Consider the following 70,665-nt stretch of genomic DNA (forward strand, 5'->3'; position numbering starts at 1 on the left):
TTAGGATGAGCACCAGGCAGGAGACATTAACTCTCCCACTGAGATCCCCTGCAAGGACCGACTTCTTAGCCAGCATCCACTCTGTCCCCAAATGAGGGTGTCATTTGTCCTCCTAGCAATGGACATGAACACCTGCCTTGTATTCCTGCTCGTCACCTTCCAACCTCCAGCTCCACCTCTCTCAGCTATCCCTGGATTTCCCTGCTTCCTGAAAGGATTCCATCCTTTGGGTTTGCTGCCCCCTTGGTCTGTCATGTCTCCCACAACCCCTATAGGATGCAGACTCTTCATATCTCCAATACCCTTCTGAAGACTCTTCTGCAAAACTATTGACACAGTTTGGGGCACTGGAAGCAAAGCAATGCACATTCTTTCCCTTTTCTTGATGGATTGCCTTCCCTGGGTTGCATTTTGGATTGCAAACAAGATGGGACCTGGACTAGTCTTCTTGTATTTGGTAATAAAGCACTATACATAAAGATGGTGTTAAGTAAGTGAATTAGGATGGTGATGGTGGGGCTAGGAATAACTTAGTTCATTGTCTCATATATATTTCTGGGCTGGGTCCAGGTATTTAGCCACACCAGAGAGGAATATAAGTCCAGAACTGGAAGGGAGGAGGGTGGTAAAATTATATCGATATTACATTTTGCACTTGAATCAACTGGGTTCAGACAACACAATAAGCTACACTCAAGGGCTGAGTGCAGACTATTGGCTGCTTTTGAACTATGGGTTATTGAAACACAGGTTGTTGTGATGTCTGGACCCAGCTGCATGAATAAACCATGGTTGGTTGCTCACAAACAACCCGTGAACAGAACTCATAGTTTCGTCGCCCTGCTTTGTTATCTCAGCTGTGTCCAGACAGCAGTTGGGTGTTTGTGTTTTCTGAACCCAGTCCAATCCTGTTGTGTGAAGTACAGTCTAGTCTCGAAAACAGTTGCCTTAGCGGACGGCCAGTTCGGATGGCACAGCTGACTGCATGTTCCCTTTGACAAACGAAGCACGGGTGCTTACGGGGACCCCCTGACCTGGTAATCTGCTTGTTTGTGAATGCACAGGTGGGGCCAGCATGAGGTGGGGTGAAGAAAGATGCCTGCAATCAGGCCGTATTCCCCCCAGAGCCAACATCCATTCAGTGCTGTGGAATTCTGAACCCACTTTCCTAAAACTGCCCCCCTTTCTCTTCTCCCCTCTTTTTTCTTTTAAGCGTTGCTCATTCTCAGCCTCCAGTTTGCATAGCAAACTTCCCTGCATTTTGGCAAGTAGCAGGGAGGGGCTCGGATTCCAGGTGCCCCGAGGGGCTATTGATGGCCCGGATTCCCATTAATGGAGCATTTTTTCATGCCAATAACTTAATGGAAAGCCACTTTACATAAGAAATGGAGATCTTACTGTTTTGGTCAGGGTGCCAGCAAGTCTGCAAGACTGCTCTTTTCTGTGCCAGATGAATACCTTTTTTTATTCTCCTGGGCATTTTAACAGCCCTTTTGATAGTGCGTTTCCTAATTTATTCAGCTGCTGGCTCCAATTTGGTTTCATATGCTCAAATGATTTTATTTTTGCTGCTGGTTTTATCTCAGTTTTCTTCTGCACTGCTTTTATTCGTTATTTTAATGTTGATCTCTTATGTTTGCAAGGTATTACACACCGCTTGGAGAACTTCAATTACTGGGTGACTTAAAAGTACAACACATTAGTAGATAAATGAATGAAGGAAGGAAAGAAAGACGGAATGGATGGATGAATGAATAAAGGGTTTCACTTAACACCCAGCTGTTTTATAGGGGCAAGTAAACAAAAATAAAACCAAGTGCTAATTGTCTATATTGGATCCTCTTATGTATCCAGGTATTAACTTCTTGTCTTTGCCCAGATCTTCCTGCAGCTCTTCTAGCCAATTTTGACTCTTTGGGTTAGAATCTCTGATCTCTGCTATCTAGGATGTAGAGGATACAGCTATCCTTGTGGTAGGTCACTGATCTACTCCTTAAGCCGGTCTTCCACACCCAGGTATGTTGAACGTTAACTCTCATTCACCCAGCTAGAAGGACCACTTGCCAAGAATGCTAGGAGTTGTAATCCTAAATATCTGCAAGACACCAGGTTGGGGAGGATGGGCCCTCTGTTGGAGAACACAAGGGCATATGCCATGGGACCTGTCTGGACCCCTGGGACTAGCCTGCTCCTGGACACGAGGCGGAATTCTCCGCCGTGTCGACGATCCAGTCTGGTCAGCCTCGGTATGTAGCCTGAGCATGGTGCGCCATTTTGCCCTTTGATGCAGGTGGCGCAAATAACTTGGGGGCAACCTTGTCTGAGCCTGAAATCTGCCCTTTTTATGGAGCTCCCTGGCAAGGAGAGGGACTTGCCGTGCTTTTCCCTCCTTTTGGAAAAGGCCTGCTTTTTTGCAGATCTAGGGGCGTAGGAAGCCTGCCTAGGAAGAAGTGGTGCCAAAAGAGAACCGGAGTCCACTGGACGCCAAACAGCAACATACCAAGCGCTTGCAGACCACTAAGAGTGCAGCTTTGTACATGTTTGCTCAGAAGCTAAGCTCCATTGAGTTCATTTGGGCTTTTTTCTGGGTAGGTACGCATAGAATTACACCCTAAAGGTGCAACCCCCAAACCACACCCACCCTGCTCCACGCAGTTGGACTTCTGCACTCAGCGATCTCCACCGTGTCTCACACCCTGTTTTTCTCTAGATGGCCGTTTTCAGCCCTCTAGGCAAAGCGCTGGGGCAGGAAGGCCGGGAGAGCAGCCGCCACCATTTCTCTGGCTTGCCTCTTTTTCTCCCTCCACGCAAACAACCGTGAGATTGCTCCGTAAACCGACCTCTGGCAGAAGAGCTCCAATATCTCAAAATTCTACTTAAAGGCCACCTTGTTGTTCAGCTGTTCATTATTGACTTTTTATAATGTCATTTAATTAAGATTGCTGTTCTTCCTGATAGGTTACATTGCTTTTACGGAATGGCTCGTTAAAGCATTGTTTGTTCAAGGGGATTGCTCTGTTGACAGTACGGAATGCCGTTCTTGCATGGATTTGTAATTGCCAATCACCTTTAAAAGCCCCGTCTCATGACAAAGGTGCATTTCTTCTGAATAGTGGTCCTGCTATAGCTGCCATCATGAAATTATTGTTGTGATTGTCAATTTATACTGTGCTTTGTTGTCGCCTTTGCTATCTGCAAGCTGCTTTCGGCCTCTTTTTGAAGGGATAGAAATAGAAATAAAATCCGGATGGCAACATGCTTTTATTCTCACTTTCAGCTTGTGCTGCAGTGACAACTGACATTGATCACGAGAATCAAATGACAAAAGCCAGGACTGCAATTCCACTCGAGCTCCTAACTCTTATGGCTTTAAAAGCCCTTGCTGACATTTGTGGCAATACCTCAAAGGGGGGAATATTGTAGGACTCACTAGAATTCTCAGTGCCTGGGAGACAAATTTCAGAATAACTTATCTGTTGTGGCAAAACCAAGGGTGCACCCCTATACACTGAGGACCAGTGCGCTATAGCAGCTGAGAGCACGGGACTGGGACTCAGGCGGTCTGGGTTCTAGTCCCTGCAGAGCCATGGAGCCAACCGGGGGTCTTTGGGCCAGTCGCAGACTCTCAGCCTACCTCACAGGGTTGTTGTGTGGGTAAGATTGGGACTGCAGTCAGAGGGGAGGTTAAAAGGAGTTGGAGGGGCGTGTGCTTCACAACTGTAGGGATTAGTGCTCTGCCAGATCCAGCCACCCGTTTTCTTGAAAATGTTTGCCCCCAGCAAGAGGTAGCTGTTTTTCCGCCTCTTCAGCGTGGGTGGGGTGAACTTTTGAGTAGTACACACGGGCCCTAGAAATGGGTTCTTGCAAGCCCGTTAAACTGGGGCTCTGGCTTAGTAGTGCCACTGACCTTGCTGCACACCATCTGGACTGGACTGGACTGGACAGGACAGGAACACTCCGGTGTATGGGGTTAAGGGGAAAGATAAAAGATCCTTATTAGAAATGGTATTAAATAGTAAAAGCGAGGTGCTTTTTAATATGCATGATGCTGGGGCACAGATGAAAGTGCATTTATCTATGTTAAGCTAAGAGGCAGCCTCACTTGACCGGAATCGGCTTCTGCGCTTGCACGGATGGAAGCAGAGTGCCACCGTGTGGGCTTCCTGGCACTGTGGAAGACGTCCCTGGAGCGAATGGCTTTCCCGGGCTGCAGCCAAGCCTGTGGCAGATGCTTCCTTGGCACGGAGACGAGTCGCGCAGCAGCAGGCCTGCCAGGCGTCACCTGCCCTGGGGCGGGAAGGGCGCCGGAGAAGGTAGGGGAGGCCTGCTGTGTTTGCTCCCGTGGCAGGTGCAAGTTGGGAGGAGAGGAGGGAATCTTCATTCAAAAGCTACCCTTCCCATGGAGAAACTTGGCAGTTCACATACCGACCATTGTATCATGCAAGGAGCTGGTTGGGCTTAGCAGCAAGAGATCCCAGAAGGGAGTGAATGGGAAAGAGGAAACTTTTAGTCTCCTGATTTCCCAAAACCTGGCTGGCTCCACCCCCTTTCCTACTCACCAGGATTCCTTTGGTGGCTTCCCATCCGTTGTGCTTCCAACACACATCATTTGAAAGGACTGAAGTGTCTCTTGTAAGAGTTAAACTACGACAGGTTGGCCATGGGAATAAGCCCTGCCTTTGTGCCATTTGCTCACCGCTGGAATGGTGGGATGCAGCCACTGAAAGCACCCCCAACTATGGAGACGGAAAAAGGGTAGGTGCCCCTGAATTACACTGTCTGGCTTGCTGCACCTTAGGTGCAGTTTTGGGAAGGAAGCTGAATATCAACAGGGCGGGAGAGAACCAAGAGGCAGAGTACTAAATCAATGCGGGTGGAAGGCACGAGCTCTACAGAAAATCACCGTGGGAACTGGACACATACAGTGACCCCAGAATGCTAAGCCCCCGTTGGGTAGCAGGAGCACAAAATGGGGTGGGAACACAATCACACAGCCTGGGTCCTCTGTTGCGGGATTTCCATATTCCCTTTCCCTTATTCTTTAATGTCGGATCTCACCTGCACACATGAGAATCTCCTTCAGGGACTCCCTCATTCGCAGTGATCGAGGCTTGAGGGTCACACGCAGCACAATCCAGAGGAACCTCAGCTACTCCAGCCTTCAACCAGGACCATTTTCAAATAGCCTCGACGTAAACAGGTGGTGTCAGCGGGGGAGTGGCAAGAGGCACCCCACTCAGCGCATGGGGAACAGCGGGTTTGGCTTCGCTTTCCCCTTACTTGGAAGTGTACCTTCTGTGCAGAGGTTCCATTACACGCTTCCCTTTTCCAACATGTCTGCCCTGTGCAGGAAAAGAGCACAAACCAGCTTTCCCCAAGCCAGGTCTCCCAAGATGCATTGTAACCCCCACAATCCCTGGCTGCAACGGCAGTTTTAGTTCAACACCTCTCAAGGGCCCCACTTGGAGAATGTCGGCCCCCCGTCCCATTGTCCAGCCACCCTCACACGCTTCCCTTACACGCGGAGCAAGCCTTGCCTGAAAGGGGCGATTGCCCGGTCTGACTACTTGAGGGTTTCACGTCATGTATCAAATTCAGATCTCCATGAGTGGGTTGCAGGACCTTCTGCAGAAGGAGCAAGTCAATGGTTGCTATTGAAACCCAGCCCATTTGTAAGGCAAACCGGCTGCCCATGCAGCATTCCTGCAGTCCAAAGCAGCAGCAGCAAAGTGCTTGAGATGGCAACCACCAGTCACAACTAGCACAGGCCAGCCCAGATAGCAAACGGGCAGTTTCCCGAGAAACACGTGTCCCTTGCCTTCTGATTGTTGCTGGAAGAGGCATACCCAACTTTGTATGTCAGGCTAGGAAGAAAGGAGCAGGAAGTACAATGAGGAATACTAGCTGGGATGTTTTCCACCGGACGCCAAAATGTTTTTCAATGAGGGATAAGCTTTGAGGGGACTATAGACCACTTGCTCAGATTTAGTGGTAATTTATTATGTTCTTTTGTATTTCAATGTTTTTTATTGTGTTGTAAGCCGCCCCGAGGCTTCGGCAAGGGGCGGCATAGAAATGTAATAATAAAATAATAATAATGCCCAGAGCTTCATGCATACTCTAAGAAAACACCTCTCCATAATATTCCATGTATCCGAGGACTATAATGCACAAAAGCTTTTACACCAAGATATTTGTGTTAGTTTTTAAGGTGCCACCAACAGCTCCTGATATCTGGGGTGCATCTCTTCCCTTCTCATGCAGCGGGTTCTTATTCCTTCACCATCACTTCTTCTTCCAGAGGCCGGCTGAAAGATTCGTCTTAATTGGATGCATTAGTTCCAAGTGCTTAACATGGGCCTGCCATTTCTTCGATGCACATACAAAGCTCCCCTGGCAAGACGGAGGCTGAACAAGCTTGCTCTGGACCCTTCCTTCTTAGTCTTCCAAGTGCGTGAGATGGATGGGGCCTGGTTTAGGTAAAATTGTTCTGAGAGTAATGCATGAGGCCTGAACATTGTTCAACGAATGGAGTTCACTGGCTCAGAAGAATGTTCCCGATGTGGTACTTCCAAATGTGTTGGGCAGTGATTTCCCACAACCTTAATGACTGGGGACCAGGCCGGTGCAGCTGCCTCTGGGTGGGACCATGATTTTAAGCAAGACAACACCGCTGGGAGTTCGGGAGACTCCTGCTGAACAAGTCGCCTTTACAACACAGAAGTTATGGGGTGGACTGTGAGTAGATACCACCCTTTGCAGGGCTACTAGGCTTCAGCACGCAAGACCAGATGTTACCACGTATGAAATTCACGTATGACTAGTAACTTTAATACTTCAGACTGCTGAACATGCAGAGATGTTAAAATCCGATGGACACTGCAGCATCATATGAAGTTGTCCCATTTCACAGTAAGCAGTTTCCACTCCACTCTTACCAGAATTTCAGGAAATGGTTAAGTCTACAGGCCAGCTAGTCAAAATCTCAATGAAATGATGGCAATCTTAGTTATATGCCTTTGTTGCCTGAGCACAAAAGCGAAACTGAAAGTTATGTACTACAATGTGAATGTTTTCATTAATGAACCTTGGGCCAACCAACTTGGCAGCAGTCCCTGCAGGGGGTAGAAGTTTCTGTTGAGGTGGCGGCACACACAATTAGTTACCCCCACACACACTCACACACCCCCAACAGCAGCTCTGAGGCACAATGAGAATTTGCCTGTGGTGACCAGAAGTCACAGCAGGAGGCCAAAGAAATCCTTCTCCCTCAATTTTTAGAGACAGCACTTTGTGGTTGAGCATCACTTCTTATTTAACCCTATCTTTTAAAAGTTGGACAAGAGAATAAGGTTAACTGGAAGTATGAGCAGAGGAACAAGACATGTTTGGTCCCAAGCACTTCTAAAGAAAAGCCCCACTTCACCCAATAATTGGCCTTTGGTACAAGCCCAGAAAAACAACGTAGGCAGGAAAGGTGATGGTTCAAGATGTTATTGGAGACCCTTCAGCGTGTCTGCAACAGTTTACTAGAGTACGGCCGAAATGAGAACTCTGACCAAAGCTGCTAGGTGAACACGTGCCAGAGAATCCAGTCGCAGTATGCAACAGTTGGCTTAAGCCCAACTGTAGCTTTTCCAGAAATTCGAGTTAGCGGCAGCCAGCTGGGCATCTTTGCCTGCTAAGGGTTAAGAGGCGCTCGGCTTAGTACAGGCACGGCGGAGTCCAATAACCAGTCTTAAACGCACGAAGAGTCATTTGCTGGGATATTTGAAATACAACTTTATTATGCTCTAAACAAAAAGGAATGGGAATGACAGTAACAAACAAGATTTACCACTGAATACTGTGATGTGACTGCAGCAGTCAGAGTTGTAACTCAAATGGGGAGCAGGTTGCAGTCCAGAACAGCTAAATATGTACGTCCAAAACGAAGAATTTGTTGAACTGCCACATTCACTCCAAAGCCCATTCGCTCTTTCAGCATCCCAAAGATTAAAGCACATGTTCTGCTCAGCTAGAATAATAAAGTGGCAAACACGCTGCACCACTGGCATCACAGGACAGTTGCCTATAAAACTAGACTTCTGACGCTGGGCTTCACTCCCTCACAGATCATCGTCCTCATCTGGCAGTGCGGTGGTTTGAGCAATCTGCAAGGGAAAAAGCCCGGTAAGACTGGGGGAGCTACGGCAGGTGCGGGAGGCTATGCCAGGCACCCACTGAGCCCATATGGGTACCTGTAGATCTTGCTCGTACTGCGCTGCCAGCGCGGGATCCATGACGACCTCCGGTGGTGCGAGAGCAGGCATGGCAACGAATTCCAGGTTGGGATCTCCAATGAGCTTTCTGGCCAGCCAAAGGAAGGGCTTCTCGAAGTTGTAGTTACTCTTGGCGGAAATGTCATAGTACTGAAAAAAAAAAGGCGGAACATTTAGAAACCCTCGGGAATGTTCTTGATGGATTTGTGCCAGGCCGCTGCAGCAGAAAGGGGGAACGCCGCGGCATCTTCTCATGGCACAAGGTTCTCCAGATCAGAGCCCATTTCAGACACATCAAGCACTATCCTCACTGGGCAGATTAATCGCATAACAGGTGGCAAATTAGCAATGGCAGGTAGTTGTGCTAAATGGTGAATATTGCTGTGGTTCTCTTGTGTGCATATGAGTGTTGCACAAATATTTCAAACTGTTCATAATCTTTTGAACTTTTAAAATTTCTCAGAACCTGTATGGTATACTGTGTGTCTGTTAAGCTCTATGCCAACTGAGAAGTACCTCATACACAGAACCACCTTTACTGCCATTAAGTATTTATGTATTTAGATCAGAAAAAAAATTAATTTAGGAAACATTAACAAATCCAGTTAAATTTGGTTGACCACCACTTTCCTCCAATTTGATTTATTGGAACCCATTAAGAAATAAAATTTCCATTCACAGAACAGAAATGTGCTATATGGATAAATATGGGTCTAGATGCCAGAATTACAGCCATAAGTAATTCTGCCCAAATAGCTGATTCCTACTTTCCTAGTCTTTTAAAGTAATGTTCTTCCACTAAAGGAAATCTTACCTGCAGATTCTTCTTCCGGTGAAAGACAATAGACTTTGCTTTGACTTTCCTGTCCTTGATATCCACTTTGTTGCCACACAAAACTATGGGGATGTTCTCACACACTCGTACCAGATCTCTATGCCAGTTGGGTACGTTCTTGTAGGTAACTCTTGATGTTACATCGAACATTATGATGGCACACTGAGCTAAAAGTTGAATCAAGGTGTGGTATTAATCGCAAATACAGCACATGAAACAAACAACTGTCAAAATTCAAATTCTCATGCTGTAAGATAGCGACACCAACCTTTATCCATTACCTTAGAAGCAATGTCCTGACTTTGGCACAGCTGTACTTTCATGATGAAAGAACAATGTTTCAAACTATACAGCATGTCTAAGCCGCAATAACTTTGCTTAAGCAACCTGAGTCTGCTGCGGCAGGCAACTGCAGACCACTTCAATACGCCATCGTAACGGCGATCTAGCCTGTGTCCCTGGCAGCCGCCTTCCAAAGACTAAAGGCACCCGACCCATCCTTAGGAACATGAGGTTTCAAGCCCTCAAGCTTTCAAGTGGCAGTATCCACTCGCTTTATGCAGCTGATCAGCCACAACCCATGTTCAGCATTACCTTGGATGTAATAGCCATCTCGCAGACCTCCGAACTTCTCCTGTCCAGCAGTGTCCCATACGTTAAATTTGATAGGACCTCTGTTAGTGTGGAACACCAGAGGGTGGACTTCAACACCCAGAGTAGCTGCAATTGCATAGAATCACAGTTGATATACTACATATGAAGGCTTACAAGGCACAGCCTGCAGGCCAAAGTTATTTCAACAGGGATATCGGCAAATGTGACAATATATTCACACAAGAATGACATTTGTTTATTTAAAAAGGACTGAATTTGAGGAACAACTTGCCCATATATTAGGGACTGGTTTCCATCTTGTCCCCAAGACTAAAGCACATGTGATGCTGTATCCTCTTAAGGCTCCCCTACAAGATGGTCATTTCCTCCTCAGAGTTTGGCTTTTCTCCTGCTATTTTTTCTCCCAATACTGAACAATTACCGGATGAAAAAAGACCCAGTTCAGTTTCATATCCCCTGCAAGCTTACAGCACAGTATTATACAAGATTCAAAGCTCTACATTCTCATTTACCAGAAAGCAAACCCGCTGCACCATGCAGTTTGGGAGGCACAAAATGTGGTATATTTTGAAAGTACTTGATCTTTCAAGCTTAATCTGGCTTGTTATAAATTACAATCAATCAGTTGTTGCTTTGCCTTGTAATTTCTTGTACTGTTTTGTAATGTTATTGTACATAAGTTGTAAATGATAACATATTTAATTTTCAATATTCGTATATGAACCACTTAGAGGTTTGATTAGAAGCAAGATGCTAGCATAACATGCTGTAAAACAATAAATGGATTTACAACAGCCTAAGAATCTGTTTGAAAGGCAGGGTAAAAACACCTGTAAGATAGTAATTATTTTACATATCACCAGCACCCAACACCTTAATAGAGAATTGTAAACAGTCAACATACCTACATATTTCTTCTCAAATTCACCAGTCAAATGGCGTTTTACGAATGTTGTTTTACCAGTACCACCATCACCAACCAAAACAAGCTGTTGGAAGACAAGTTTCAGTCACACAGAGCAGTGCAACCCGTGCTTGAATGGGCTTGGGAAAGCATGCTCAAATCTACTTGAACCACATGGATCATCTTCATGGATCACAGCTGGAACCCTCCCCAGTGGCCCTCCAGAAGCTACAGCACAACTTCAGATTAGTGGCAGATGGCTGCAGCGTAACATGCTCAGCATAAACCGAACACTGGTCTACTGTGTTAAAAACATGTAGCTCTTTAAGATGGCGTGGGGAGGGGGGATCCACCACGTTGACAAGGGTTTCCTGCTTTGTACATGGGTGAGGATGATATTTCATCTGAAAGAGGCAGATTTCTTCAAAAGTTGAAGTAGGGGTTTGGGGGGAAAATGCCCTGATTAGATGCTGTCTTTCAGTCGCTTAATTCTGAGGAAATGATCCATGGATTGCAATTTGCTTACTGTTTCTGCTTCATAGCCGAGCTATATTCAGATGGGCCAATATAGTAACAGGAATTACCTTTCTCTACTAACATCTACTTTTCTGTAAGTAAATCTGTAAATAAAGCTCTTTGGTAATTTAACACTCATTTCCTGCTCCCAAGTTTTAAAACTGTAGTGATCCATATCTAGTAATTCACAGCATAACTAATAAACTCTAGTGGCAAGCTTCATTAATTAATCTAATTACAAGGCAAACAAAGAAATCATTTGCATTTGTACATGTAAAAGTATAGTGCCCACTGGTAGTTTTACTTTATCTGAGAACTTACATTTTAGCTACTGAAGCTTACTCACAAGTGATTGCAAATTAAAACAGAAAATTCACATTCACTTCCTTATGCAAAATTAACAGGAACTTGTGCAAGTTAAAATTAATTTACACATTGGTAAAATCTCAACACAAGTACATTTCTACTGTAGGCTACCTCACGCAGTAGAAGAACTACCTCACTGTTAGTACTAACTGTCTGCATTCTCTTTGCATTATCCATCTTGTGAGGGCAGCACAGTATTCAAAAGCAGGATAAAATTCTTTAAAATACATGTTTCCCAACAGTGAAATATGAGAACGGGGACAAATGAGTATGCCCATGACTTTCAGGCTCATATTTATACTTACTTGTTCTTACATGGCAAGCTGATTAATGTCACTCACTAATATTTATCCACTGCCTTAACAAAAGGGCACCAAGCCCACAAGCGAGTACTCTTGGATAAATTATGCCCCTCTAACCTGTGGAACACAGCGGGGCAAAGGAAAAGATCATATCCTACCTGCACTTAGACGGGAGTTAAATCCCACCCAACACAGGAGGTTCCTTTCAAGCAACTAAGCCAAGGTCTGAACAGCATGTCTTCAATCCTAAGCAAACCCACCAGGAATTAAAATCCCAGCAAAATAGGATTTTCTGCACAAGCGCTCAAAGAGCAGGGTAGCTCAATTTGAAACAGAAATTTACATGCCTGTGGACTTCGCAGATTACCAAAAGGAAAAGAGGGAGGAGGGACTTGAGCCTAAGCCCATTGCATCAGCATCCCACAACCAATTTTTGCGCCGATTTAAAGCAATGAGAAGTTAAAAGTTGGAGGCTAGGAGGAGGGATCCACGTGTCAAGAGCGGACCTCCAGGGCCCTGCCTTACCTTGAACTGCACTTGGGGCTCTCCTTGCGGGGCGGCCATGCTGCGTCTGAAGAGGAGAGAAAGAGAGGCGTAACTGCGGGGAAGTTGCTCTTCATCGGCAAAAGGCGCGTGGCTCGCACTTCATCCGGGTCAGGAAGGAAGCAGTAAATGGCGGCCGAAGGATGCCTCCCCGGCCGCCCTTCCCCGCCTGCATCCCGACAACCCCCGCCCCGAGAATGGCTCAGCAGAATTGGGGGAGAACGGGCGCTCACACGACGGGCAGGGCCACGAGGCCGCCGAGGCAGCCAAGATCAACCCAGGAAGAAGGGGGACGGAGTCGCGGGGCGATCCTGCGGCTGCCTAGGCAGAAAAAGCACGCGAGGCCCGCAGCTCCCCGCGCCTCCCAATTACTTCTGCCTGAACACGTGTCCGACTGCACCCCAGGGCCGCTCTCCCGGGGCACTTTCCGGGGGGCTTCCCCGCACACCGCGGGGCCGACTTCGGGGAAAGCGTGCCTAGATCGCGCCCCGGAACACCCGCGCCCCGGCCCCCTCCCGATCCATCCTCCCGCCCAGCGGGAGGGCGCCGAGTCCGCTCTGGCGACGGAGGATCCCCCGGCCGGTCGCCTCTTTCGGCGCCCGGGGCTCCGATTCCGGCGAACCACCCGGAACGCTTCGCCGGACGGGCGGGATGCCCCCCGTCGCGGCTGCGGCCCGCGCCCCCAAACTGCCCCCCACTTACTAGGCAGGGGGGACGCATACTAAGTCGGAGCCGCCCCGTCCCGCCGCCGCCGCCCCAGGGCCGGCCACCTCGCGCGCGGCCGCCTAACCGTCTCCCAACCGCCGTTCCAAAGAAGGCCGCGCCGCGCCGGGCCGGGCCCCCCCCCCCCCCCCCCACGCGCGCCTCGCGGCCTGGAGGGAAGGGAAGGGCCCCGCTCCGAGGCGCTCCCGCGCGCCACGCCGGAGAGGAGCCGAGGCCCTGCGCGGCCGCCCGGGAGGGCCTGCCCCGCGCCGGCGCTCCCTTCCCGCCACCTTTGTGCGCGATCCCCCGCCGCACGCACGCACGCACGCACGCGGGGCGCCCGGCCTCGCCTCGCCCCGCGCCCGGCTACCTTCCGGATGCGTCTGCGCTCGGCTCGTGCGGTCCGATCGGCCCCTCCTCGCGCGCTCGGGCTCTCCCCACCTCCTCGCCTCTCACAGCGCGGGCTGGGCGGGCTGGGCTGGGAAGATGGCGGAAGCGCGGCCGTTCAAATAGCCGTAAAAGAAGGGACGGGGGGAGGCGGGCGGACTTATGACGTCAGGGCGACCGCGCGAGCAGCTGGCGCGCACGCGCACGCGCGGCTGGGCGGGGCGCGGCGGCGAGCGGAGGCGGCCCGATTGGGCTGCTGGGGGCAGCGGGAGCGCGTGGCGGGGGCCGGGGGGAGGGGCTCGCCGCGGCCGCCCGCCGCGCGCTGGAGCGCGCGCACAGAGCCGAGCAGGCAGTGGAGCGAGCGCAGGAGCGCAGGCTCGAGGTCACATGACGGTGGAGGGGAGCGCGCGGCCGGCGGGGAAGAGAAGGGGCGCGCCCGTCCGCGCGAGGCAGGGCCGTGCGCGCATGCGCCTCCTATGCAGAACGGGTGGAAGCGGCGCGCGCGCCTCGCCGCCGCCAGCGGCCGCTCTGGCCCACTCTCTGTGGTGCGGCGGCCTCCTCGAGGGGGGCTCTGGCGGGAAAACGCGCCCGCCCGCCCGCCCGGGCGGCCTCCGGGAGGCCCCTTCCCCAACCTGGCGCCGTCTCTCGTGAGTCGGACTGCAACTCCCATCGTGGCCCTGCCGGCTGCGGGTGATGGGCGGGCGATCAAACCTCTCCATAGCTGGAGCATCCTTTTGGGAGGACCTTGCCTCTACACAGCCAATCTTTTGTTTGTTTGTTTAAGGCTTTTATATACCTCCCATCTCTAAAATGTCCCAGGGTTATATGATTTTGCTTCTCTGCCGTCCAGGAGATGAAGCTTTTGGGGCAGTTCACAACAATTCACGACATCACAAATAGAAAACAGATATTAAAATGGTTCATTATAATTTGTTTAGATTAGAAAATGTAATGGATTTGTGTTCTGATTTGCCTTCATTTGCTTCTCGGCGCAATCCTATTTAAATGCTTAATTGAGTGGAGCTTAATCCCAAGAAAGGGGGTGTAGCATTGCAGCCAGAATCCTACTTTTATGTTCATGAGTCATTTTGCCAAATCCCACTGAGCTCCATGGGACTGCAGTGCAATTTGTGAACTTTACTGCCCGAATAACAACCTTGTAAACTTTATAAAGCTCTGTATTTAAGATAACTTGCTCACTGTCTGGAGTTTGTAAAGTTTTTGGCCTTTCCTTGAATCCCTCATATTTGTTTAATGGTTGCTACACAAGATCATATACATCCTGGCATTGGACTACAAGGTAGGACCATTCCCAGAGACAAACCAAGAACATAATCTATGTTTGCAGCATGCTTCCTGCACTTAATAGTATATGTCTAGATAATCCATAACAACTGATTTATTTCACTTTTGTTCAGTCAGTGTTTAATATGTAGTTGTTTTGAAGGCTCCAAGCCTACAAATACCTTTTCAAAAAAGTGCAGGTGCCTGCCAGACCTGATGTTGCTATTTTAAAGATGCAAGCTTCCTCAACCTGCTGCCCTATGTCTCTTTTGGGCCACAATTCCCAGCATTCCTTGATCGGTGGCCTTTCCTGCTGGAGCTGATGGGAGTTGACGTCCAAAGGATCTGGATGTTACCAGGTTGGGGAAAGCAGATGTTGTCTGGCTTGAAGAATCCTTGCTGCCTCTAACAAAATACATCTCTGAAGCATCCGTTATCTTTTGCAACCTTTAAGTATATCACAGTAAAGGACACATAGATGCATTCTTCTGCTGTGGTGATCTTCCATGTAAATATTTTGCAGCCTAAAGTACAGACCATATGCAACTTATCTGAGGCTACCGTGAAGAGTGTCTGGACACTTCAACAGAGGAATGTGTGGCAGCCAGGCTGCTGAAAGGTGTGTAAGATCAGAACCGTATTATACCTGTCCTGAAGATAATTGCCAGAGTCTTTCCAGACTCAGTTCAAGCTGATAGTATTAACCTTTAAGCCTTAACAAGCTGCCTACGATAGGGCCCTAGATGGCCTTTAAAAGGGGTGCAGGTAGGTGGTTTTTCCATTAAGATTTTTTAAATATGTAGCTTTTACCGTTCTTACTGTTTTCCATATTTTTGGGTTTGGTTACATAGTTTTGTTGTTTTTAAATGATCATTTCCTGCCTTGTTTATTCTATATCTGCCAAACAACAACTATTGTGTTGTCTCCTTTGTCCTGTTTCTAACACTGAAAGGAGGACATAGATTCCCCTTAAAATTGTGTCCAAGGATCCTTTATTTAAATGGTTCTGAGCTGACTTTCTAGGGTAGCCAGAATTGTACTGACCGCAACTGAACTTTGAGATATGCAGGCCTTTTCTGCCATTATGGTATGGCCTTGTGGAAACATTATTTAATTTCTTGGATTTGTTATGTTGTAGCATTCTCATGGATTCAGCTTCAATAACAAATTTGATGTGGGTTATATTTCAGGTTATGTAAATACAAGATAAATGTGCCTTTCAGCTCCTGGGAATTCTTCAGTTAACCTCTAGGGGTCAGGGAGGATGTTCAGGTGACGCTTCATACTCTGTCTCTACAGATTTACTGAATGCTGTAATAGCAGATCTATGTAATATCAAGCTTTCGTTACCCTCTCTCTGCATTTCAGCCTTTGTCTTTCTGAGCTGCAAGTCTTCAGTCCCCCAAAACCTGGTCTGAGAAAAGTGCAAAACTCTCCTTATCCTGTAGCACAATTTATTTGATTTCATTCAATAGGTTCTACTTCTTCTAGGGCATTTTTCAGGTTTTAACTTAGTTAAAAGGTGTAGAAGGCTTGCCAATTCAATCCTGAAAACCCCAAAGCAAAGTCCATCAACTGTTCTGGTTCACTGGGGGCTTCCTGAGAGATCTCTGAGCTCTCACATATTTTGTTGTTCCTGCAGCAAATACAGCAGTTCCTCGTGTCTTCTTATCACAGCCCACTGGTTCAGCAATTCCGATGCTGCAGACACTGTGAAGAAGAAGAAAGCAATGTGGCATGCTGCTTGACCTCCCAGGGTCACTGCTTTTGAAGATGCATTTAGAAAGCTGGCCTGGATTCCGCTTCTTTGCTGAGGGAGCTGTCCTAACAGCCTGCCTGTTCACTAGTGAGCAGGTGTCAGGTTTGGGTGCTGGCATGTGAAGCCCTAAACAACTTAGGACCATGACATCTGAAAAACTGCCTGCTCCATTACCTTGACCCCAGGAAGGTGCTTGGAGAGGACTGAGGTCTGGCAGCCAGACCTGTGCATTTGCAATAGGATGGAAATAAACCCTTCTGAATATAGTTGCTTCTCCCAGCTCTAACCCTGTGCAATGGATGTTTACTCCAGAATAAACCCTCATTGAGTTAAAAGGGGATCACTCAAGGAATCATATATGAATCTATGATAAACCAGAGAGAGGGAAAGAATTTCCTGCTGCCTCTCATGGTAGGACTCTGGACCATCCCACAAAACTGAATGGTGCAAGAGGAAAGCCAGGTAAATGGCTTCCCACTTCTTCCCACCACAGACGAGCTATTTGGATGGGTTTGAAAAGGGATCTGGCAACCAGGGAGCGTATGTTATGCATGCTGAGGCAGGCAAAAGCCCCCTGTCTCCCTGCATCCCCCAGCCGGCTCAGGTGCTAAGAGGCAGCGTGCTTATGTTCAGTGCAGTGGTTGGAGCCTTGGCCTGGGGCACAGAGGATTGGGGTTCTCCCCTGGTCAGCAGCAAAGCTCACTGCGTGACTTGGAGCCAATGCTGACTCGGAGCCAAACCTACCTCGCAGGGCTCTTATGAGGATGCGGCAGATGACAGGCAACGATTTAAGCTTCCTTGGGGGCTCCCAGCCGGGATCGAAGTCGGATGAACCGACGAAGAAGCGCCGGCCCCCCCAGTGACACGGGGGTCCTCCCGGCCAGGCGCGCGATTTGCATGGCCACGCCCCTGTTTTGCATGCGGCCCGCCCCTCGCTGGTCCTGGCTCCGGCTGCGGAGCGAGGGACGGCAGGCGGCGCATGCGCCTCTCGCGGCCGAGAGGCGGTGGTTGCCTGGCATCGTAGCCGAGGGAGGCTTTGCGGTTACAGCCCGCGAGGGACGCACGGACGGACGGACGGGGCGACTCGGTCCCGACGAGCCGGCCGCGGCCTGAGGAGCGGAAGCGCCCGGCGTGGGGAGGGCCGGGCCGGTCGGGCTCGCCCCGCCGCCTCCTGCCTCCTTCCGCCGGGATGAGGGACCGCCTGGCCGAGCTGGCAGCGGTGAGGGGCGCCGGCGGAGGGCGGGTGGGCCGGGGCGGGAACAGCCGGGGGGGAGGCCGGCGGGAGGAAGCGCCGCCCGCGGCAGGAGCGGCCCGCGGGCGCCCGGGCTTGCCTCCGGTCCGGCGCCCGCGGGCACTGCGCTCCGCGCCTTGTTCTGCGCTGTGCCAGGACGGGCTGCGCCTCCCCGGCACGGGACCCCAGGCGGCCGCGCCTTGCCGCTTCATGAAGCCGAGCCGCTTCGAAAATGCGGGTCGCCGCATTCCGTCCGTGGGTTGCATGCCTCAAACCCGAAGACGATCCCCCTACTTGCGCAAGGCATTCGGTGGTGGTCCCAGGTTGCTGCGTTTATTTATTTATTTATATTTCTATACCGCCCGTAGCCCTCAGGGCTCTCTGAGCGGTTTACAGCCATGGAAATAACATAGGCAAACATTTTGAATGTAAAGATTTCGTGCCACTGATGTGCAGGAGACCTGGTTTTCCCAGGCACCTTAGTCGGTCCGTTTCTGGTACTGTTTCAACAGGTTGCTGTATTTTGCGTTGTGTGCACGTGCTGTGTGTCTGTGCATCCTTATGTGAAGAAGACCAGCTTATTTTCTCTCTCTTGCTCTTAAAATCAGTGGCTTCATTTGAAATCTGCTCTGCTGCTCTGTTTTACGCTGCCTTTTAGTTTTCTTCTGGGTTTTACTCTGTAGTTTTCAACTTTTAATGTTTGGTTTTATCATGTTGTAATTTTGATGGTTTTAATTGTTGGGAACTGGCCAGGGTGCTTCAGCTGTTGGGCCAAATAGAAATGTAATAAAATAAATAAAGAATATAGTCTGCTTGGGATTCACCTCTGGAATGTTTAAGAAGCAAGCAGCCTGCAAACATACATCTAAACACTGAAAATGATCTAAATCCCCCAAATTCCAAAAAGAATTGCATGTATACAAACACACTCAATTTAGATAAGATGTTTTTAGGAAGACTATTCTAGTGTATGAGTGAGACAGTCTTTAAAACAAAGGATCTTATTTGAAGTGTGTGCATTTCCAAAATGTTATGTATTGATTTTCTTTTCCAAATGAACATCTGAAGTGGTCATAAAAGTAAAACAGCACACAAAAAACTAGTACAGCAATGCAGCTTACATGATTCTCCTCCTCTCAATCTTATCCTCACAACAACAACCCTGTAAGGTAGGTTGGCCTGAGAGTCTGTGGCTCTCAAGTCACCCAGAATGGAGACTAGAACCTGGATGTCCTGAGTCCCAGTCCTACAGTCTTAACCACTACACCACACCAGCTGTCTGCCAACATACCTAGAAGCATGAAGTTTGTGGCACGAAGGGTTCAAAAGCACGCTACAATCATGCCCAGGATATCTGGCACAATAAATCGGCACAGAGATTGAATGCTGGCATGATCTCTAAGAAAAAGCAGGCTGCGCTGTTTTGGTCTCATGGGGTTTATGCAGCTGTTTTTAAGAACAGATAATGCAAATTTTTATAGAACAGATAATGCAAATAAGACCATTTCTCTCAATGGCTGTGAAAACTTGCCTGGTCATATTATTTGCAATAAGCAGGGAGTGGTATCTTTGAATAAGCAGGGAGTGGGGGACTCAGTGACAAGGAGCGAAGTGTGACAAGAGGTGGATGGAACATGGGCATCAGGCTTGGGCTGGCCAAGCAGACAGTGGGGCTGATGGGAAGAGGATGGCTAGGAATGAGTTTCGGATGGGCTGGAAGAAGGAGCAATGCTGGAAATTCGTACAGGCTGTTGAGTGGCTCCGCGATGGGAAGGTGCGTGAAAGGTGGGTTGCGCTCTGGAGGGCTACGGCTACCCGCGGGGCGTGGCATCAAGATGACCCTGAAGCCATGGGCCCAGTATGTTAAGTTAGTTTGGGGGAGTTGACACTGTCGGCTTGTAAATGGGTTGGAGGTGCAGTGAGGGTGGGGGGCTTGAATTCTGGGCCAGCCCTGCCCCGTTGATTTGACGTGTGCTCAAAGATGGTGTGTGAGGAACTCTTCCTTGCTGTGTAGCCTGTCAGTGAAAGAGAAAGAGGATTACGCCGATGCAGGAAGCAGAATCCAGCTTGGGCTGGGCTGCTGCTTCCACGACAGGCTTTGGGATGGTCTGGACCGGAGATGCAGGAAAAAACACAGGAAGTGCGGGTCAGGAAGGGCTGCCCCACAGCAAGGATAGCATTCGAAAGGAAAAGCAACTGGAGCTCTTCAAATATGGACAGGACGGCAAACTCATTGTTGGCTCAGGCTTGGTCAGATCCTGTGCCCACTTCACTGCCAGTTAGAAGACAGCTTGTGTACATGTAAACGCTCCCACTGTCCCTTACCTTTTTCTTCCTTTTGACCCTTTTTGTGCTCAAAATCTATATTGTACCACAGGATTGGTCCTTTGGGAGAAGGGCTTGGTCTGATGGCTTCTGGTTTCGGTTTTCCCCACACATCATCGTATGCATCAGGGGTGTTGAAACTCTTTCTCCTGCGGGCCAAATTCCATTTCAGAGGAGCGCTCAAGGCCTGCATTCCCATGCCAAGAAATCAGTAAGACCCAAAATTGTATATTTCAGCTTAATGCTCAACCTGCCAGTCACTAGCCATTTCCACAGAATGCCTGAAAAATGGACAAAAGACAGGAAGCCACCAAAGGTTTGGGGTGGGAAGGGGGGAATGAAGACTGTGTGGTTGTCCCGAGAAACCCAGAGGACTGGGCTGGGACCACAGAGGGCCATCTTTGGCCCCCGTCCCTAATGTTCTGCACCGCTGTTTATAGCAGCGCACGATCCCTGTATTGGCCGCAGTAGAGAAATTACTGCCCAGAGAGTTTCAGCTGTGGGGTGGTATAGAAGTGAGATAAAAAACTAAAGAACAGCAGCAGCAGCAGCAGCAGTAACTCATCCTGCCAGCTAGGAAATATATTTCAAAAAATGCTGAGTGGAAGAGTATTTTTTTTCCCTGCATCTCTTCATTAACTTAACATCTCTTCCATTTTAGGACCCTGTTTCTTATATTTCTATACCGCTCAATAGTTGAAGCTTTCTGGATCACTTGCAACAATTAGAACCATAAAATATGACTTGATAATGTATAGTACGCATTTTAAAAATGTGATATACAATTAAAAAACCCCCAAATAATGCCTAGCTGCCATTTTGCTAAAGGTTTGTATGCAAACAATTGAACCAGACATAACATAGCAATATATTTTGATATATCTGCAGCTCTGTCTTCAAGCATTGTGTGTGGGTGTGGAGATATATATATATATATATATATATATATATATATATATATATTGCATATATGCTTTTCCTTCCACCTATTCTTATCTCTTCCTGATGCAAGAAGCTGAAAGGGAAAGGGAGGTGTCAGGGGTGATTATGTCTTTTGTTTGACTTCAGTGGCTTTGACATGAGAAAAAAAAAACAACCTACAGTTTATTACAAAGAAGGGAAATGGGGTTTAAAAAAAGATTTTCAAGATGCATTTTCTTGTGTCTGAGATTGAAGAGAGCCTGCATGGCGATAAAAAGCTCCTGAAAAGGCCCAAATCCATGGACACGTGCTTGCACATTTCTGCCTTCAGCCAGCAGATTGGCTTCTGGATCTGTATTAAATGCAAGATAATATTAAACTATGCAAGGCAGACCTTTGTAACTCAGCTTCTCCTAGATGACCGGGTGGCAGTCTTTGGTCAGCTAGGGCCAAGTCATGGAGAAGAAGATTAACTCTGGCTCCTAGGTGTTAACCTGTGGCTCCTCTCAGGCTTGTGTACAGCAGTTGCTGGGGAACATGGGTCGCAGGGTGCGTTGCACTGGCGTCCTGCTTGTGGGCTTCCTGTAAGCAACTGGTGGGCCGGTGTGTGAAGAGAATGCTGAACCTGAGGGGCCTTGGCCTGATCCAGTCTGATCTCTTGGTTGTTTTTATGAAACCTTGTATGCTACTTTGAGTAGCACTTCTGCATCAAAAGAGCGGGATAGAAAAGTTTGGCTAAAACTACCTTGCAAACTTGGCCACGATTGTTCCTGTTTTAGATACAGTGGAAGAGGGGTGTAGTTCCATCAGAAAATTCATGCTGTGTGCTCAGAAAGTCCTGGGTTTAGGGACTAACACAGATGGTTAAGGCCTGGAAAACTCGCCTGGAGCGAAACAGCCCATGGGTGATGCCAGTTCTAGGGCTGATGAATCAATGTTACGCCATTGTTATGCAGTGCTGAATAACAGTTGGCCTTCTTACATATACATGGCTATATTCTTTACTCATGAAGATTGCTTAGTGACTCTCGTAATACGCCAAGGCCAAAAGATGGGTAAGGAAGTTGTGCTCAACGTCTTTGCAATTCATGCTAAAAGAAGCACTGAAAAGAGTAGGGAAGTGCAGTCCTTTGCTTTAGAGTGATACCCTCCTGTTTCACAGTGCTTTAATTGCAGGAGGAAGTAGCCAAAGTAACTATGGGATACTCCCATGTGGCTTGGCTGAATGTGTCCTTGGCAAAGCCAGCGCTGTGCACTCGTGTTCCTAAGGGGTGCGTGAAGAGAAGGAAGGGATGCCACCTTGACTCCCAGGCCACACAGGTGTCTGTTCCTGTCTTAAGACACCTGAACGTGGGCTGTGTGTTTGCGAGAACTGACCATTTTGGGACCTGCTTATGGAATTTTGCTTGGAGCATTTCTTCTTTTGGAAATAGACACGAAGAGCTATGTTTTCTCAAATTCTGGGTGCCTGGAATCTGATCTTTAAATAGCCAATTTTTACTTTAAGCCTGGGTCGGACACGACGTTGCCACTAAACAACAACAATTCTTGTTAAAACTGTCATTCTCCTGGAGCATTTTGTAACTCTACCAAGCAAAGAAAAAGTAACTCTTGTGAAATCTTGAATCAATGTAACCTTAAGCATGTTTACTTGAAAATAAATTCTTCTGATTAAGACTTGTTTCCTAGTAAGTGTGCATAGGTTTAGATACACAGCTAGGAAGAGATTAATTGGGGGAAAAAATCTTACAGTATTCTCTTAAGACTGAATAGGAAAGTTCTTGGTGTATAAATATTTCCGCTCCATGTCTGTTATCGTGCCAGAAGCTTGTTCTGTGTCTCTCCAGTGAGTCATAAGAGTACAGGAGAGTGGTTCTGGTTTATCCTGAAGGAGAGACGATCCACGATTTATTTTATCAACATCTTTTTAAGTGCAGGCCAATGGAAAACGTAGCTTTTTCAGTAAACGTGGCAGCTAGGCAGGGATAAAATGTCAGCTGGTCCTATACCTGTCCATAAATATTATTGCTTGATAACTAGGTGTGGACATTTTTATCTCAAGGTTTTATCTCAGCAGTTTCATACTTTTAATGGATGCATTCGAATAACAGAATATCCCCCCACTTTTCTTTTTAGCATACCCAAAATGAAGATGGTGAGGCCACTGTTCTTGTTGAAAATGACCATTACATGGAAGAGTTCTTCCAACAGGTAAAATGCATGCCTAGTATAACCGAGAAGCAGCCAAGTATAAGAATGGCTGTCTCTGTTCTGGTCACTGCCTGGTCTGCCTCAAAGGAGGTCCATCCGGTCTGCCCAAAACCCTGGGATGAGGCTGATGCAGCTCTTGTGACCCACATCATGATATACCCTCAGGCTACAATTCCCATGGAAGCCGGTAGCTCAGTTGGTGGGGTGTGCACAACTGTTAAATGAACAGGATTAGAATCCTTTGCTAATACAGTCTTAAGGCAACTGCTAAATCCTTCTGGATTGGCATAAAAATCTCATCCTGAGGTTGAACAACAAACAAATGGTTTCCTATTTTCTACGTATTATTTAAATTGGGTAAAATGAAGGGGAGAATGACCATATAAACCACTTTGGCTAGTTAAAAGAGGGGGGAAAGGCAAAATGTAACAGTCATAAATAAATGTTATTTGAAACGTTTGAATCCTCTAATGTTGCTGACATTCAGGAAGCAATAATTTGCTACAGATATAAGATGTTGGGTCCAAAGCTGTTGATCATACTTTGATCCCATTGAAATCAACATGAACAGCTGCTTATGGCTCACATGTCATTTTGAAGGCAATAGTGACTGGGTGTGGATGATGGTGAGGGTGATGGCGGCAGTGCAGAGCAGAACAGAAGTGCTGAAGCTCTTTCAGTCTGAGGGCCAAATCCTATTTGGAAACTCTTATGGGGACCTCATTGCAATGGGGTGGGAGCAAGATCCCAAACATACCAGCCTGTTTTAGCTTATATGCCTCATTTCTAGTAAATACTCATTGAGAGAAGCATTTCAGCCTTTTAGAATGGGGGGAAATAACACACGACAGCCAGAAAGCCGCTAAGCAAATGGTCAGGGAAATGTTGTAGGGCATGGCCATCCAGGGAAACCCAGGTGGCCGAGTTTGGCTCTAGGTTCCAAGGCTCAGCTACTGCCCGATCGATCGAAATGAACCACTCCTCAGTCTTTTGACCCTGCATCAGGGTGTGTCTGGATTACCTGGCAACTAAAAAATGGGGGGGGGGGCGGTTTGCTGCTAGTGCTGAAGTTCAGACAGTTCAATAACCCACACTGAAAGGCTGTCATTAAACCCAAGATGGAGCATCAGTAAACTGTGGGTTGTAGAAACGTATCTGCACCCAGCCAAGATAACAAGCCATGATAACCAACTCACAGTTTATAATTCAGCAACCCTTCCTGAATTGTTCTCCATTAACAAGCCATGATCTGTTAGCACAGCTCAGTTTAGAGAACAAAACAAGCCATGTTGCAGCCACAACCCGCACCGAAGCCAGTCAAGGTGACGTCTTTCTGCTACATGCAGGAAGCTTTTAAAATGCATGGCAGTTGAACTTTTGCAGAAGGTCATAGCGAGTGACAATTAGCACGTGAAGCTGGAGCAGCAGCTCTTTGCTGTAATAAGTCTCCCAGGAAGCTCTAGGTGTTATCTCTTGCAGGCACAGGCTCTGCCACAGGGCTGAGAGCTCACACACCGCCACTCCCCGCTGCAGAGCTGTGCAGGCAGCCAAGTGCTTCTTGCTGATCGGCTTCACTGGTGCCATTTGGGGCAATATTTTGCAGGCTTTTTCGCTTCCCTGGGCCCCTTTTCTGTGGATAATGTCAGAAGGACCCACCAGCTCCTAGCCCAATCCTCTATGAAATCTAATTTTAAACTAGCAATTGGTATTAACACTCTTCAAAGAAAAAAAATGTTTTCAGGGGGGGAAATTGGAAAGTGAAGGGGATGCTTGTTTCAAACGGAACTGCAGCTGAGCGTTTGACGGAAGGTGTCCCACAGTAAGTTCATTCATATTTTATGGCAAGGAAGTCCAGGTTCTGTGCCAGGAAAACTGATTGATTGCTCACCCTTTGAGCAAACATGCTCACAGAGCGAGTAGAAAGACCAGTGTGCATAGCAGATGGTGTGATAAGATTCTGTAGTTCCAAACTGGAGCAAGTCGGATTTAAAATACTTTAAGTGGTGGCCAATCCTAATGACAATCCAAGCATTGCTGCAGTTAAGAGGACGCACTGCTTCTGATGTGTTGATTGCAGGGAATAAGAAACATGAAAATATATATCTTTCTTTTCCCTTTCCCTTTCCCTTTCCCTTTCCCTTTTCCTTTCCCTTTCCCTTTCCTTCCTTCCTTCCTTCCTTTGAGCCAAATTCTTGCCTTAGATGTTTAGGAGCATGTGAATTTTGGTTTCAGGAGAAATTCTGTGCCACGTATTGGCTGGCATACTTTACCAGCTGAAATTATTCTATCAAAAGCATTGTTTCATCTGTTTCTAGCTTAAAGGCAATTTTTCCGTACTTTGTCTCTGCATCTGTTCTGTTGGTATCACAACATGGTGATGAGGCCGTTGACCTTTCAGTACCAGTACCCTGTCGCTTTTCCACTGACGGGCACTTCTGATAAGTCCAGGGTCTTGTAAACTTCTTTGAAATGTAATATCGGTGGGTGGGGAGGATATGGCAGGAAGACTTGTGCTTCATCAAATCTTGGTGCAAGCTTCAAAACTTGTACTAAACTTCAGCTTAGATAAAGCTGCATAAGAGTCTGCTAGCATTTTGACTCATAACAAAGGAATGCTAATCTTTAATGCATCATCAGCACCATTTAATGGAAAATACTAGTCCCTCCTCGCAGTTCTCTAGCTGCAGAGGGACATCTCAGAGTTCATTCTACAGTTGATCTCTGATTTGCCTGCCTCATGCTGGGCGGGCTCTACCAGAAGACTGGCAAGGAGGTAGTATGGTTACCTAATATTCAACAGGTAGTATGGCTACCTAATATTCCTAGTGTCCAGAAACCAGGATAGTTTCTGAGCAATGCCAAGCCTGACCCAGGAAGGGGCATCGGAGCCTGTGGTTATGCAAGGAACTACATAAAATCAAGAGGCATTGGCTTTTGCTTTCAGCTTGGAGTGAGGCATTGACACATCATGTCCAAGCAATGCTAGAGGCCCTGGGGGCACCCCTTGGTCTGCTTAGGGAACCAATATGGCCACAGATAAGAGAAGTTTAAGCTTTCTTTTGCTCTTTTATTCTCCAAATTCCTATTTCATTTGTGCATTTAGTAAACTGCATTTTTTTTCTGACATGGGTGGTTTTATTTCTTCCTACGTATGTTCAATTCTAAGGTGAGGTGCCTTGGCTGGACCAGGCCCCTGGGGACTGATGTAGAAGCAAAGGGGGGTGTGTGTGTGTGTGTGTGTGTGTGTGTGTGTCTTCTTTCTCTCTCGTTGGATGCATTCATTATTATATTTGCTATCTCATTGTCATTCCTTTCCCCCCAAAGGTTGAGGAAGTCAGAAAATACATAAGCAAAATAGCAGACATTGTGGAAGAAGTGAAGAAGAAGCACAGCATTATTCTTTCTGCCACACATCCCAAAGACAGTAAGCCTTTCCTCTTTCAGACCTTTAAAACACACGGCAGCTGGACTTGCATGATGGCGCATCACTGCAGGTTCTTAACACACGAAGCTGGCACAGTCACCACCTTCGGTGCAAGGCGCCCCTACCTTGTAGGACTCCAGGTGCTGATTCCACCTTGACTGGCTTAAGGGTCCATGTCCTGTCCCTGCCCCAGCTGTCCCCTGCACAGGTGGCTCTGTGCTTCCAAAAGCGTCGACCTGCCTCGCCGGAGTGATCAGGAGCATGGTTCTTCACGGGCCTGGCTCCCCTCGGGCCTGTTGTTGTGGCTGTTGTCAGAAGAATCCCCCAGATTCTAGTTGGTGCCTGCTCTGTGACGGTGCCCACAGAGTTCTCATAGATACTGTATTCGCGTGATGTTTCTCCATGCATGCATCTTTAGGGGAACCACTGCAAAAGACTCATGATGGAGGAATACATTATGCCTTGAAACAGAGACTCTGGCCTGCCAGTGAGTCCACTTACTTACGGTCCACGACTCTGGGCCAGTTACATGTGCCACACAATCAGGTGACAATGCCTTAACACTCTGCAGGTGGTGGTGGGGGGTTGCATCTCTGAATGCCCCCTTTTTAAAACAAAACAAACCATCTCCTAGCTAGACACACCTGCACAGGCTGTCAGGAAGAAAGGTAACTCCCCTGGGGAAGGCAGAGCCATTTTGGAGAAGACCCAGGGCTTAGGGAAAGGTTGGTAATGTGTTTTGGGCTGCCTGATGAATTTTACTTCAGACTGAGAATGCCAAGCCTTATCAGATGGCCTTCTTTTGGGCTGGGGCAGCCACTGGTTGTTTTCCATGTTGCGTGCATGTTTTGCACCATGTGGCATCTTTTGACCAAACCCTTCCAATCCAGTTCAGTCCAGAGCCCAGCTAACTCAAACAACTTGAATTTCAGCCAGACAGATTCCACCAACACGCTAGAAATTTATTCCACTGACATCACCAAGGCTTATTTCCAACCAGGTATCCTTAGGAAGATGGCCGAAGCCTCAGAACCTTGGCCTAAATGTTATGCACAAGGCTTTTAAAATATCCACTTGTTTTCTCAAACAGTTGTGATCATGAGCTAATTTTAGCTTTCTGCTCTTAGACTGATGTATAGAGTGAACTAAATACAGTATAGAGTATTATCTAGAGGGATGCGAAGCGGTGCTTGGCACAGTTGTTTGGCTGAGGGTGGGGTGGGGACAATGAAAGCGCCAATATATAGAGCATTGTTTTATAAGAAATGTTTTGAAGTTGAATCAGACATTTGCAGCCATGGGAAATGTCAGCAGCTCCCAGCTTACATCTATAGCCCATCCCGGAAGGGAGTGAGATGCTGACTGCAGTGACAATATTTCCACACTTAGAAAATGCCAAAAATGCTTTACATGCTGCACAGAGATGCAATGCACTGTGATTTTTTTAAAGGACAGTCATTACTTGGAAGCTCCCTATTTTATAGTCACGAGGCACAGAGAAGGAGGAATGGGAAGGGCTGAGCAAAGGAAGGGAGCAAAGCAGAGCAAAAAGCAAAGCAAAGCAAAGCATGAAGTGTCAGCCTGGCCTGGCCTACACAGGTGGGTCTCCTTGGCTCTCCTGTGCTCCACCGGTCCTGAGTTCTCCAGCCAGTGGCAGAGGCCAAAAGTGCACCTCTGGTGTTCCTGGACAACCGGCTAACAGAACAGCTGCTAAATTCCTGGCCCCAAGTGGGAGAACAAACTCCCTTGCTCTGCCTCTGCCTGGTGGATGGGAGTGAGGCTGGATGGGGCCCTCACTCTGATTCTCGGCACGTGGGGCAGGACTGGTGGCCCTCTGGATCATTCGGAGGTGCAGTTCAACCATGTAGACAATACATGACTGAAAAATCCATTTCAGTCATTCGGAACCTTCACGGAGCGCTTCCTCTTGACCTCAGTGCAGACAGCTGCCTCGCGGGAATCGCCTGCCAAACCTAACTTGCTGATCCGGGGGGGGGGGGGCAGGATGTTCCCTGATGAGGGCCATAATTAGACTTGCTTGAGCATCGGGTCCGTTGCTACTTCTGCTTTTGCTCTTCATGCATGTAGAAGCTGCCAACTCTAGACCTGAAATACTGGGGATAAGTTCCCAGGCACTCTCCTCTGGGCAGGGCCTGCTGGCTGGGCTGCTGAAGACGTGGCTTGCCAGTGGCCTGACGCTGCACTGGCAGATGGCAGTGCCATCCTGGGCACGTCTGCCGCTCCCTTGATTCCTTGGCCTCGCAGGGCGGTGTTCTGCCCGTTCTGGGGCCTCTGCTCCATCAGGCTGGGAAGTTGTCCCTCTCTGGAAGCCCTGCCACTCTCTCGCTCGCACATGCCATTCTGTCGGGTGGAAGGGGAGGGACGGGGAACTAGCTGTTGCTTTCCTGCGCTGTCACGTCGTCTCCAGCTTCTCCAGCGCTATTTCAAAACGGTCATTTCTCATCATCAGCTCAAGCCTGTGTTTCAAATCCTTGCTCTTTCAGAAACGAAGGAAGAGCTTGAAGAACTGAACAAAGAAATCAGGAAAACTGCAAATATAGTTCGGGCTAAATTGAAAGGCAAGTAACGGAGAGTGCAACCCTATAACCGCTAGGCTGTGCCTGGCTGGGTGGCCTTCAGAAGCCTTTGCAGTGGGGCTGTGGAACCGCTCCAGCCCAGGGCCAAATGCCATTCGCTAGTAATGTATAAGATCAAGTTCTTGACTGTGTTTTATTCTTGTAACAAGAACTTTAAAAAAATGTAGGTCTGTCTGGGGTAGGGAATGGGGGGTAGCTACTGTGTGCCATCTGAGGTGCTTTCCTCTCTTTTGCAGCCATAGAACAAAGTTTGGGCCGAGACGAGAATGTCAATCGAACTTCAGCAGATCACAGAATACGAAAATCACAGGTAAGGTGCAGCAAGAAAAGCCTCTTGTAACCGCACGGTTACATACAGGTGGCTAAGATAAGCACAGCTTCTGAATGGGAAGATGTTTCAGACACCCCAGGGTAGGCGCGAGAGAGGAACCGTGGCCTCGATCCATTTTGGGGGATCTTGTATGAAAAGCAGACGTGTTCACAGACTTGTGCCCACAGCGACCGAGAGAGCAGAGAGCTGTACGTAAATTCTGAGAACACACATGCCTCCCCCTCAGAAGAAGCATGGAAACATTGTGAGGGAGGCACAAATTCACTTGGGTTTTCCTTCCTTCCTTCTTTGTAGAATATCCTAAGTGGCTTAAAGACCATCTGCCAAATATGACAGCTCAGCCCATATTTCTCTGAGCACAGAATTAAGCAAAAGGCTGGGGTGAAGCAAACGCTTGACCTAGTTGAGCTTTTTTGCCTGTCCAGCAAAATTGTCTTGGAGGGCCAGGGAAAGGGCAAGAAAGACCTCAAAAGAGCCTGCAACTCGGCCTCACCAGTCTCCTCCCCTCTCTGCCCCCTTCAGCCCTCTGCAGGATTGCAGGAAGAATTTTCTGTGCTGGCTGCAAGAGGGATTGGGGGCCAGAGCTCTGATGGCCCCCTCTGAGCTCAGAGGGGTGTTTCCAGCCGTGGAGCTGGGAAGCCAAATATCTTGGGGTCCCCCCTGCTATCTAGGGGCTTCTCTCCGTAGCTTAAAAAGAGGACCCAGCGTAACTTGGCATAATACGTTTGCTTCTATTCCTAGCACTCGGTGTTGGCGCGGAAGTTTGTGGAAGTCATGTCCACGTATAATGGAACCCAGACTGTCTTTCGAGAGCGCACCAAAGATCAGATACGCCGGCAGCTAGAAATCAGTAAGCCACCACACACCCTTTATGGTTTTTCTGGTTGACAAAAAGACTGAGCTGAGCAATCGGTATAAATGTTTTGAATTCACATTCTTCTGTAATCCACGCCTCAAACCCCACCTTGTCCTCTTCAGAACTTACATGTCCCGGATCTCAGAATTACGCTGCTTGCCCATTACGATGGTTACTCAGTAGAGTGGGAGCTGAACAGAGTTGTGGTTGTGGTTGTTGCTGCTGTTACGAAGTAGACACCTATAGATACACAACCTGTGTGAGAGCAGCAGGTGGATTCTTCTCTTGTAACTGGCAACAGTTCAGGCCCTTTTCTCCAGACGATACAGACAGACAGAGTCCAGGCTCCAGGCTCTGCCTCCAGAAAGAGCTGCATGTGCACCATCGGGTCCTTTTCCCAACGGACGTCTGACACTTGGGAATTCAAAATATATTTCTTGATTTTTTTTTCCCCGTTAGCCAACTGGAGTGCTTAGAATTTCTCGAGAACACAGAGGCTCCTATAAGGTCAGGACAATTTTTGATAGGAAGATAGGACACTTCTAAGAACCATCTGCTTGGGACTCCACTGAAGGAGTATAGCCCTGTTTCTTATTTTAAAGCTTGATCCTGCATCCCTCTTGCAATGGGGAAGAGTGCCTGATGTTTCATGCCTGATACTGGCATAAATTATTTGATATTTTATGCAGCTTTTATTTATCTGAATGCCTTGCTCAGTGGTCAGATCTCACAAAAATTACTTTAGGCTATCTGGTGGCCGCCTCACCAGCGCTGGCCCTTCTTACAACAGTTACTTCCCAAACTGGGTCAACCTATAAGCATCTGTAACATAGGAAGTGGTTTCTACATTTAAATTATTTGTATCCTGGCTTTCAGCCTAGGTGAGAAACAGAAGGTGGTATTAGCATGCTCATAAAAGAAGCTTACATCCAATCCAGTTACCCTGTTTCAGTAAACAATGACCTCTCACCCTCCTTCCTTTTCCCAGTCATTTTAAAATAGCCCCTGAATTGTTACCCTGGATTAAGTGGCCTTGGTCTGTTGTCAGTTGTCAGATAAGTTAAGCTGCTCCTAGCCACCTGTCTGTGATAGTGAAGTAGTTCTGAGCTCTCGCCTAGGTTGTTATAAAATTTGCAATGCTAATATGTCGGACCCTCGTGCAACAACGATACGTTTTTCCCTCGTAGCAGAATCTGTCCACTTGAATATAAAGCAGATGCCCTGTTCTGTTTAGCAAAGTAGTTTAAGATGAATCATCTCCCCACACTGCCATTTACTAACGGTAGGAGGCAGGCATTCCATTGCTGCTTTCAGATTTCTAGCAAAGCCGTTATTATGCACTGTGTAATAAACAGATGTCTGTAATTTTTTTGCTAGCTGGAAAAACCACAACTGATGAAGAACTGGAAGAAATGTTAGAAAGTGGCAATCTTTCTATTTTCACTTCTGACGTAAGTATTTCAAGTTTATTTTTGCTGCCCTTATTTGTGTAGGATGTAGTGATTGAAAGAAAGGCACTGTGAAATATAAAACAGAATTAAGAACAACCAACCAGCAGAGTTCCAATCAAAGAGCACGTGTTATTTCTGTAATCAACAGACAGAAGATTCCTGTTCATTTAATGTCCGTTCCCTCTTTCTTATTCACTAAAGATTATTTTGGACACCAAAATTACGAGAGAAGCTCTTGATGAAATTGAGTCACGTCACAAAGATATTATAAAACTGGAATCCAGTATACAGGAGCTGCATGAGATGTTTATGGACATGGCAATGCTTGTTGAAGTTCAGGTAGGTGACCCGATGTTACCATTTTTTGGTTAGGGCATCTAGTTGGAGCCATACTGGGATTCATTTGCTTGTGCCTTCAGAGACACCACTAAAAGCCACACCCCAATAATCTCTGTGTTGGGCTGGTAGCTTTTTTTTTTTAAACAGTATTTAGAAAACCCTCCAAAGTCTGAGGGTGGCAAGTTGCTCCAACTGTGCAGCACTCCCAAGCTAGGGAGATAAAGCAAGGTGAGTGCTTCTCCGCGGGCAAGGGGATCTGCTTATTTTGCAGGCTAGTTTTCATGTATTTTTGAGGGAAGTGCAGTAGAACAGTGGAGTAAATAACTCCGGAACAGTCGTGTTTTCAAAATGCAGTACATTTCTCAGTAGTGTGATTTCTGGCATGTTTAAAGAAAGATTCTGTACTTTTCACGACGAACACTTGTGCCACAACCCAATACTCAATTCCATTTTACTTCGCTGTCCCCACCAACATCCTGGCTGCCTTGAAGTTACAAAATTGAGCATGTGTGGCTATTTTTATTATGTACAAGTGTGAATTCGTTTCCTATGATGAGCTGAATTAAGATGCAACTTTTAAAAGGGATGTTAGTTCTGAATCTCCATGTGATCGGCTATTTTGGTGGGATGGGGCTTTTCAACTTACTAGTTCCTGTGGAGGGCGGGTGGATTTTTAGCCATGAAGAAATGAACATTGCATGAACTTCTTTAACATTTGCTGTTTATTGTTGCCGATACTGTCTGCCGATGGACAGAACCACACAGGTAACACACCTTCTGCAATATTCCCATTTTCCCCATGTCATTCCCCAAGCCGGTTCATCAACCCATTACGGCACTGCGCACTGGCATTCTAATAGGATGCATTTGAGTCACCAACCAGGGACTGCCCTTCCTTCATATTCTGGTCCAGTTGCCCATGGCAGTTCGAGTTCAGGACTAAAGTAGGATATCCAAATGAATCCAAATCCCATGAACCAAGTGGCTTGGAATGGCAGCTGATGCCCTTGTGGAGAGTCCTGCTCCTCCGTGGGGTGATGGCCCCATGTGGTCTGGTTGACCCAGTTCCGTAGCACCGCAGACAAAGCTGTCCCATGGCACTGAACACCCAAAGCCACCCGGGAGCGGCAATGGACTCCCCTGAGAACATCACGTGCGAAGGCAAGCAGAGAGGCGGCTCATCCCGTCGGCACGCTCATTGCCACATGCTTTCCTTGAGTGCAAGGAGACTGCTGCAAGCAGGGAGCGCTGGTGGTCCCTTGGCGGGGAGGAAGGGAGACACACGCAGGAGCAGTTCTGCAAGGGGGTTGCAAGGGGTTGCAGGGCGAGCAAGCTAAGAGCAGTAACTGCATGGCCTCTCAGGGGACCTGCTGCTCCAGAGGGCTGCCCTTTGTTCAGGAGCAAGGGAAATGCATCCACTTGCAGGAGCAAAGCTGGCTGCCGGCTCCTCTCTGCGGGCAGTTGGTGGCTTAAAGCCCCTTCACTGCGGCACGTGAGGCAGATAAAATCCTGATGGCAGCACCAGGCTGAGGATCCAAACTGCATCCTGGTGGATGGGCAAGACAAAAGACTTCATTGTGGCGTCACCCCTATTAGAATGCCAGTCTGAAGCAACCTCGTTAAAGTACCTCTCATTTTTGTAGTTATGTTTCCTATTTTCAGTATTATTCCCAGCCCTCCCCTGCCTGCTGATGTGATTTCCCTGTCTCTTAGGTTCAGCATCAGATGTTTAAAACAAAAATGCAACTTTTCTGAAAAATGTGAATGCTGTCACAAAAGAAAAGTCATCTTTGCATAATCCTTGCTCTAAAATTTCAAGCACCCTTCTTTCCATTCTCGATCATGCAAATGATTCCAGAGGAAAATTCCGTCCGTGGTATAACTCTGCTTCTCTGTGTGCTCTTGATTCTAATGTTTAAGGGTGAAATGGTCAACAGCATAGAGAAGAATGTGATGAATGCAGCCGATTATGTAGAACATGCGAAAGAAGAGACCAAAAAAGCAGTTAAATATCAAAGCAAAGCACGCAGGGTAAGTTTTTGGCTTTGTGAAGGCAGCTCGCTTCATTGGGTATGGCTTCGTGCAGGCAGACTATTTGCCGAACATCCAGACAAAATATAAGAGCTGAGGTTGTTACAATGGCATGTTCGCAGTACTTTCTCCATAAACCTCCAAACAACTATTCCAGAAAAGGAATGGTTTGATGAATATACATAGTCTTAATACAAGGTGGTGATCATACTGCATTTATATCCAGACTTTTTTCTTCTTGTGTATCCTTACAACAATCTGGTAAGGTAGGTTGTGCTGAGAATGAGCAACTGGCCCCAACTCATCCAGTGAGCTTCATGGCTGAGCAGGGACTCGAACCAAGATCTCCGATATATAATATAATATAATATAATATAATATAATATAATATAATATAATATAATATATATTATAAAATAAAATATTGGGGCAGATCAGAGGGTGGAGTTTGTGGGTTGTACAAACCATTCTCCTTTCAGCTGAAATGTTGAAATACCAGTAGTACATTAGATGATTCAGACTGGATGAGCAAAGCTTTCTAATTTTTTAAAGGCAGCAACAGCCAAAAAGCCTTTTTGTTCTTTCAGTCAGTTTTAGAATTCCCAGTCAGAGGTAGCTGAAATAGACAGTTTTAAGTGTATTTGCAGTTCATCCCAGGGTGTGAGGTGCAGCCAATCAGTAGCTTCATGCCTTGCACATTTGGCCACATCCCACCGACCCTGTTTTGTACCCGCCTCTGATTGGCGGACATCAAGATGCAAGTAAAACTCTGCCAGCAGCAAAATATATTGTACAAACAGCACAACTATCCGGTTGATACCATGCTGACTTTCACATGAGGTGACAGAACAGTTACTCAACATCATTAACTGCACTTTTGTTTGTGTTTTGCTTTCCTTTGCCATTTCCTTTGTGTTTTGCTTCCCTTTGGCAGAAAAAGTGGATAATTCTCATGATAGTGTTTGTGCTGCTTGCTGTTCTTGCTGTAATAATTGGCTTGTCAGTGGGGATTCGGTGATGCTCCGCTAGCTTCAGCGTGCCTCTCACTCTCTTGTCATGCAGTAAGTACTAATCGACTAACTCGCCTTCCATGCTAACCCGCGTCCGTCAGGGATCCACGCAATGTGGCCATGACTTAAGAGGGTTTGCCAAACCAGCAGGTTGCTTTCGACAGCCACAGAAGCATTTCAGAAGTCATGTCTCCCGCGAGAACTGAGACACCTAGTGGCTAGCAGCTCCGATGTGTCTGGACTCTTGCATTTGATTGGGATGGCGTGATGCCCACTTGAATTAGATTCCCTCTGTCTGACTTGCCCTTGAGTTGGTGTAGAAGCATGCAGACATGAAGCTTTATATGGAATGCTGTTTTTTACATAGAACAGTGCTATGATATGCTAAAGCTATTGTGTGTTTGATGTGTGTGTGGATATAATACACACATTCGATCTCTTTAAACGTATAAGAGGTTGGATGGGTCGTGTCTAAGGGTCATTCCCATTTCCCTCTCCAAGATCCCCTGTTCTCAGACTGCTGAGGAGCTGTCAGCCAAGACTGGCTTTCTTTCAGGTTATCAATGTTCCCGTGCACAAACGTCTCTGCTTCTTTTGGCTTCTCTGGGCCAGCAAATTACCCCGGCGATGCCCCACTCACTTCTGTCCCAGCAGACATGATCTTTCTCAAAATTTAGGGCAGAACCCAGTCTCTCTTATTCCCATTGGTCTGTAATGCACCACATAAGCCGATGGAGCTGTATAAAACAAAACAGGAAGAACGCTCAGCCCCATTCTGTCAAACTCAGCTCTGTTGGACCTTCTAATGCGGGATGCCCCACCGCAGTGTAAGGCCAAAATCGTCAGAATTGCAGTTCTTAAAACCTGAAGGACTGAAAAGTCCAAGTGACAAAGTGTCCAAGTGTAACACCCCTGAGTCCAGAGCATGGGAACCTGGAATGCCTCTCTGGATTGCTCCCACTGAAGAGTCTCTGCCTGCCCCACCCACCCACCCTGCCTCACCTACTTTGAGGGTGGAGAAATGCAGCTCTATTTGGGAGGAGAGGATCCTTGAATGCTTTAATCCTTATTTTTACTCAAAGTGATTTCTACTGAAACGTTCACTTGCAGGTGGGCAGGGCATGTTCGGTTCTTGTATCTCTACAATGTTGCTCTTCCTTCTTTCATTTAACATTTGAGGATAAGCTAATCATCTTTTTTCTTTCTTTCCAGAAACTGTTGTTCATAATAATTTGTGTCTCTATCTTGATTATAATCATTGGGATTGTTCTGGCAGCAACCTTCTCCTAGCAGTCCTCACCTTTCAGGAGTCTGGATGCTTCTGGGTCCCGTGCAAGGAAACCAAACAGCCTAGTTCTTGTCAAGATATAACTCTCTTGCCGTAATGAGATTTCCTTTCTCAAGATTGGCCAGTCGTTAACCACTTAAATAACCAGTAGCACGTCATGTTTCGATACCTGCATATCTGAACCAAACTTGTAACACACACGGTTTTTCCTCCCAAAAGCTGGAAAACCCATCTAAAAGATTTAACTTATAAGCTGCTAAAAATAAATACACTGTGTGCTAACTATTTTGGAAATGAATTCTACCTCTTGATATACCAGTGTTACTGGCATGGAATTAGGGGAATTCATTGCCAGAAACATAAAGAGTTTGCAGTGTGACTTTGTTTTCCATTATGAATTCATCTTGTTTAAATTTAAGCAGCCACATTCATCAAATAACCATTTGACGGCAATCCTAAATGCGCTTACATTGGAGGTAGATTCTATGGAAATAATTGAATTTACTTTTAAGTAAATATGATTAAGCTTGAGATGTGACTTCACATGCTCCTGTCTCCTGTTTTAGGAATTTAAATGTCTTAAAATATAAATCTTAAAATGCATATTATCAATAAACAAAGTAAACATATGTTTTTAATAGACACAAGGCATCCAGGTAGAAATTGAAGTGCTTTTTAATAGCAGTGACTTCATGAATTGTTCTTAAGTCTTAAACACTACTGTGAATTGCATTCCTCCGCTTGTTGATTAACACTGGCCTGGTTTGTCCCGAACGCTGAGGTGGGATTTAGCACTTCACGCCTGAGCTGGAACAAACATAAATGAAGACTCGGGCCTGTATACAGCCCATTCTCTTCCTACATGGCTGGATGGAGAGCCATTCATTTGGACCATCAAAGGTTTGTTCCCTCTTGTGCACGGCCTGCCATGCTGTTCTGCACAAACCAGGCAATAATGTCCTTTCTTTGTTCGAAAGAACTTACACTCCACTGTAAAGTTTGCTAAGCGCGGCTGTTACGTTGCCCCGTCCCGCTCAGATGTGACTTATAGTGCTTGAAGGGCTCCAGACGTGCTGAGATGCGTGGGAAAGTGCTCCTTTGCACCTAGAATGAATGTCTGCCACCTCCCGCATCCATCCATGCCCACCTCGATGGAGACACGAGCTTGGCGCACCTCTTTCGCCTCCTCCGTTAGAGTCGATGTAGAAGCTTTTCCTTGTGGGACCAATCTGGGCGTGCAGTTGAGCTCCCACTGGCCTGCCAAGGGTCCCTTGTGCAACTCTGTTTGGGCCGTAGCCAGCACTGCCACTCTGCCTTCACTGGTTCTGCTGAGCTTCCTGCTTGTGGAACCGGGAATTCGTAGCAATCCTATAAACGAGCAGAAATGCTCATTTCTAGGCTGGCGCTGGTCAGCAGAGCAAACATCTGTGGCTCACGACTGCTCTGCCTCGCTCCAGAATCGAGCATTTCTACTTATCTTGGGGTGCTTTGAGAACCTCTACATCTCTACTGCACTAAGCAACAGATCTAGCTAAGGGACAGCACTGGGCAGACCGAGAAGATGCTTGCGATTAAATTGTGATAAAGATGCAAATGTACAAGTCTTTAAGCTTGAACTAATTTTCGAGTACTTCTAATTGGTCAGGAACTCAAAGGCGCAGATCAGATCTACATTGCAATATTAGCTACAGTGTAACAAGCCATTATTTCCTCTTCCCCAAGGAGCAAAAAGCAAAGTTTTGTTTCTTTAAATTCATATCTGGTCTTTGGTGAACAGGGAATGATTCAGAGGAGCAGGCAGCTTTGCAATCCATTTTAGAAAATGTTTTTATCTTAAATAGGACACTGATTTTGTTGGGAAATTTTGCCTCATTTAATTTCCGAAACATGAATGAAGTGTTCTCAGTGGCAATGGCCATCATCCAAAGAACATTATTCTGTCCACTGAAGTCCCACCGTGATGGATAGGTTGTCCCCAATACAATATCCCACTGTTAGCAACTTTTAAGCATTTCAGAAATAACCAAAACCGTTTTAATTTTGTGTTGCTGTTTAGTTATTGTATGGTGCTGTTATTATGTAAAATACATGTAACTATATTTTGATTATCTATTGTTTAAATATTAATGTAAATATTTATGCTGGAAGCAAAATAAAATATGTGTCCTTTTTTCTTTTTTGTTTTTACAAAATATGAGCCTTGAAATGTTTGTGTTTTTATTTAAAAACATACAGTTGCAAGTATATTTTACTTCAATCTGGGCTTGAAAGACATGTTTTTTTATGTTTGGCATTCATGTAATGGCTGCAACAGTAGCTTTAATAACTGTCATTTCAAAGCACTGAACTATTTTGAAATTTTGAAGGGTTGTAAATGTCCCATAGAAAATGTTTCCAACAGTTCACCCTGAAAATACATAGACCTGTAAATATCAGCACTTCAAGTATCTTTCTTGCCTGAAAGTTTCTTGATTAAAAAACGAAGTACCCTGTATCAGCAGAGCATCAGGGTGAATAGGTCACATTTTGCAATCTCACTACATTTTGCAATCTCCTGTCACGTTTTCTGTTAAGCTATTTAAGTCACTGTACCTACATGACAGCACAATATTTTGGCCTTCAAGATGTGTGTGCACACATGCATGTACCCAGAGTCCATTTACTAAAGGCTAACGCAAAAAATCATACTTTATAATAAACTTTTTACAACACCATATTTGTTTTATTGAATTTCCAGAATCCATTCTTGTTACCAAAAGGGAAAACGGGGAACATGGCATCTTCACAGCTTTTCCTAATGCGGTGTTCTCCGGATGTGTTGATCCAACTGATCTGGCCAGAAAATGCCACAGACCCATGGACTAGGACTGTTGGAAGGAGCCTAGAAGGCCATCAAGTCCAGTCCCTGCTGGCGCACGACACCATGTTACACCATCCCACTCAGATGACTGTCCAGTTGCGCGTTGAATGCCTCCAGGGTGGGAGAGCCCATGACCTCCTTCGGTCATCGGTCACATGGTTGTACTGCTCTGACCGGCAGGAACCTGCCATGATGTAGCTTGAGCCCTTCCTCAAGACTAAACCTGCCCCGTTCTTTCAGTCTCTCCTTATAGTGCTTTGATTCCAGTCCCCAGATCATCCTCTGAATCCTTTCCAGCTTTTCTGTGTCATTCTCAAACTGTGGTGCCCAGACTGGGGCACAGCACTCCAGATGAGGTCTGATTAGCACTGTGTAAAGGGTGACAAGTACATTTTCTGCTGTACTTTATTCTCTTCCTGCATCTGCTTCCAATGCTGCACAGAGCGTACACATTTGCCATTCTTAAAGTATGGCCATAACTTAGAGGCTATTGCAGGAAGCAATGGGGAAGTCGTACCTCACGGGCCTATGCACAGGTAAAATGGAATCAATCTCTCCTTTATTTAACTTCCATATCACCCAATAGCCAATGCTTTTTGTGTGGTTTGCAACCATACCTAAGCAGACCTGTGGCCCAATAAAATGCCTTCAATTTTTTCATAACATTCACATTTTAAAAGTTTCATTTCTTTAAAAAGGTAAGCAGACAAAACAGCACTTAAATAAAGGATATACCTGTTAAAAGTGAGCTTTTCTGACCATCTGTTCACTCATTTGTTTAACTGCTTTACGGGGGGAACGGACGGAAAGATACGCCTTTTCCCATTTTTGCTTTCGACAAAAATGGGGAAAAAATATGATCATCCCAGGAATGTTGCTCAGCCCACAGCCCATCTGAATGCCCTTTGGTACGTCCTCGTGACTCATATGTCTTGCTAAATATAACCATGGCACCCATCCTCAGACGCAGGCTGGCCGGTCACTCTGCACCTGTGAAGCAACATAAGCCATTGCTTTGCAGTTTACACAACCATCCGTTGCGATTTCTATTTTGGTAAAGCAATGCTATCGAGCCCAGCTGATGGGGGTAAAGGCAGACAGAGAAATCCCAGAAATTGAGCAAAGGCTCAGATAGTCCAAGTGTACAGGTGTTTAGTGGATTCATAACTCATCTTGGCCAAGTGCTGGAGAAGGAAATGGAAAAGGTAAGTTGCATTGTTTCCCTGTTCTGGGGGGAAAGACGTGTGTGGCCTTGTGATGGGCCTGCGCTTTTGAACTGTCAGTGACAGATGGTTCAGCCGGTGCCTCTTTGATTTGGAGGAAAGCAAAGCACACTTCTTGCACTGCATCAACCGGCGACACAAAATCTGAGTGCACCGTGCAACTCAATATCAAAACAATTACTCTGTGGGTTGCGACGTTGCCTCGCTACACCTTCGGCTGCATTCATGCACCCACTTAGCTGAAATCAAAGGTGCTTGAATTGCAGGAGAGTTTTCAAGGATTGTAAAAGGAAAGAAAGGCGGGTGGGTCGCCTTTGAGCTACCGTCAATGAGAACAAGGGACACAATTTGCTTTTGCTGCCCTTTATCTCTCCCTTCTATTTCTGACCCACTCTGTCAACATGCAGCCTGCAAGGTCTTTGTGTGCAGCAAGCCAGAGCGGTGGGGCAGGCAGTGGCGCAGGCAAGGCTGAACTGGAAGCCAGAATTCAGAGGACACGTCCTGTGGCTTCCCACTACTGCCGGCTGCCAGAGTTGGGAGCTGGACTGGGAGCCCTCACTTCTGCATTTCTCCCTTTCCGTTCCTAGGCCTGGCCAAACATGAAGCCTTCTGTGCTGACCTCCCTTTGCAAGGAGCCACAGGGTCTGAAGAGGGCTCTGAGGCCTGGACTAGCTTGGGTTTGACAGTGGTGCCAGACAGCATGTTGTAAGTGGGTCAGAAGGTTTACGAGGACAAGGTGCTCCCAGGCAGGACTTGCCACGCAGCCTCATTCCTCCAACTTGATGGCATTTATCCGCCTCTTCCATCTTGTTTCCTCCTGGCTGTAGAAAACAGATTAACTAAGAGCCAGTGGAATAGTTGCACAGTGGACCCCCCTGTCTGTGAGGGTCAGATTTGGTGCTTGTGGGATCTTGCTGGCTTAGTGCATGGAGGGAAATAACCCTCTTGTCATTCAAATTACCTGTTTTATGGATTTAAATATCTGATACTGAGCCAAAGGTAAACATAATCAAATGATGAGGTACATGTTGGCTGTACTAATTGAACTTGAGGTAAAAATAATGGCCAGGTGAATAATAACCATAGTAATGCAAAACCTGAGGTGAAAATAATGGCCAGGGAAATAGCGACCATAGTAATGCAGAACCTGAGGTGAAAATAATGGCCAGGGAAATAGCGACCATAGTAATGCAGAACCTGAGGTGAAAATAGTGGCCAGGGAAATAGTGACCGTAGTAATGCAGAACCTGAGGTAAAAATAATGGCGGGGGAATATTGACCATAGTAATGCAGAACCTGAGGTGAAAATAGTGGCCAGGGAAATAGTGACCGTAGCAATGCAGAACCTGAGGTAAAAATAATGGCGGGGGAATATTGACCGTAGTAATGCAGAACCTGAGGTGAAAATAGTGGCCAGGGAAATAGTGACCGTAGTAATGCAGAACCTGAGGTAAAAATAATGGCGGGGGAATATTGACCATAGTAATGCAGAACCTGAGGTGAAAATAGTGGCCAGGGAAATAGTGACCGTAGTAATGCAGAACCTGAGGTAAAAATAATGGCCAGGTGAATAATAACCATAATAATGCAAAACCTGAGGTAAAAATAATGGCCAGGGAAATAGTGACTGTAGTAATGCAGAACCTGAGGTGAAAATAGTGGCCAGGGAAATAGTGACCATAGTAATGCAGAACCTGAGGTAAAAATAATGGCCAGGTGAATAATAACCATAGTAATGCAAAACCTGAGGTAAAAATAATGGCCAGGGAAATAGTGACCGTAGTAATGCAGAACCTGAGGTAAAAATAATGGCCAGGTGAATAATAACCATAGTAATGCAAAACCTGAGGTAAAAATAATGGCCAGGGAAATAGTGACTGTAGTAATGCAGAACCTGAGGTGAAAATAGTGGCCAGGGAAATAGCGACCGTAGTCATGCAGAACCTGAGGTAAAAATAATGGCGGGGGAATATTGACCGTAGTAATGCAGAACCTGAGGTGAAAATAGTGGCCAGGGAAATAGCGACCGTAGTCATGCAGAACCTGAGGTAAAAATAATGGCCAGGTGAATAGTAACCATAGTAATGCAAAACCTGAGGTGAAAATAATGGCCAGGGAAATAGTGACTGTAGTAATGCAGAACCTGAGGTGAAAATAATGGCCAGGTGAATAATAACCATAGTAATGCAAAACCTGAGGTAAAAATAATGGCCAGGGAAATAGTGACCGTAGTAATGCAGAACCTGAGGTGAAAATAATGGCAGAGGGAATATTGACCATTGTAATACTGAAGCGGAGGGCTGGATGGAGCACCTGGCGCACCTGGCAACCCCATAGGTAACGCAATGGGGCTCCTGGCTCATGATGCGCAGAGCATCCAATAGCCACCCCCAGCACGTCTGTGTGCAGAACTGGCCGGTGGCCCCCGCGCCAGGGCGGCCATGTGGCTTTGGGCTCCGGCTGGACTTTTACAGGAGCTGTCCGTGGTGCTGAACCCATTTGGGATAATGGGACACTCTGTGCAGTGGGGTCCTCCTGGCCCTGACATTGGAATCTCTTTAAAACAGCTCCAGCTATTGGGAAGTATAAAAATAGAACAAATAAATAATTTTTATCACCTTCTTAAGATCATCCTGTCCTCTCTGTCTTTGGCAGCATATGATAAGCTTTTTAATGGGACCCTGAGATTTTTATTGTTTAGTAACATTCTGTGTATGTTTTTACAAGTTTGCACAGACATAATGCTTATATTATTTACAATGTTGTATTTGAGCATTTTTAAAAATCTTTTAAACCACCCAGAAAACTTTGGAATAAATTCTGTGAGCTGCATACATTTGACAAATTTGAACGATCCTTTTGTTGTGGACATAAGAAAAATAACCCTATGCCTGTATGGTTCTGTTTGTTTGTTTCAAGGAGGAATTTGTGACGCATACACTGGTTATTGTTTTTATTGTTCTTTTCCTGAAGCTGTCCTGATCATTATTTATGCTCTACAGCATAAAACACAGAACAGAGAAATAAAAGAAACTTTGGTGTCAGAGCATCAAACCTGTAAGGGTGAAGAAAGGACAACCACGAAGACAAGAAGTTCTCTGAACCTGAAAAAGAAAAGCAAGGTGATGCTTGATAGATTTAATGAGGGTCATAATTTCTTATATTCCAGTCAGAAATTAGGTTTTCCCAGATTGCCCCAGTCAATATCTGAAGCTGCTTTGGAAAAGTCAGGAGATTTGATCCAGAATCTTCCAGGATACTGCTGTTTGGGCCCTTAAGGGCTCAACTTTATGCCTGTTCAGGCAAAAGCAAGTCTTTTTTTTGTCTAAGAATGCAAAGGATTAGAGTGTAAGTGATTCATTCTAATCCAAACCAGATTCTTGGAGGCCAGATAAATCATGTACCATTACCCATATTATGTAATCAGAGGTAACACAGTTCCTAATACCAGAGTACTGGTACTCTGAATACTCTCATTCTTCTTGTGGACTTCTCAGGGGCATCTGGTTGACCACCATTAGAAACGTGATACCAGACAGGATGCCCCCTCCTCATCACATCCAGAAAGATGTCATGTACAACATTGGCTGGGAGATTCTGGGAAGTTGTAATCCAACATGAAGGGCACCGGGCTGGGGACAGCTGCCCTACCATGACGACTAGCAAAGGCCTCGCATTATCACATCTTGGTTGGGTCTAGGCCAAGAGTGTGGATTTTTTCCTCCATAGGGCCATTGGCTTATGGAAAACATTACTCTGAGAGATGGCTGCAGCTGGTGGCAGCTTTGCAGCATGGCATAGCTCTTTTCCTTTCTGCTGCAGGCTGTTCCTTCTCTTTTCTTGCTGGAGCACATATGAAATGGAAGTGGATGCAATTCTCAGAGAGGAGCCCTGGAGAGCAAGAGTGGACCTGCAATGTCCATAGAACTGGGTGGCACTGATGCTTCTGGGGAATTAGGCCGAGGGCTGTGTCCAAACTTTAGCTTGCAGGTTCCCCACCCCAAGTCTGGCTCAAGGATCAGGAAACTCCTCCCCCCCCCCCCCCGCCCCAAAGGAAGTTTTCCTTCACAGCCTCTTTTCTCATGCGCCCATTATGGTTGCCTACATTTGTTATATATACTATTTTAAAATCAATAAATATCTACGCAGTTGGCAGTGCATATCCTCCTTTGCACTGCCATTTACTCAACATGTTAATGCTTAATAGGAAGCCTAGCTGTTAAATATTCATTGGCAGATCTATCAGCAGGCAAGGCTTCGTCGCAGCTTGATTCAATTTTCCCAACTCCATTCATTCATGGTAAACAGGACTGTTCTGAGAGAATGAGAACTGCATTTGCTGAAGGAGTAACAACTGATTCACTTATCCCGAGGTCTGGGTCAGGGCCTATTTTGACAAACCTGCTAATATTCCCGCACCAGTGATGTCGTCATTGGCATTCCAACTGCAATGTCAGAAAAGCAGGGTAAAGGGAGGGAGCCAGAGGCAAGTATTCTCACACCTATGGGGCCTCCGCCTGTTCAGAGGAATAATTGCTGGCCTCATGCCAGCAGTGGGGCAGCCAAAAGGAGTTGGGGTCACACACCCCACACAGTCCATCCCAACACTCAGTCTGTAACTATGCCTTAGTTGAATGGCATTTTTGAAGAGGGGGAACCTCCGCAAAAGCCAGGAGGGTACCAAACCTGTGAGTAGGTGCCAGCTGAGCTGATAGACCTGGGCTCAGCACGCCTGATATACAACCATTTCCCTTAACCCTGGGTCTCCAGATGTTGTTGAGTCATGTCCTGGCCCTATTGGCTGGGACTGATGTGAGTTGTAGTCCAACAGTTTCTGGGGGCCCCTTCATTGGGATAATGGTGTTATTTTTGTTCAGCATTTGCAGCTGGAAAGGATATTCAGCAAGGCAACTAGGTAAGGAGCCAAAGGAAGCCACTAATGTATTCAAGGTGAAAACTGATGTTGCATTCTTACGGGGTAGCGATAGCTTGAGATTCTAATCCAGTTCCTTTGATCTGAGCATTCCAACCTTCTTCCCCTTTCTTTTGCCTCTCGGTTGGAAGGAGCTTGCTGCTGCACAGATTGGAAGCTGACAGCAGAGGGCATCTGCTGTCTGTGAAGGGCTGTTTCCTTGAAAGGGGTTTGCAGAGATGCTAAGATGCTGCTGAGATCATTTTGAGATGGTGTGTGTGTGTGGGGGGGGGGGGGACTTCCACCCTGCTGACAGAAAGCAGCCCATGAGGTGAATCGCAAGGTCCTTGCTCTGAAGTTTTGAGCAATGCTTGAAAAATTTCAACAAGACAGTGACAATTTTCTCCAGAAGGGTAGGCATATGGTGACGTGATATTAATGAGTGTGGTATTAATGAGTGTGGAACTATCACACAGTCAAATCGCCATGTTGCAAAGGTCCAGCCATCAATCTGGCTCATGGATCACCCTCTCAACATTTAGAATTATGGGATTCATCTGAGCATGGCTTTTATCCCACAAACCGGGGCTCAGTCAAGACTGGGCTCAGTCCTGGCACATGTCCAGCTCTAACTGAGGACCCCAAGTGTGTCCTGAGCACATTCCCCATACCAAGAAGACCAGCAACTTGCTGTCACATGCCTGAAATGTGAGTACTTTTTTTTTTTGTTGGGGAGGGGGAACACACAATCCACTCTAAAATTTGCAGATGGGACAGCTCAGGCAGTCATCTTTGGTGTGACAAGGGGAGGGGTGCAGAGCACGATTGCTGCTATTAAAATGTCGAAGGGTCTAAATCACACAGCCTCCTATTCCTGCTTTCCCAGGCCTTTTCCACCGTGTTTCTGCCCGGCGGCAGCCATGGCGAGTGCTCTGTCCCAGTCGGTGGGCATCCACTGGTGGCTAAGAAATCCATCCTCTCCACCTCCCTTCCAGTGCCATGCCTTTAAAATAAGAGTAAAATAGCAACTTACTTCACTGGCTATGAGAGGATTTGGTTTAGTGAAATGATAAGGTTAGGCAGAGGGAAGGGACAAGCTTAAGCACATGCTGACACAGGTCTAGCATGGATCCAAACTATGGAACTGGAGCTTCAAAGCTGAATGAAAGACTTGGAATGGCAAAAGAGGAACTGAAATTTGCAGTCTGCATATGCCTGTGAGAATGAGTTGTTAAATGAAAGTTTGCCTTTTAACGTGTCAGAGGCATTGATATCCAGCCAGAAGGATCAGACATTGACCCTAAAGCTGAGTCAGAAACACCAGGGTCAAGCCCAACCCAGAGGCATAGACACAGGACCAGACAAACCAGACAAGAAATCATGGTTTTTGTGCTGGCTGAATTATATTTTAGAGCAGGCTCCCCCAAAATTTTGTCCTCCAGATATCCTGCACTTCAGTTCCCAGCAGGCCTAGCCAATGATCTGGAAATCTGAGAGCTCATTCCAAAATACCTGTAGGACGTCAGGTGGACAATGGTTGTTTGCTGTGTTGGAATATGTTGGAATTTTAAAGTCTTTTTTCTTAACACACTGCCATCTCATTGTAGCTCTCTGCTTATGTTGTTTGCTACCTTGGATGGGTTTTTTTTCCTGCAAACCAGAAAGCTACCTATTTAAAACCAATCCAACAGCACAAACTTATTTCCCTGTTTTTAACAGCCCAACAGTCCATCATCTACTTCTTCTTCCTCTGTCACACAAACAACAAAAGCAACCACTAAAAAAAAGCTGCCAAAGAAGAAAGCAAACCTGGTCAGTGTCCAGGGGCTGAACAGTCCGGACACAGGGAGTCAGCCTCCACCAGGCTGGAAGGACTCAGAGATTCATCTGCTTCAGCTTGAGTGTGAGGAGCTGAGGAATCGCCTTGGCTGTCTGAGGGTAAGTCTGATGCCATGACATGGATGCCTTGCCATTTGTCTCTTGGGAGGTGCCTCCCCAGGTGTGCCTCCTCCCCATATTCTCACAGCAACCATGGACTGGGGAACCCTTGGCTCAACAACATTGCAGGTGAGAAGGATCTTGGAGTTGCTGTTGATCACAAGCGGAATATGAGCCAATAATGGGTCGTTTCTGCAGAAGTGTCCGTGCTACTTCCTGCTGTGTTAAAAGAAGCATCATTTCCAAATCATGTGAAGTAGTAGTTCCTCTACAGTCAGCACTAGTCAGATTTCCTCTGGCGTACTGGGTCTGGTTATGGGCACCACAGTTCAAGATACAGGAAAGCTGGAAAGGGTTCAGAGGAGGCCTCAGTGCGGTGCCTGCCCAGCTCTGGTCCTCATCTCCAGGCTGACCTCCAGGCATACCTGTCTTCCCAGGTATGGACACCCATCCTCACTGATCTTACCTGCTTCAGAAAGCTATTGTCTTTCTGGAACTTTACCCTTGGGCTATGAAACCTTGGACTATGCTGCCTGAATCTTTTGTCTTTCTGGCATGACTCTGGACTGTCACCCCAATGTAGAATTTGCTCCCCAGAGAGGTTCGCCTGGTGCCGTCACGTTATTCTTTTCGGTGCCAGGCTAAAACCTTCTTATTTTCCCAATGCTTTAAGATCTGATTGTTTTAACTGGGGGTTTATTGTCAGTTGAATTTTTTAGGATGCTGTTATTTTACATCGCTGTATTTTATACAGTTACGTGTATTTTATATTGTTATTTATGTATTTTAATTTATTTATTTGTAAGCCGCCCCGAGGCTTCAGCGAATGGGGTGGCCTAGAAATTTTATAAATAAACAAACAAACAAACCATCCTGAGACTTTGGTAAAGGATGGTCTAGGAGAGTTTTAAATAAATGAATGAATGTGCCTTTTCCTACTGGCCTCCTGAGCCTGCTGCAGGGCTCTGTCCTGGCTCAGTGCCCTGGTCATGGCATTCCCGCACTTGTTCCTTGCTACCCACGCCCCAGTCTTCACCACTTCCCAACACCAGCTTCTCTCAGTGAGGCTCCAAATGGTGCCCCGTTCCTCCAGGGGAGCTCAACCCCTTCCGCAAAAGGTAGTGGCGCAATGTCCCAGACCCCAGTCATTGGAAATGAGAGCATGTGGCTACAACGTGCTGGCTTGCAGCACCCCCGGCCCTTCTCCAAGCTGAAATTTGGTCCTTGGGTTGGAAGAGGCTGAGTGGCCGTGGGCTGGGTGGGCCACTGGTCTGATGTGGTGTGCATATTTAACAAGCCTGCAACTGATGGGGAGCCTTCTGGTGTTCCAGGACGGCCTGGTGGGCCAAAGGCCAAGCGATGCAGAGAAGCTGATGAAGCAATCCCAGAAGGAACTCCTCTGGCTTCAGAGACAGCTTTCTTTCCTCTCCAGCGGGATGCCCGCGTGCATTTTGCCCGCTAGCAAGGTAACATGCCGTGCTCGTTTTGGGTGCAGCCACGTGAGCCGTTCAGCATTGCTGGGAAGAATAGGATTGCTCCTCTGTGGGAGTGGGCCAAGCCTTGGCAAAGTTCCTGTCCTGTGCTGACCGGTCCCACCACCTGGGCGGCCACGTGGCTGACATGGGGGGCCAGCATGGAGGCCTGGCCCGAAATAGGTGAACGAGGATTTGTGCAGGCAGGGGGTGATATCCAGGACAGCAACTGGGAGTTGTGGGAACAAGGAACTTCACCTTGAGGGTGCTGGCCGGATGAAAGTATGTCTTTTATTTTTGCCTCAGTGGCTCTCCAACAGAAGGGAGGCCGGGCGGGGGTGGCAGCCCAAGCCACCCAGCGGGTTCCGAGGCTGCGTGGGGTCCAGAGTCCTATTCTACCCACATTCTACCCACTGAGACACACCAATACATTTTCGGCAGTGGGACCAAAGGTTGCTTGAGAGGATTTCTGCCGCAAGTGCAAAATGAAACTTGCTAGCCTTTGCTGTACTGTGAGCTTCTCTGCCCCGGCAGCAACGCATCTGGGGCACCATGTGCATGGAAGAATGATCTACAGTGGTGCAAAAGATGTACTGGACTCCACCTTGGATTTGAGAATCCAAATTGGCGGGGGGGGGGGTGGATTTGCAGTACAAATCCTTGCTCACTTCAGAATTTTCTTGCTGGCCCTTCAGCAGAGGGGTTAGGGTTACATGCACTTTTCCTGGCATGGGGGGGGGGGTTGCTCAATAGGCATAATTTCCCCCCTCCTCCAACCACCTGTAGTCTCAAATGGTTCAGTCCAGGAAGGCACCAAACCTGCAATTGTATACAAAGCATCCAAAAACACTTCCAAGGACCATCAAGCTTCAAGTATCTATTTTTCAGTGCAAACAAAAGCTCTTTTAAAACACTGTTTCTCTTAGGGGGGAAAAGAAACATGTTAGACATTATAACACATACTGTTAAAAAATAGCTTCCACTCCTGTAAAGGAGGAGTGAAGTCAGGGTCGTGTGTGTGCGTGAGAGAAGAAAAAATGGATTCCATCCCCAAGAAGATCCCGTAATTATGAGCATGTTTATATTTGTGTATCTTTCCATCCTCACCCCCAGTTGCTAGGCAGCAAGAGGCTGAAGGGGCGCGCTTGTGTTCGGGGCAGATGACCTTAGGAAAGGAGAAGGCAGGGACAGAAGCAGAAGGGTTCGGAGGGGCAGTCCGGCCGATGGCCTCCTAGAGCCCTTGCACGCCTGGGCCCCTCCAGCGGGCGCGCGTCTCTGCGCATCCACGCGCGCACGCCATCGCGTCCCCCAGCGGCGCTGCCGCCCCGTGCACGGGCTGGGTGGGCTCGGCTCGGCTCGCCTCTAGGCCTCGCTTGACCCGCCGAGTGTGCCCCGCGATAGCCGTTCTGCGGAGAGAGAAGACAATGCGCGGCGGGCCCCCCCTCCGCTTCCTCCTCCATCTTCCTGCCTCGCCGCCCGGCCTCCGTGGCCTCTTCCTCGCCCTCCTGTCAGTTTGCATCAGCGCCGGCTGCTCGGGGTGTCAGAGCTAATGCTGTGTGGAAGAGAAACTGGCCAAGGCGAGGAAAGCCATCTTGGCGTGTGCGCGCGTGTGTGCGTGTGCGTGCGCCTCTGCCTCTTTGCCGTGCGCGGCATGCGCGCCCCGAAGCGCTGCTGTTTCATAGGCTCCGGCAGCCGCTGCATGGACGGTGATGCGCGCCCGATCGCCTGCCCCCCTGCAGGCAGCCCCGGCGTCGCTCTGAGCCTGGACCGCGAGCAGAGCTAGCGTGCCCGCCGCCGCCGCCGCTCCTCACGGGACCCGCCGCCAGCCCTCGCCCCGGCACTGCGGGCTCCTCTCCTTGGCTCGTCTCGGCGCTCTTCCCCGCTGCGTCCCCAGTGGCGAGACCTCCCCGGGTTACAGCAAGGGCTCAGCTCTAAGGTAAGGCAAGGCTTTGCGGCTTCTCCCCAGCCCCGCGTCGCTTTCCCAAAATAGCTGTCTCCGCTTAACTGGCTTAGAGTCTCACCCACCCGGGGCCATTCCCGGTCTCCCTCCGCTCGCTCCCTTCGATTTCCTCCCCCACCCCTCCATCTCCCGTCTCTCTCCCTCCCTGCCGCTCGCCAGCCTTGCTGCAGGAATCCGTCCCTGAAGATGGACAAACTTTATTATTATGCTGGAATGTGATGGGGAATTTGATGTCCTTCAGGTCCCACCAGAGGGGGAAAAAGGGCCGCTCTCCGTCTTGCATCCTCCATGCATCACGTAAAAGGATTAAACCTTCCGACTAGATTATTCTACCCTTCCTCCTTTTTCTACGGCTTTCTCTGCTGACTCTTCGCTGTGAGGTGTTTTTTTGGGGTGGGGTGGGGTGGGGTGGGGGAACAGGGAACGGGATTTAAGACTCCATTTCCCAGCCAGGACCGTGGCCTCCTCCATAATCTAATGCCTGCAGAGTGTTGATGGTGCTTCTCTGTGTTTCAAGGCTTCTGTGTAGGGCAAACTTACACAGCTCGGATTTACCTCTCCTTTTCCATTCAGCCTTCTCTGGCCAACACTTGCCTGTCATCACCCACCTTGCACTTCTCTCTGAGACACTGTTAATGAAAATCGCCATGGTGTTTCTGCGGTTCCCTCGGTTTGCCTGTCCGAAGCATCCCTCGGTGGCGCTTGCATGAGAGGCCGTGCTTTGGGTGGGATGCTGTTTGAAACTCTTCCCGTTCCAGACTGAAATAGCGGCACAGTGTCTTTGTAAGGAAGGTTATACCCAGCTGAGGCCTTGTCGGAGAGCTTTTGAATGAAATGCCCATCTAGTACAGCAAGACTTGCGCGAGTTTGTGTGCGTGTGTATTTATCGACCAAGTTGAATGGCAATGATGACATTTGCATCTTGCATGTAGCTATTTATTACTTGCATTGCGTGATCAGTGCCCATCCCTACCCCCCTTCCTGATTTCTCTGTCTTCCCTTTCCCTGGATTGGAAGGCGCTGGTAGGGTGTTGCATCCATTTAACGCAACATTTGGCATGTCACAATCACCAGCAAATTCTGCTTTTGATAGTAACAATAAAAATAGCATTAGCATCCGCATGGTAATGAAGATCCTGTCCTATTGCTCTAATCCTGTCCAAGTTTATGCTCTGTAAATGCTGTGATCTTATTCATTGTCTTCGATGGAGCTCACTTCCAAGAGATTGTGTACAGGATTGCAACCCTAGCAATGAACTTTTTTTAAAGGTCAAGTCTCTGCCCCTAGGAGGCTACCATTTAGATGAGGGAGAGTGCAAGTAAGGGGCAAAGCAAGACTAGTGAACAGCAGAAAGGAGTAAGGATCTGGCAAGGGGACCAAGGGGCTGTCCTTCGGCCTGCTGGTGGGGTTGGAGAAGGTGGCCTGCGATTCTCCTCATGGCTGGAATGTGACCGGCAGGCTGACTAGACCCTGTCTCTGTGATGCCGATTTAAGCTGCTTCTCCATCGTGCCTTTACACATAACTTGCCTGTCACAGGCCTAATGTTGAGCCATGTGGTTGGGATGCCTGCAGAGCAGTGTACAATTTAAGAGACGGGTAAGGGGAGGCTTTCATCAAATCCGCAATGCCCCATTTTCCCCAGGTGTAGCCAAATCGTGCCCACGTGCCCCAGATCCTTAGCAAAAGAGTTGCTACCCCGTCCCCATGTGTGATTCACATGCTCTGGCAAGGTGCCAGCCTTTGAGGCTATTCTTCCCTTCCCAAAAAGTGCATCTCTCATGATAGTCATCGCCGTTTAAAGCAAGTCTCTGCTCTGGATGTGTCCGTGTGTTGCTTCAGAGGACACGAAGGGAGGGAGGTGCAGGCACAACCCTCCTGGCTGCTTACTGGACACAAATTTGCTAGTGCAGCATCAACCGATGGGTACAATTGCCTCCCAGCTGCTTGGCCTCTGTTCGGTTCATTATTTAATATGTTGAATTTCAGTAGGTGGGATTTATTGTATAAAAGTTTCTGCTGGTTTGCCCAGGTTTGCACTGGCCTTATCTTTACTCCCCTGCCCCATCCTTGATATATGGACGTGGGAAGAGAAGGGACCTGGTTTGTTACCTTTTGTGACCACTATGGGCTCATTATTTGGCTAAAATTCAGGGGAACCAGGAGGTGGGGACCATGTGAACAGAAGGAGGGAGTCCTAATTCCAGTGCTTAGCCCCCTGAAAAGATGCTTGCTGCCCAAATATATTCCTTTTCCCACCAGCTTAAAATCCAACATATGCACACATTTGCATCCAGGTCCTTGCAGTTCCTGGAAGCACCAATGGGGCGGTTGGCGTGAGCTTTCTGGCATCCTGCTTATAGCCTTGGTCCAACAAGACAGCCTGGCAGCTGGGGGAAGGAAGATATCCCCCCACCCAGGATGGGCCCTAACTGTAGCTTCACGTGTGGGAGCCAGACTGGCTGCTTCAGGCAGCAACGCGCCTTGGGCTGATCCTAGGTCCTTCCCCCGCTCCGCAGGGTGAGCACACGCTCTGCCTGCATGGGGCCCGGTTCCAAAGAGTGGCACATACACAGGGAGGCAACCAGCTTCCTTCTGCATCCACTAGGTAAGGATGAGCATTGTGTCTGAGACACAGAGCGTCTTCAGAGCATCCTCGCTATTTTTTAAAAATAAAGCTATTAATCTTAATGCTTTACTCACTGCATCAAGTGGCCACGGAAGGGAAGTGTGAAGGCTATGATCGATAATACGGAAGGCTACGCAAGAACTAAGCAGAAGGAGATAGAAGATCTACCTTAAAAAGTGAGTCTGAAATACAGAGAGACCAAGGAAGCCAGAGAGCAACATGGAAAGGAGGAAATCTTAGTTTATCAGTGTGGTCAAGACTGACATGGTGATAGAATTGCTCCAGCTGCAGCCCTGGGAATTGTGGCTCAGGACTCATTGACAGTTTCTCCCAATGTATGTTTCCCAATTCTTTCTCTTCAGTTGCTTGCAAGGGTTGAGGCTGAGGGGATGTCTGCATGGTGATCCAAAGAAGCTTTGGATTTAGGGTCACCATGCAAGTTCTGTGTACAATCTCAGGACTGTGGTGCCTCATTCCAGCCTGGTGCCCCCCAAGAGGGATGGTTTACCTGCAGCCTGAGAGTGATGGAAGTTGTAGTCCTGTGCATTGCAGAGAGTGGGGGGAAGATGGATCATGCTGAAGAAAGCGGCTTCCTTTGGACCTCTAGCTCTCCAGTAGAAGCTGCATAGCTTCTAGGTTTTTAAAGTGTGCCAGCATGAACCAGCCCGTAGATGCTGGTTTGTGTTGTTACTTCTGTGGGACAGGATGCAAAGTCCATCTGTGGATTCTGGTCTGTGGCTCCTTTACACTTCCAAATGGCCATGCAATGCTACCTTGGTTTAACAATAATCAAGAAAGTATGGATAACTCTTGGTTTCTCCCAGGATCCATCTCTCAACAGATTTCAGTTGAGCATGTCACTTCCTTGTGAAAACTATTCCCGTTTCAGTATGTGAATGGGTGGACAATAAAAGATCAACAAAACAACCAAGCTATTGTAGGTTGAGCATGGAAGGCAAACCCATCATGCTTCCCCTGTGGTGCAGCAGTCAGTGTCAGATTTGAACCCGGGGTAATTGGAGGTGGGTTGCTGTTCAGCTGGGTGGCCTTGGGCCAGCCTCTGTTTCCTCATCAAACCCACTTCACAGAAGACCTATCCTGTGAAGACCTATCCTGACTGGGACCTTCCTAATGAATGTATGTATTGTTTCTTGGCTTTTGCCCTTGCTGAGTTTTCTGACATCATTTTCTGCTCTGGCAAAACTGCATTCACATTTTAAATCATGCATATTTAAAGATGTACTTTTAAAATGTATTTTCCATTGTGTGTGTATGGGGGGCATTTGGCTAGGCGCCATTCATATAAGAGGTCTGTTATGTCAGACCCTAAAACCTCCACATTCAAATGATGAATTTGAAGGGGTCACAGCGACGGCCGTCAAGAGTTGCTTGAAAGTAACTATTTCCTCCAAGTTGGAGTGGGTATACTCCTCCAGTCAACACCTGCCTTGGTGCTGCTTGTGTCAACTAGTCCTGAGCAGGAAAGAAAACAAACACAGGAAACAGCGTGAATGCAGCAGTGGAAACAGAGGTGGCCATGATGCCAGGCAGGGCATTCTGCAACTGACACGGCTGTGTTATTTTTTTTAGTCTTGCTCTTTTTACCTTTGGCTTTCCAGGGTGGCTGGTGGCATGTTCCGATGTGGGGGAGTGATCTCCCATGATGTGGGTCGGTAGCAAGAATCCACAGCTTGCAACCTGGATGCAAAGGGAGTAGGGGACACTCGATACCTTGATTAAATGGATGAGCTGCAATACCTGTTTCCAGACGGGGGATTCTGTGGCACTAGAAGGGTGTTGCCTTACACTTGATTGCTTGCAAAGGCTCCGTATTGCCAGTCCTGGCCAAATGGAAGCGCTGCCATATTTATTAGGCAGCCTTTAGTCTTATATGAGCAGGGAGCTGGTTTTCGTCTTATATTTGCCCCTTTTTAGGAACATGAAGCACAACTGTATATCTGCCTAGATACGTCAACAGCTCAGGGCCAAATCTTGCCTGCCTGAGGCCTCTTTCTGGCCCTTCCAGGTTTCCTGAATGGCAACACTTTAAACTAAAAAATGCCTGTGTTTTATGCCCTGCTGCTTTGCTTTTGGTCCTGTCTACCACCACAGTATAGCCCCCAGTAGCTTCTTCAAACAGGATCTCAGGACCTTGGCCTGAGAGAGAGTTAACATCACCAATAAGCAATCAATGGCTTTATACGCTTATCTATCACCTTAACCTGATCACTGATCACTGCAAGGTTTCCAAGGTCAGACATGAAAGAGGGAGCTGCTTTGTTCCCTCTGACCCAGTTATGGGGCAGAATTGTGGATTCTGCAACTTGGTGCTGTCACGGCATGAGGACGGTGCCCTGTAGGTCTCTGAAGCAGGGGCTCAGGGCATTTTCATTTCCTAGCCCCTTGCTGTTCTTCAGTATGCAGGATGAGCGAGGTTCTCACATGACTTGGGGACTTTTGTATAAGGAACATTTTTGCATAATGCTCCTTAATTAGCATTATAAATGATCAAGCCTCAGGTATATTTGAGAAATATATCCCTGTGCATATTTTTTATATTGCAATTTGAGACTGAATCTTGCCTGTACGAGCTTGGCCATTTTAACAATTTCAGGCTAGTGCTTTAATTGTTATTGAATTCTTGGCAAATTGGTGATTCCCAATAACAAGCAAGTTTTCTTGGCAGCCAGAAAGCTGGGGAACATTTGACAGAAAGTCTGGGAAATTTTGGAAGCAAGACTGGGGAGACAAATGCAGCTTCTCTGTGCTGACTTGGCCTCTTAGGCGGGCTGGATCTAGAGCCTTGGCGAGCCTTTAAGGGATTGCATCCTAGAATGACCATTGCCCTTTTTTTATGGAGGACCATCCCTTTGAAGGGCCACCAGAAGGTCCTCAATTTGTCCAATTTTGTCCAGTCCAATTTTGCTTTCAAGGTGAAGAATGCCTCAGCAGTCAGCATCTGGACAGTGCACAGAGCAAGGAGCTCACCTGGTCACAGGCTCCCGGTACCAGTGAAATGTACTGCATTTCTATTGAAATAATAATGATTTCTAAATGTTCTTCCATACCTAGAAACTGGCCAGGGCAGTTTATGCAAAATGGTTTCTTCTTTGACTGTCACAGGAGTGTTTGGAGCTTCTGAAGCACGTGGCCCATTGCACAGCTGGAGGCCTGTGCCTCTTCGGAGCTCAGTACCGAGCCCGTGCTTTCCGTGGTTCCACCTCTGGCACCTCACCAGTTAAGATGCTCTCCAGCAGCAATGCTGGTAAAGCGTGTGGACAATGGTGGGCTAGGTAAACCCATGAATTGTTTCCGTACATGAGTGTGTGCATATTATGGTCAGAGACCGATCAGTTTTGGTACCAAAGAACACAAACAGTAATTAAAAGTGACAGAAAAAACAGGTTTTGCTTCTAAGGTCCGATGCTTCCTAATTTGCACTCCAATTCACAATCCTCTCTGTGGTAAAGGATAAACCATCCTTTAAACAGAATGGGACTGTATCCTTGGAGCATCCTCCCAGCAGAGTTCTTTGCAGATCGGCATTTCTCTGCAGTTCCCCTGCAAGTTACAGAACAGGAGGATGCAAACAATCAACTCAAAGCCAGATGTTTATTAACTGGGATCATGCATTATATATGCATTTTGTGGAGGGACTTTAACTCTGCATACCAGGGACCCTGCCCCTATGGTGCTTGGAAAACAAAGTGTTTCATTAGTATTCAGAAAGGCTGCAAAACTGGGGGATTCCTTGGCATGGAATCTGGATTCGTACACAATCATTATCCTTTCCTTTGTGTTGTATACACACCACATTGTTCTGTTGCACAAGTATTTGCCTTTTATCCTAAGGCACCTTGTCTACAGCACAGGTAAGCAAGGAGGTTCTCACCGGATCATTTGGCCTTCAACTCCCATCAACCCCAGCCAGCATGGCCAGTGGTTGGGGATTATAGTGGGATGCATTTAAGGGAGGCACTGGGCTATCCATCCCTGCCCCACAGAATAATCTCTCTAACTAAATCTCTTGCCAAGTACAACCAAATGAAATTGTCTTGCACTCCAGCTCACTTTGGACTATTCTGCTTTATTTATTTAAAGTATATCTATCCCACCCCCAAGCTGAAAAGGCTCCTGGAGAGGCCTGCAAATGGTCAATAAAATTGAAGCACTTCTTGCCACAGGTTTATAATCTAAAAAGGCACAGCAAAAACAGGAAAAGCAGAAGGGCAGGGGAGCATCACAAAACCAGTGGAATGGTCTCTTTGTACCACCCCAGTGGATATTCTGGGTGCATCCCAGAGGTCTGACCCAGCCTTTCTGAAAATTCCCGGAAAAGAACCTGTTTTTGCTGCTGGTGTTAGCCTTGGACTGGCGGCAGATACACTAGTCAGCTTTGTGGGGGCATGTGTGTGTGTGTGAGATATTGTACGGGGATAATGACAGGTTAAGTGGACTACCATTCAGCTTGTGGGAAGTCTCAGGCTCATGCTCTTCTGAGGACCCCAGGTAGGGGATAGATTGCCTGGAAAGGTGTTGCTGCACATCAGAGGATAAAGCCGGGTGTTCCAGGAACGAACCTTCCTCCAGTTGGCTGGGCATCTGTGCTGCTTGCAGATTTATCCGCCCATCAAAGTCTCCTCATGCGTGTTGGTGTATGTTTTAAATTCAAAAAACTGGTAAAATCCCCCTGAATTTGGTTATAGTATTAAGGGGCATGTTTTCTCTTGTTCCTTTGAGTGTTTCCTTCCCCCCCCCCCCCCCCCGCTTGTTTACCGCCTGCTAATTACTTTTTGTAGGTGGGAGTTTGAAATCTTGCTGGCTTGTGTCATGTGACTGCTAATGCTCCAGCAGATCTGTATTACATAACCTCTAAGTAGTTGCCGGGGGTGTGTGTGGGGAACGGGCAAGTGTCAGACTGAACAGCAGAAAGCTCCTGCTCCGGCTCGCAGCAGAAGTGCCATTTGTGCAGAGACCGGCTGCAGAAATCTTCAGGATGTTTTGCAGATAGATATTAATGCCTCTGCTTCATCTCCAAAGGCCTTCTTGTGTGTCTCCTGTGCTTTGCAGCTGCATCTAGGATAGCCTTTGCATTAAGAAACATCCTTCTTTTAAGACGCTCTTTATTTACTCAAAAATAAAGTAGTTGCGTGTGAAGCACGAGCAGTGCACCAAGAAATACTGGTTCATCTCACGCACGGTGTTCCTCTGGCAACAGCTCTCCAGGGTTTCGGTCAGACAGAGGCCTTTGCCATCTGGGGGCCTGATGTCCATCAGAGACGCTGCACCCAAAGCACCTCACTCCGCTGTCCAGGGCTGCCACTCTCCCCTCTGCAAGCTGGCCTCCCTTCTGGCGGTCCCAAGACCTTGCCTGAAGGGCCACAGGGCTGCTTTGCTTCCCAGCACGGAGATCCGCCTGAAACGCCACCACAGTCAGTGCTGGGTGCCCCCTGGGGCTGGGAAAAGGTGGCAGCTGGAGGGGAGGGGAGGGGAGGAGAGGGGACTGGAGTGGCACAGCCGTGAGGTATCCTGAAGCTACTTCAGCTGCCTCCCCTTCCCTGGTGAGGCATCGCTGGTAGGTGCCTGCAAATGGCCATCTTGTGATCACGCAGTGCAGGAGAAAGAGGGCTGTAAGAACTCCTCTCGCTCCACACTGGATGAGTGCGCTCCTCCGATCCCAGAGGCCTGCTCATTTCCATAGGACCGAGCCTTTAAGAACGAGAATGTATATTTAATAAAGCCCCTAGTGTAACACACACGCTACATCTCAGAGCAAAGCATTTCCGCTCCCCTCTTCTGCAGCTGCCTTGATGTGCATCAAAGGGTACCAGAGCCTGGGTCACACACACCCTTGTCTACAGCCCCTTTCATGTCAGAGCAGCTGAAGGAAGCAGAAACCCCAAATGTCCGTATAAGTTTTAATATTCCTGTTATGCTAGTCACTCCGAGATGATGGGGATATAGATAATCCAAGTCTCTAAAAAGTAATTGGAGTGCTTAGAATTGCTAGAACTATTTGTGCTATTTTCTGCAAAAATTAATAAAACTTTCTTCAGTTTACTGGCCTTTTGACTAGCAAAATGCCTGTCCTTGGGCAGGTTTGTTCCTCATGCTAAGTCATCCTGCAGATGGTGGTTGGCTGTTCATGGAACAACCCATGGTGCACCGCACAGGTGACTGGGCTTGCTGTGGTGTGTTCATTCACGCCCGCAGAATTCCATCCAACTTTGGCCTGAATCCCAGTGTTATTCTTGGCAGAACCTCTCTTGTCTCCTGCTCCCTGACCTGATTGCTATCCCTTTCTGCCTTTTTTCCCTTCTCTCTTTCCCCAGAGTCTTAACAAATCATGGTGCGGTTTTTTCTTAACACAGCATTTTGACCCCTGGAAATGGCATATATTTTTCTTTTCTGCTAGATGCATTGTAGCAGACAGCATCTTAGAAGAAGGCAGTGGGTGCAGCGGGGAACAACAGCAGAGCAGCAGGACGCGCGTGTTGTACGCCTCAGGCCTTGCGTTCGCTCCCCGCCACTTCCGGGTAGGACCGGGAAAAGTTCCTGCGGAAAGCTCGGCATGCAGCTTCTGCTCAGCATAGGTCACGAATGGGGCACCTCTGTCCCCACAGATATTGTTGGACTGCAGCTCCCACACCCCTTGAACATTGGCCAGCCTGGCTGGGGCTGATGGGCATTGTGGTGCAGCAGTATCTGGAGGGCCAAACAGCCCCCTCCTTCATATGGACGGTGCTGAACTAGAAGGTCTGACAGCTGGTAGAAGACAGATGCATCCTGCTTCCAACGTCCCTAAATGCCTTCCCCTTCTCTTCATCCCTGTACTCATTTGCATTAATTGATTTTTAAAATTGATCCAGAGGATATTATAGCCAATCCTATTTGCATCAGTTCAGAAGAAAGCCATATTTCAGTAGGGCTATGTCTTGGGTCAGTGGGTAGAGCATTGCAGCCTGAATCAGCCAATCAAGGGTCCAACTGTATGTCTCTTCAGCCAGGGCAGCGGGGAGGAATCCTTACAACTCCCAGGATGTCCCAGCTGGTTGGGTCATGATAAGAGCTGTATAGGACTGTGCCTAAACAGGCTTGTCTCAGCTTCTTCCCTGACCTTCCTGGCATGGCTGGGAATTATGGGAAATGTAGTTCAAAACCAAGCTGGGGAAGGCTGCACAGAAGAGTGCATCTCTTGTGAAAAGGCTCTCCATTTTTTCCTGCACTGTCCCCGGTTCAGCTCACTGACAGAGTGATATTGTCTTTGTTTCTGCTTCCTGCAGGCCCTTTAAGATTTTATATCTTATCTAGGCATTGGATTACCAGCTTGTTGGCTTCTCTTCCTCCCTCCCCCTCCCCCTCCCCAATTATTATTCTAATGGCTTCTGAATAATTATAGCTAAATGGCTTGCCCACCCCGTTGTCAGCATTTGTCAGCATACTGCAGCCAGGGGATGGTGGCCACGGGTGTTGGCGGGCTTTCCTGTTTCCAGGCAATCTTAGATAATGTGTATAATTAAAGCCTGTGTAGACCAACTAAGCCAGATGTGCCTGTAATTTCTCTCATTTTGACATCTGTGGAGTTAGGCCAGTGGGTAAGAAATCCTGCCCGGTGCTTCCGGGGTTGGGGGAAGGTGTCGTGGCCCAAAACACACAGGGGGCTGCTTTTTCAAAACCATGGCTGGCTGGCACCCAGGCTGTGCCATGAGAACATTAAGAACTTGCCATGCTGGATCAAGCAAAGGGCTCTTTGAGTCCAGTTCTCCCATGGCAGCCAGGAAAATACCTCTGGGAAAAGTGCCAGCAAGGCATTCCCTTTTCCCCTGTCATCCTCCAAAGATCACTTCAGGATCCGCACCAACCACAAATGAATTAATAGGACATCTCGGACAGAATGCAGCTCATATTTGGCCCATGTGGTCCATGCCCTTGAAAGGCTGGCAGGGCCAGGTGTCAAGAAGAAATGCCATGTGCCACCTGCCTTTTCCAGGAAGCTGCACATGCTGCCCATGGAATTTCCCCTGTGGAGAAAACCTGCAGCAGGATTGATAAGTGAAATGAGAATTTGATCATTCCATTTCAGATCAATGAGTTTGTGCTACGTCCGTCTTTCCTCACCTAGTGACCTTCCAGTCTGTTGTGCTGCTGACTGGGAATGATAGGACTTGCGATCAGCACATATGGAATACACCAGGTTGGGAAAGGCTGGGCTAGTCTGTGGGAATGCTCGCATGTTTCATAGAATCAGGGTCAGGCAGTTGGAAGGGGCCTAGAAGGCCTTCGGGGCCCAACCCCCTGCTCAGTGCAGGACTCAGGTCTCCCATCCAGATTCTAACCAGGCCTGACCCTGCTTAGCTTCCAAGATCAGGCAGGAGTGGGCACTCGTGTTGACGTTCCACCTTGGGCATGCCGCTTCTGTGTGTGAACATCATGCTTAACATTTGATCTATGGCATGCCATGGCAAAGGTTGCTTACGAAGCATTTGTGGGAGCAGAATGGACTCCTGGACATGGTGGTAGGGACTGAGGTGACTTGGCTTGCGGTGGGGCTCTGAACCAACGCCAGCAGGTTTTCCTCATCCTCTCATGACTGCCTTCAGGTTTGCTGTGATCACAGAGAGAAAGCTTCTCCCACTACGAATCTGGGCGTGTGACCAGTTCCCCACTCAGCTGCACTGTGCATTTAACACCTTCCTGTGAAGGCTGAAATAGCAGGGTAGCATTTCACAGCACAACAGTGCATCTGCTGGATTTCTGCCTCTCAGGGAAGTTGTTAGAGGTGCAGATGCCCTGAAGATGGGCCATGGTAGAGGAACACACATAGCAGGTTGTGCAAACCCTATGCAGAATTCGGCAAGCGGAAACTCTATCTGGGCTTCTCTAGCAAGAGGATTGACTTATAATTTGTCACACTAGCTGTAGGAAGCAGCTAGCTGCTGGGCGTTGCTGGACTCCAACTTCCACCAGGCTATATCCATCACGGATAATTGGGGTGGCCACTTAGGGTGCCAAGGGACACAAAAGAGGGCACAATTGAGCAAAGTGACATCCATAAATGCAAATTTAGCAATGCTAACTATAATCTAAAGACAAAAGACAATGCATCTCTAAGTTTCGAACTGCCATAGAGGTCTGTTCTCTCTCCACTTTCCAAACCAGAGGACTGTCCTTGGGGAAGCAGTTTGTCTGGCAACCCTGTGGCCAATGGTACAAGGTTAGGGGAGTTGAAGCTGCACCAAAGAAGAGCTGCAGGCAACCTCCAACTTTGCTCCCTTATGGAGGAACTTCTAGGTTAATTTGCCTCATCTGTTGATTTCCTTTGGCCCCTGAAGATGTTTTTAGGAAGTGTTCTCTAAGGGGTGCTTGATATCTCATCCTATCAATCACTATTCCAGGATGGATGAAAGACGACGGTATGAATAATACAAGTATTGCATGAATATTTCAGTGGAATTATCGCAACAGCCCATTGTGTGTTGCACATTGGCTGGATTGTTCCGGTGTTCCAGTGGGAGCAGGTAGTTGAAAGAGGGTAGAGGCAACCTGTTAATCGTCTGCGCTGCCATTGCTGGTAAGGAAAACAGAAATATAAGAAAATGCAATTGTCGCTCTTTCCGGACGGCAAATCAATGCATGGTCCATATCATTCTGCATGTATGCAAAATGTTTGATCACATTTCTCCACTAGCCTCATTGAAACACAAACAAATCTGTATGAAACGTGAATGTTGCATCCCTGTTTTTGGACCTATTTCCTCCCCTAATGTGCATTTCCAAGCATTCATTTTTGAACCTAGTTTCTCTCCAACAAGCGTTTTGAAACTAATTTTGATTCGTGGCTTTGAGCCATGTATTACAACACAGACAATTTGTGAAAGCCAGTGAATAACACAGGTTCTCATTTATATATTAGACCAGGGAGGTAGAGGTCAAGGTCTTCTTTTGTATCCGAACGCGTCAAGGTCAGCTCTCTCAAGCATACCCAAGTCTGAGCTGTGAATCATGAATTCCTGGGCTGAATCTTGCTTGGTCTACATACTGGCCAGGAGACTTTGAGCAACCGCTGCCTCTCATCTGCAGTCTTCTGATCCGCAAAAGAATATCAAGATGCCCACTTGCTTTGCAAGTCCGTGTGAATTACTGAGAGTTGATACCCAAAGCACTTTGAAAGCGCCAAAGCACATTAGAAAAGCCGTGTAGCTAAAAAGGGAAGAGAATTGCCACAGTGCCAAGAAATTGGACTTAGGTAGGTCACCCTTGGATGCATTTGACATCAGACTTCCTTTATTTTTATGTAGAGGAAATTTTCAGTGGGAGAACTTTCCAGGGTATGAGGCCCCATCTTTGGACAGAAGTGATGCAACTTAGAGAGGCCTCTACCACTACTTTAAGTATAACTTACGTCCTGTCTACTTATACAGCAATGTGTGCTGGGAAAACAGTCAGCCTCACTTTAGGTGGAAGGTAGATCATAATGGAGGAAATAGTTATTTCAGGGTGGAAATAGAGCTCGCAGTCCAAAGAGGCTGTGAACATCTTCAGTCTTAGAATCACAGTCGAGCTGGAAGGGGTCCAAAGGCCACTGGGTCCAATCCTCTGCTATTGGCGGGTGCTAAGTTACACCATCCCATTCAGGTGACTGTCCAGGTGCTTTTGAATGTCTCCAGTGAGGAGAAGCCCACAGCTTCTCCAGGTGATAGATTTCATTGTTGTACTGCTCTGACAATGAGGAAATTTTTTCTGCTGTCTAGTCTAAATCTGGTTTCTTCCAGCTTAAATCCAATATTTAATGTCCTGCACTCTAGAATGGACAAGAGATCTTGTCCTTCCTCTTTGCGACAGCCTTCCTTTTCCTGCTTCACTGATTGACTGATTAATTGTAAGGGAAGAATCTGAAGAAATCATGTGAAAACACAGAGTTACAAAAAGACCTTCTCATCTGGACCCCACATATAATGTCTGTGTTCAAGGTGGAACGTTTGCAAAACAAAAGCATTTTCTGATAGCACCATAGCTACCAGCCTAAAGAATATCTCATGTGGACCTGGGGAATATTTGGAAGCCGTATTGTTACAAATGAAGCACCTGTTCCCCTTTCCATTAATGGTTGCAGACATTTTAATACTGGTGGCAGCAAATTTAGTGCATCTTTCCCCACTGCTTGTTGTCACTCTAGATTTCTTGTCCTCACCATATTTTTTCAGCCTGCATGAAGGTTAGGTTAGATAACCAAGAATAGCTCTGTGTTGATAGAACATTAACACTTAAGCTCTGACTAGAACACTGGACTTTCCAATGTTGGTTCCCCCCCTCCTTAAACATCTTAAAAAAGGAAAAAACGTGTTTGCAACAGGGATGCTAATGTGCTGCAAAACGAAGCTGTGCCTTCTGTCCTGGGTTGAAAGGAGCAGTTTTATGTTTTGGAGCAGTTGTTGTTATTAACATTTCTGCTACACCGTTACTTCGTATGTAGGCTCTTAGTTGGCCTTGTGGGAATGATTGTTTCATGACCCGCTGTGGCGTTCATGCTACCATTTTGTGAATGGTTGCCCTGTGACAGTCCTTTTGTGATAGCATCCAGGGCAGTCTTGATTCCAGATGTGCCCACCAGCCCAGAAATGTTGGGGACCTCTTAAGGTGCCAGAAGACACCCTTCATGACTCTGATCAGTATTCATCTGTGGGGTAGAATGTCTTGATGTGCCATGTTGGCAGGTTAAGATGTCTTAGTCCCATCTTGTTCTGCCCTGGGAAGTATCTTTCCCTGCTTTCCCCAGCACCGCCAACCCCTTCCTTGTGGCTGCTTTTAAGCCTTGAAAGACAGGGTGAGAGTCAATAACAGTTCCCAGGTAGCTCTGCCCTTTAGCTTCTGAATGGGATAAGGACTATAAATTCACTATGTTATGGGCAAGATGGACTTTCAGGAGAAACATAGAAACAGAGCGAGTCAGAAGGGTCCTCCCAGGCCATCTAGTCCAGCCGGCTCCGCTCACGACATGCCCACCATGTGGACGTCCAGCCTATCTTTGAACACCCGCAGCGATGGGGCCTCAACCACCTCCCGAGAAACTTCAGGAGGAAGAAATGTGGCACCATCAGGGCAGATACTGGGATGCCAAGGAATCCACTTGTCATCTCTGATAGCCAGCCGCTTATTCTGATAATTCTGTTATCTCCCATAACAGAGGCACTCCTGTCCCTGCTGCCCCTCAAAGCCCCCAGTAGTCTCCAGGCAATGGGGCAGGGCTGAGAGGAGTGAGGTGAGTCTGTGGAGGAAGCCCAAGCCACCGAGGGCAAGTTCTGGGGCCAGAGGTTATCCGCCCATGCTGAGCTGTGGCAGAAAAGGGGACGTTGCTTGGCATTCCCCAGTTTGTGCTGATAACATCACACCTGCCTTTACTGGGCTGGTTTTTCTTCCCTTCGCTAAACAAGACTGCTTCTAACCCTCCGTTATGGTGATGGATCTCTGGTTGCCCAAGGAGATCCACTGCCCAAGTTTTCCCACAAGGACATACGGAATTGCAAATGTCTCTCTTTTCTGATGTTGGAGCCAAACAGGATTTTGAAAGAGTGCTTTAGGTGCAAAGTGACTCTGTGACTCCTTCCACAAGCTAGGGGGAAAAAAACACCCAACAGCCAAGTATTTGACAGCCAAATGGACAGATTACTCACCTGTAGGTTTTTAAGTGGTGGACTGCGGCTTTGTTGGAAGGCCGAGAGAAGCCTGTTGTGAGCTGGCCTTCCTGCTGTTGGGCTAACCTGCTTAGCTAAACCTTTTGGCTGCAGAAGGTGGCTGGAATCCAATCATCTTTATGCCAAGACTTAGTATTCCAGTCGATAGGGAGGGTGTGGAAAACAGAGCCCTGCTCTCTCTCCTCTCCTCTCCTCTCCTCTCCTCTCCTCTCCTCTCCTCTCCTCTCCTCTCAGTGCTTGGGGTGCAGCCCTTGGCTCACTTACTTTTAAAGTTGAAACTTGCAGGTGAGTGCCTGGGCACATCTCAAGGCTGCACACTCCTCATCTTGCAGCCCACCCTCTTTTGACCCTGCAAGTTGCTGCTCACGCAGGGATGTGCACTTATGCCGTTCTCCCACTCCCTCCCCGTTAAGCAGCAAGAGCTTCAGGGAAGTCTTTAACAGGCTTGGATCTCAGACTGCAGCTTGTTTACCCAGAGGTAAATCATAAACGGCGGCAGTAGTGTGCTGCTGAGTAAATGCATTTGGGGAAGCGCGCCGTCCCGTATCCCTGTCCACCCGTGTGCTTGCCCACCTGCCTGCAGAACTTCCTCTTCCATTTCCTTTTTGCTCACCAGGTGGACAGTCTTGGGCTTCTTCCCGCCCTGGACTGGCCTGCCTGGTTCTGCTAGCAAAGCCGGCAGAACCTGCAGGTCCCACACGTGCTCCTGAAAGTTGGTCCACAACTCTGCAGGCCAAAGCGTATCGCTTTTCTTTAAAAACAGAGCTCCACAGAGCCTTCCTTCACAGCATGGCTCTTCCATTCACCTACTGGGCCAGCTGGGAGGACGAGGAAGTGGAGGGTGTGGGCAGCTTCAGACCCACAGCAGCCACTTGTCAGAGCTCGGCACAAGCACCAGGCCCGCGTCCAGCCCTTGCTGAGCCAGGGCACGACTGGCGAGAAGGTAGGCCGGACCCTTTAGCCATCTAGCCAGCCCACGCTGCTGCCGCTCTCCAGTTGTGCCCCACAATCACCTTTTTGTACCTTTTCTCTTACCTTTCTGGCCAGTGGACCACCAGCATTTTCCACTGTGCCTCGTGCAATAGACCTGTAATGCCTGTGTGCAGCGACCCTTTGCTTGCCAGCAGGCACGTTTACACTGCTCAGCTCATCCCCTTATCTATCAGGAACACCTTTCGCTTAAACTGAAGTTCTCTCGCAGCCGTATCTCTGTTCAAGCGCAGAACATCCATTCTGCTGATCTCTCTCTTGTGCTTTGAGGAACTTTTAGCTGTGATTTGTCCATCTAATTGATCAGCCGTTGCACAAGAAGCTGAGCCAGCCAGCTGCCACTTGCGGAGGGGAAAGAGACGGATGGCTGTCCCCAGTGCCGCAGACCACTCCCTCTTCCATTCTGCATCCCGTTGTGGCCTGGGCATCCATCTTTGGAGGATCTGCAGCGCAGTGAGAGGACAGCGGCAGATATATCTGCCAAAATGCTGGAGGTGGTTGGGCCATGCAAACTATTAGCATACCTGAAAACCCCACTCAATCACCGCGGTGCTCTTAATGGGTCTTGCCACAGCCCGTGTTTTGTGGACCATGACGTTGCGATTTCTCACTGAAAGGAGTGACACGGTGATGGTTGTAGTTATCTTTTGCCTGGCTCTTTAATAAATGGCACATCTAGCCCACAGCCTAGAAGACCTGTGTAGATTCCAAAGTGCCCATACATCTATCTGTCCATTAAAATGCTAGCGGCTAACAATAACGCAATACAGATTTTTTGAAAAGCCTTGAAGCATAACATGAACATGTTCCAATTGGAAAGCCTAACATGGAAACAAATTTAAGGCAGACATTACGGTTGTTTTCCTTACCGAGGTAGGACATAATGAATAAGCCGGTGAGCCACCTGTGGACTGTATCCACCTGGCAGGCCAGAAGTTCTTCATGGACATGCTTGAAAATCCCTGAGTCTTTTTCATTCCAGACAGCGAGCCAAAGCCACCGTACTGAATACCTCCCCGCAGGGTGGACTGAATTCAGCTTGGCAAGGCCCAAGTGCTCAGAACGGACTTTGCAATTCACTGCCACAAGGTGTGGCTCCGACTACTGGCTAGAACCCAGCTAGGTGAGATGTTCGTTGAGTGAGTGCCCCTGATGTGTGCCCATGTTTTGTTGGAGAAATCGCACCCTCAGTGGAGCCTCGATTGGCCTTGGAATGGTGATGGTGGGAAGGGATGGGAAGTTTCACTTGCCTATCACTGTCTTGGCCAAACTCCCCTGTTGGAAGCCATGATTCTGCTGGCAAACGCAAGCTTCTCTGGGTACCAGTGGAGGCTTCCCATGCAATGAAGTCTCCAGCTTCCAAGGTGCTGCTTTGCCAGGACTGTAGCAAAGGAGTCAAGGTTCCCCTCCTTGTCCACCATAATTCCAAGCAGTGATCCACTGGGAATCCCACTCTCTTGCACCCTTTGGTCCTCTTCCCCACAATTGGCCCTGGCTGCAGAAGCAAGCCAAGCTGAGATCAAATGCTAGGAATGCTAGTGGGCCCCTTCCTTGCACCTAGTTATTCTCCTACTGAGCACCCCATGCTGGCAAGTTGTACACGGAAGCAGAGCTCTGCTTGCTTAGAAGGTGTGCAGGCTTCAAGAGGCATGTCTGCAAGCTAGTTCTGCCTGTGTATTCACAGTCTGAAATGCACGGTTGGGCTTGCTTCTTTGGAATGCCCTTGCAAACATTCCCCACGAGGGGACCAACAGCAGAGAGAAAGGAGCGGGCATCCGGGGAGCCGAGCCAAAGAAATCTGATGGATTCCAACCCCCAAACCAGATCCCTCACACATCACTCATCCCAAGACAGCTCTTGCTTTCCCTCAGCCACTGTTTACATGACAAGAATCATGGCACACATTAATTTCATTCACCCAGTGAAAGTCATGCCTCATTTGGTCCTCTGTGCTTCGAAGAGGGACTGGATAAATAGAAGGCGGGCAGCTACTGTGCATGATAAACAGGGGCAACCACTATGTTTAGGGGTATCAGAAGCGGAAGAAAAATGGGGTCTCCATCCCCATCTTGCCTGCCAGCAAATTTCCAGAAGGCATCATTTATCTGGCAATTGTTGGAAAGGGACTCTAAACCTGAATCTTGATGGGGTCATGTGGTTATACTACCCCTTTTTCTGGCAGGTTCTCTGTGTAACAGCTGCCAGACAGGCAGACATTCAACAGCTAGGTTTTTCCCAGTGTGGCTGTGCATTCACCTGTGGCATTTCAGCAAACCAGCATGGCTTTCCTCCTTTGCGAAGCCTTCTCCCGAACCTTCCCTGGTTTGCCACTTCTGTTGCCGTTTGCTGCTCAGTCAGCAGCGACTGAAAGCAGCAGCAAAGCATCACATTGCTGGCCTGGAAAGCGATACCCAGGTGAGCCGTGCCGTTACGTGGTGATGTTGGAGCACCACAGAGCCCATGCAGGGGGGGCACTGCTTTTGCCCTAGAGGGACATGGGAGGGTGGGGAGTGTCTGGGGGCACAGCAGTATGGCCTGCTATGCTGCAAATCCCCCCCCCATTTCCTCCCCCTAACCCCCAAATCAGAACACCGTGTGTGTCGCCAGCCTGCGACAGCTTCTCAGCTCTGGATGAGTGTGTGGGTGTGCACACAGGGGAGGAAGGAACTTGGGAGGGGGGCATTTTTGCAGGCATGGAAAGGGGAATCCTGATCTTTCTCGTTTCCTTCCTCCCGAAGTTGTTTGTGCAAATAAGGGTTTCTATAACACCTTTCACCTTGTGGCTGCAGAGCTTTCCTGTAGCTCTGTAAATATTTAAAATCACAGCTCAGCTTTCAGCCACACTATACCAATGACAAGAGATCAAACATCGTTGAACTTTTGCTCATCTTTGTTGTGAATGCTCAAAATGCCCTTGCCTTGGGGCTTAAAGGCAGGAAGGGGTGGCATGTGGGAGGGGGGATGTATAGTGGCTGAAGTTGCATTCACACAAACCAGTATCTGGAGGGCGTTAGGGATTCCAAAGGCAGCCATGCCTGGCCTCTCCAACTCAACGCATGCCGTCCAGGTGTTGCTGCCTCCTGGCAGTGCCAGACTGTCTGCCTGCAATCCTCATCCTATAACCTCATAATTCTTCACTGTTTCTGCTGAGAGAGAGAGAATGGACTTGACCCTTTAGTGCGTTCTCTTGTTCTTCTCTCAAAGCAGCACCAGAAAACTATTTTTAAGAACATGCCCTGCCAGGTCATGGCTGCCACCTTCCATCTTCCTTTTTGGGGCTCAAATGAGAAATATACCATTCTATAGTCTGCCTCCTACTTTGTTGTTCCCGTTGCTGCTTTAAAATAACACTGTGTAACAGAAAGTGGACTGCCCTGTGTGGTTTCCTTGTTGAAAGTCGCTCCCTTGGCTCTGGAGGTGTACAATTGTTATCCAAATTATGGCATCGGGCGCTCCTGCTCCCTCAAATACACCGCGACCCTGATTAACCACCACCCCAAT

General features: G+C 47.7%; 2 protein-coding genes across 4 annotated transcripts; one reads left to right on the forward strand and one right to left on the reverse strand.

The window, feature by feature from the left end:
- Nucleotides 1–7,762: 7,762 nt before the first annotated feature.
- Nucleotides 7,763–13,590, reverse strand: RAN (RAN, member RAS oncogene family). Its single transcript, XM_044440868.1, has 7 exons — nt 13,415–13,590; nt 12,325–12,370; nt 10,616–10,700; nt 9,691–9,816; nt 9,076–9,263; nt 8,241–8,411; nt 7,763–8,153 (listed from the first exon to the last, which is right to left on the reverse strand). Exons 2-7 carry the CDS (start codon nt 12,361–12,363, stop codon nt 8,109–8,111), a joined length of 654 nt encoding a protein of 217 aa, XP_044296803.1. The 5' UTR covers nt 12,364–12,370; nt 13,415–13,590; the 3' UTR covers nt 7,763–8,108.
- A 4,046-nt stretch (nt 13,591–17,636) lies between these two features.
- Nucleotides 17,637–36,774, forward strand: STX2 (syntaxin 2). Of its 3 annotated transcripts, none has more exons than XM_044440866.1 (10): nt 17,637–17,693; nt 23,088–23,162; nt 26,487–26,586; nt 29,091–29,165; nt 29,420–29,493; nt 30,256–30,364; nt 31,748–31,821; nt 32,023–32,160; nt 34,081–34,191; nt 36,414–36,774. In XM_044440866.1, the coding sequence occupies exons 1-10, from the start codon at nt 17,664–17,666 to the stop codon at nt 36,489–36,491; spliced, it is 864 nt and encodes a 287-aa protein (XP_044296801.1). In that variant the 5' UTR covers nt 17,637–17,663; the 3' UTR covers nt 36,492–36,774. The 3 variants fall into 3 exon arrangements, with proteins under 3 accessions (XP_044296801.1, XP_044296802.1, XP_044296800.1); XM_044440867.1 differs by lacking the exon at nt 36,414–36,774 and adding an exon at nt 35,126–36,403; XM_044440865.1 differs by lacking the exon at nt 36,414–36,774 and having other exon boundaries at nt 34,081–34,419.
- Nucleotides 36,775–70,665: the final 33,891 nt, after the last annotated feature.

The sequence above is a fragment of the Varanus komodoensis genome, unplaced genomic scaffold, assembly GCF_004798865.1.
Source record: "Varanus komodoensis strain SLA01 unplaced genomic scaffold, ASM479886v1 scaffold38, whole genome shotgun sequence".
In the NCBI taxonomy this organism is placed as follows: domain Eukaryota; kingdom Metazoa; phylum Chordata; class Lepidosauria; order Squamata; family Varanidae; genus Varanus; species Varanus komodoensis.

Coding starts and splice junctions, on each gene's coding strand:
- RAN (XM_044440868.1), bottom strand. CDS start 12,363: ATGGCCGCCCCGCAAGGAGAGCCCCAAGTGCAGTTCAAG. Junction 10,701..12,324: donor AGCCCCAAGTGCAGTTCAAG/GTAAGGCAGGGC, acceptor GTCTTCCAACAG/CTTGTTTTGGTTGGTGATGG. Junction 9,264..9,690: donor AGATGGCTATTACATCCAAG/GTAATGCTGAAC, acceptor TTCAACTTTTAG/CTCAGTGTGCCATCATAATG.
- STX2 (XM_044440865.1), top strand. CDS start 17,664: ATGAGGGACCGCCTGGCCGAGCTGGCAGCG. Junction 29,166..29,419: donor AGTTCGGGCTAAATTGAAAG/GCAAGTAACGGA, acceptor TCTCTTTTGCAG/CCATAGAACAAAGTTTGGGC. Junction 32,161..34,080: donor CAATGCTTGTTGAAGTTCAG/GTAGGTGACCCG, acceptor CTAATGTTTAAG/GGTGAAATGGTCAACAGCAT.